Source organism: Sesamum indicum, linkage group LG5 (genome assembly GCF_000512975.1).
Source record: "Sesamum indicum cultivar Zhongzhi No. 13 linkage group LG5, S_indicum_v1.0, whole genome shotgun sequence".
In the NCBI taxonomy this organism is placed as follows: Eukaryota; Viridiplantae; Streptophyta; class Magnoliopsida; order Lamiales; family Pedaliaceae; genus Sesamum; species Sesamum indicum.
The window spans coordinates 9,856,673-9,928,761 of NC_026149.1; the positions used below are offsets into that span (position 1 = coordinate 9,856,673).

The 72,089-nt window shown below is 34.5% G+C and overlaps 9 protein-coding genes and 5 pseudogenes across 9 annotated transcripts; 11 read left to right on the forward strand and 3 right to left on the reverse strand.

The window, feature by feature from the left end:
• LOC105162345 lies at positions 5,583-8,002 on the forward strand. The gene is made up of 3 exons (XM_011080351.1): positions 5,583-6,161; positions 6,312-6,399; positions 7,767-8,002. The coding sequence occupies exons 1-3, from the start codon at positions 5,583-5,585 to the stop codon at positions 8,000-8,002; spliced, it is 903 nt and encodes a 300-aa protein (XP_011078653.1).
• Positions 16,184-17,044, forward strand: LOC105162346 (adenylate isopentenyltransferase 5, chloroplastic-like). The gene has a single exon (XM_011080352.1). It carries the CDS (start codon positions 16,184-16,186, stop codon positions 17,042-17,044), a length of 861 nt encoding a protein of 286 aa, XP_011078654.1.
• Positions 18,863-19,207, reverse strand: LOC105162347 (adenylate isopentenyltransferase 5, chloroplastic-like). Its single transcript, XM_011080353.1, has one exon. It carries the CDS (start codon positions 19,205-19,207, stop codon positions 18,863-18,865), a length of 345 nt encoding a protein of 114 aa, XP_011078655.1.
• LOC105162348 (adenylate isopentenyltransferase 3, chloroplastic-like) lies at positions 19,292-19,907 on the forward strand. Its single transcript, XM_011080354.1, has 2 exons — positions 19,292-19,320; positions 19,367-19,907. Exons 1-2 carry the CDS (start codon positions 19,292-19,294, stop codon positions 19,905-19,907), a joined length of 570 nt encoding a protein of 189 aa, XP_011078656.1.
• Positions 21,464-22,301, forward strand: LOC105162350 (annotated as a pseudogene).
• Positions 30,196-30,540, reverse strand: LOC110012028 (adenylate isopentenyltransferase 5, chloroplastic-like). Its single transcript, XM_020694112.1, has one exon. It carries the CDS (start codon positions 30,538-30,540, stop codon positions 30,196-30,198), a length of 345 nt encoding a protein of 114 aa, XP_020549771.1.
• Positions 30,993-31,484, forward strand: LOC105162351 (adenylate isopentenyltransferase 5, chloroplastic-like). The gene has a single exon (XM_020694113.1). The coding sequence runs from the start codon at positions 30,993-30,995 to the stop codon at positions 31,482-31,484; it is 492 nt and encodes a 163-aa protein (XP_020549772.1).
• On the forward strand, positions 32,982-33,767 carry LOC105162352 (annotated as a pseudogene).
• On the forward strand, positions 36,285-36,629 carry LOC105162353 (adenylate isopentenyltransferase 5, chloroplastic-like). Its single transcript, XM_011080357.1, has one exon. The coding sequence runs from the start codon at positions 36,285-36,287 to the stop codon at positions 36,627-36,629; it is 345 nt and encodes a 114-aa protein (XP_011078659.1).
• Positions 38,141-39,037, forward strand: LOC105162354 (annotated as a pseudogene).
• On the reverse strand, positions 40,939-41,283 carry LOC105162355 (adenylate isopentenyltransferase 5, chloroplastic-like). Its single transcript, XM_011080358.1, has one exon. It carries the CDS (start codon positions 41,281-41,283, stop codon positions 40,939-40,941), a length of 345 nt encoding a protein of 114 aa, XP_011078660.1.
• LOC105162356 (adenylate isopentenyltransferase 5, chloroplastic-like) lies at positions 41,368-42,089 on the forward strand. The gene is made up of 2 exons (XM_011080359.1): positions 41,368-41,396; positions 41,450-42,089. The coding sequence occupies exons 1-2, from the start codon at positions 41,368-41,370 to the stop codon at positions 42,087-42,089; spliced, it is 669 nt and encodes a 222-aa protein (XP_011078661.1).
• LOC105162357 lies at positions 43,605-44,471 on the forward strand (annotated as a pseudogene).
• On the forward strand, positions 48,405-49,150 carry LOC110012029 (annotated as a pseudogene).

Below are 72,089 nucleotides of genomic sequence, written 5' to 3' on the forward strand. Positions count from 1 at the left end.
CAGTTGAAATTTGTTCTTGCATCTCCTGCAAAATAGTTATTAAGTAATAATGATTGGTAAGTTAAAATGGAATGGGTACTGATGTTTCCTACCATAGAGTTGTCTTCCTGAAACGCATCATTTTTAGTCAAAATATCCTTGTCACCTGCCTCCTTTTCAACCTACAACAAAATCAGATTTAGATAAGTATGAAATCAACACACCAAAATCAGATTTAGATATTCAGTCTCAGCATTCTTTTCTTGCTTGCATGAGCCCCTTTTTCTTTGATTTCTTGTATCACTTGACTAAATGTGTCAGTAACTTGTGTATGTTCTTGCTGGTTCTTCAATGGACCTATTCGGGCATTATTCTTGCACTTGACAGTCTTCTGCACTCTTTTCAACCTGTTCTGCGGTTTACCTTTACCATTTTTCTTCTGCTTTGACACTATCTCATCGGGTTCCCTCCTTCTAGATTTTGAAGGCCTACCAGCCCCCCTACCAAAGTTTGGTGGCAAATGAGGGATGGATTGTGTAGCAGTCCACAATTCTGTACCAACCATAGGCATAATTGCAGTCTTAAAAATATTCTTATAAGATGCCACAATATAGCACTCATTCACATACATAATAGGATCATCACCTTTACATAATATGGCACTACAAGCATATTTACATGGAATGCCATTCAGATCCCATTTCCTGCAAGAACCTTTTCTCTTGTCCAAATCAACTGAATGTTGTGAAGTATAAAAAAAGTTTAATTGATAATGAGATGAATCAACCTCTATGGGAATGCAATCTGCGGACTTTTCAGCATTTTTCTCAACAATTTTCAGAATCCTAGGACATATAACACCAGTCCTTTTTCAGTTCTGCCCTATCCCTATTCTCCTGCAATCTTCTCATTAATTACTCTCTAATCCATTCGAACGTAGTCACAATAGGCTTCTCCCTAGCCTCCAAAATGTTCGAGTTAAATGTTTCTCAACAATTATTCAATAAAACATCACATTTAATATCGGTTTTGAAGTGTGATCTACTCCATTGTGTAGGGGGTTTATCATCAAACCATTTTGCAGCAGTTTTATCCAGTACAGATATTTGTTTCATACACAATCTGAATTCATTAAGGGTAGTAGCCCTTACAGCCTTCCAAAAACAGTTTTAAAATGCCAAACCCCTAAAACCCGGATTCTTCAAGTTAGAAGGTAGATGCCGTACACAAAACCTATGATCTGAAGCCGGAAACACTTCCTCAAATATTTGAACTAACCCCTTTTGCTTATCAGATATGAAACACCACTGATCATCTCTAACCACCCACAAATCAGATTTCAGAACCTTAAAAATCACTCCCAGGTAATCCTCATTTCTTTTCCAACAACACCATATGCAACAGGATAAATATTGTTATTCGGATCAGTGCCTACTGCTTTAACAGAACACCCCCAAAAGGACCTTTTAGATGACATCCATCAACACCTACCACCTGTCTAAACCCCCAATTAAACCCATTTTTCAAGGCACCAAAACACACATAAAATTTATTGAATTTCTGATCAGTATCTACCCCTACCAGCACTGTCAAGCCTGGGTTAGATTTCAGTAATTCATGTGCATAATCTTGCATCATTGAGTATTGTACCTGAGGAGCACCCACTATGGATTTTAGTGCCTTTTTTTGGCTCTATACTCTTGATCTCGTGATACGGTGACTCTTAAATCCGAAATAACATCAACCCTTAAACCCTTGACATTTCTTTTTGGATCACTTTTGATTTTTTGAATGTACTTTTCTGCAAGCCACTTTGACTTTAAATTTTTAACATGATAGTCCCTTCCACAAGTGTGATTTGAATTGTATTCTCTTATCTGAAATGTGCATTCATCAGCCACTCTGTGTGTATTTATCCTCCACTGACAATCATCCTTAGCACATCTAGCATACATTCTAATCTTATCATTCTTGGTGATTTTATTGCATGACTGTTAATGGCATTTCTAAATTCAGATTTAGTGCTAAATATCATACCTAATTCAAAGTTAGGATCATATTGTTCCAAAGTAATGAAAACAATATTTGGCTCTCTTGTTTCTTCATCATCATACCCCTTTTCACTCTTAAAGTCATCCTCACTCCCAAACATGTCTTCTTCTCCCTCTTCATTGCTACCCTTGTCATGATCTTTATTTTTTTCTTTCTTTTCTTTCATATTAGTTTCTTCAACCTCTCTTTCTATTTGTTTTTCCAGAGCCTCTTCATCAATTAACTATCTTATTTTTTGAGTATTCATCTCATCATTTCTCAAAATCATAGTCACTATCTTCAAAGGATTCAGATTCTTTCAAATTTTCACCCTCTTTAGTTAACCCACCCTCCTGAGGTTGTGTACTATATTCACCAACTTGACTACCCATAATATTTCGATCAACTTCAACATATATATCGATTTCTTTTTGAGGAGCAATACCAATACATACATCAAACAAAACATCATCATTATTTACTTTGTAATACAATCTCCAAGCTTTGTGAAATATGTTCTATTACCAAAATAGCCCACCTCACTAGCCATTTCATTTAGGTTTGAAATAGACATTTCATAAATATCCTCATAATCAAATTTGAACATTAGATTCCCCCAAAAATGTAATGTAATGGTTGCTAACATATTCTCATATTATCTGAAAGAAAAAAACAGGAACACTAACAAACAAACACAAAACAGAATAAGTTAAAATTCATACAAAATCATACAACGAAACAACATAGAATAAATCAAAGCAGAACAAGTTAACAAGTTAAAAAGTTTAATCACAGAAAAATTGAAAAAAATCATACAAGAAAGAAAACATAATGAATACATTCACACATAATTTCAAAAAATGAACACATTTACACGCACATGGGCAGCATAAAATATTCAGCAGACTGATAGGGAAAAAATAAATCGTCCATTGTTGCTTTCAACACAAGAACAACACAATGGGACCATAGTGTTGGAAATTTTGGAACAAAAACACAATGGATCACTTTCATTTTTTGAGACCACAAAAAATACTACATTTCACGCTAAACGTCAAATTTTTTGAAAATATAGAAAACTTACCATAAAATCGTTAAACTCAGGATCCCGAAGTGGCATTAGTTCAATCGGGTTTCTTCCTCCTCAATCGACGATCAATTATTTGTGGGAGTTGAAAGAAAGGTATTTAGGGTTCTTTTGATTTGGGCGAAATACGATTTGGGGTGAATTTTTACTGCTTTTGTTTTACACCTTTCTTTTTTAACTCCTCAGTTTTTATATTGTTGCCACTTCATTATTTTTTTCCCAGGTGTCAGGCGACGTGTACTGCTGATTGTGTAATTTTTGCCCAAATTGTCCTTATTATCCCTCTTAAAGCCACGTCATTTGCCACAGAAGCTCCTACGTGTTTATGTTGCGCACGTGGATGTCGGAACCTTAAGCCTCAAATCTCTCGCCGCGTTTTTTGGCAGTTCAAAAAAATCAATACTTACAAGACTAAAATTGCCAGTCCCGTAGTTACAGTCCCAATTCTGCCACCCCCCATACTTACGGGACCAATTTTGTAATTTTGCCTAATTCTAAAAACAAAGTTTTAAATGTTAACTACAACTAAATATTTCATTGATGGAAGTACCATAAATAAGCTTTATTAACTTAGATAAATGTTACAAGAATTAATCACACATCTTACTCCTCATTCATATTCAAGAATATAGCGATAATTAATACATTTCTATAGATATCATAAATGTTAACATGTGATAACAATTCGTGTTAGTCGTCTTATACTAATATTGTCGTAGTACACATTTATTCATTTACCTCAAATGCCATCGCGGATAATTTGATTCAATTTTCAAATTTATTCAAGAACTCCGGATATATATGTGTACATATATATCCACTTACACACTTATAGTATTTTTACTTATATTTTATTGATAACACTAATTATTTTAGTAATTTTAATTCTATTAATTATATAATTTTGATAATTGTAGTCTTGAAAATATTGAATTATTTTTTGTTCAATTGCAGAGTGGAGTATGTCGATTTTTTACATGGTATGACCCAACTATGTGTGTTAGAGCTTGGTGTGTCATACCCGGTTTGCATCACAAGCTTCAAGCAATGGAAACCGAAGCAAAACTGCTGAAGAAGAAGATATTATGGCTTAAAGTTTGCTTGGTGGCATCATGGTTTGTGTTGGTCGGTTTTTGGATGGGTAAACGGATGGTGGTCTTTGGATGAATCGTTCCAGGTTGCTAGATTTGTAGGGACTTACATTATTCTGTTAGGTATGGGAAAACATAAGATGGAAGAAATGTAATGGCATTTTGTGGTTTTGATAATGAAATTGAAAGCCTCAAATTTGAAGGTTTTGTGAATTATGTGTTATGTTGTTAAAGAATTCTGTTAGTAAATTTTAAGAATGAAACTAAAAACCTAAAATTGCAGTTGTTAATTAATTTAGTAATAAAATAAAAATGAAAATGAATTTTCAGACATTTCTGCACACTTTTCAACAATATAAAGAATTTTCAGCAATATTTCTGTACCATTTTTAGCCATTTCTGCACCCTTTTCAACAATATAAGAAATTTTTAGCAGTATAATGAAAATGAAAACATTCATTTCTGCACCATTTTTAACATGTTAATGAGAAATATTCATTTCATACTGACATCAACAATTTACAACATCCTGTCCACTATTTACAGCCTGTCTTTAAAAAAAACATGAACATCCATTTACAACATTTCTTCAACAACAACCTGTCCACAAAACCCCCTAATTCATAACATATGCAATCACAACGGATTCCTCAAGTTTCTCAAGTATCTTTAGATTACGAACTGTAAAGAAACCATGGTGACAACATCTGCAGTAGAAGCCTAGCTGCAGAAACTCTGCTGAAGAAGTTAGCCATTGTAGGAAGTCGAACTTGTACTTCCACCCGTTGTCCTTTTACTGGAAAATGCGCTTTTATTTTTCTTTATGGTTTCTTTAGCTCAGTTTACTCTGAGCAGCGCATTCGCATTTCTATAAGTCATTAACGACTTTCTATAGTGAAGAAAGAAGAAGCGTGTTCATTATGGCAGTTAGAGTATAAACGTGTATATATATCTGCACCTTTTTGTTCTTCAAAACTGAAAAGAACAGAGCATTCCTTTAAAGAAATTTTTGTGAGCAAAGTTGTTTTACTTTCACCTAGTTCATACTCTATCATTGCATCAGCTTGAAATTTTACATGGTATCAGAGCCATCTTTTGATGGTCTCTGATTTATCTGATAAAGAAATCCAAAACTTCATGGATTCTTGAAATTCAAGAATTGTGCACAAGAAATAAGATATGGCTGAGGATTAGAGATCTTGAAGCTGCAACCTGGAGACAACCCCGATTTGAGCCTTGTCACTACCTTACTCGATGGCTCAAACTTTCTTTCTTGGAGCAGATCCATCAAACTGGCTCTAAGAGCTAAAATGATGATCAGCTTCATTAATGGGGATGGACTGAAACCACAAGAAAATACAAAATACCTTGAACAATGAATTAGAACAGATTGCATGGTGTCTTCGTGGATTCTAAGTTCCATCTCAAAAGAAGTTGTTGAAAGTTTCATGTATAGGAATACATCTAGAGACCTTTGTGTGGAGCTGGAAAACAGATTTAGAGAAACTAATGGTCCTCTAGAATATCAGTTGAAAAAGGAATTGGCCTCCACTTCTCAAGGATCTATGACAATGTCAACATATTTTGCAAGATTGAAGAAGCTTTGGGACGAATTGGCGTGTATCACACGAACACCTAAGTGCACATGTGAAGCAGCCAAAGAAACTGCAGAAATCAAGATTCAGGATCAAGTCATTCAATTCCTCATGGGATTGAATGAAGTGTATGATCATGCCAGAGGACAAATTCTTACAGTGGAACCCCTTCCTGATATTAATAAGGCCTATGCCATGGTCCTCAGAGTGGAGAAACAAAAGGAAGTCAACTTCGGGCAACAATACTCCGTTCCTAAAGTGGCTATGCAAGCATTCAAAAGGCTTGAGACACGAAAACCTTTCCAGAAGAAGAAAAACACAGTGGATAAAGGAAATCAAATCTGTAAAGAATGTGATAAATCAAGGCATTTGAAGGAGGTCTGTTTTGAAATCCATGGTTACCCGGATTGGTATAAAAATCTTTTAGAACAAAGGAAGAATACTATGTCTAACAATGCAAGGGCAACTACAGTGAGTGATCTTATTTAAAGTGCTAATAATACTGTTGACAGTAATGTCATTGCTCAGGTACTGAAGACAGAAACGAAAATGTTCCCTGGTGGATTCAAGCCACAGACCTTGGTACTAACTGACACAGGATACAATGATTTTTCAGGTATATCTTGTGACTCTTTATGTTTGAACTCCAATCTACATGATAATTGGATTATGGACAATGGCTCTACCAGTCATATGTGTAACAATGAACTATTATTCACTAAAAAAGAATTGTTAATTCTGATATGAATGTCCATCTTGCTGATGGAACTGAACATAAAGTGAAAAGTTTAGGTACTATTAAACTGGTTGATGGCATAATACTAGAAAATGTTTTATATGTGCCAGATTTGCATTTTACCTCCTATCTGTGAGTAAATTATGTAATTCATCTCACATTGAATTCAAATTCATGAAATCTTGTTGTATCATGCAAGACCACAAGACTAGAGATGTCATTGCAGTTGCATGTTTAATAGGGAAACTATATGTCTTGAATACAGAGTTTTGACAGCAAACATGTACAAGAAACACTGCATAACTGTACTGATTTTGGCCTTATTTTGTCACATGTATCACCAGAATTATGGCATAGAAGACTGGGGCATTTGTCACAGAATGTTATGTTATATAATGGATTGGTTAAAAGCAAAAAAGATCAATCTGTTCACTGTGAAATTTGCCCCCAAGCAAAGCAACAAAGATTGCATTTCCCTTTAAGTTCTTCTATTTCAAGTGAATGCTTTGGTCTATTACATGTGGACATATGGGATCCTTATAATGAATTTTCTATATCGAAATATATGTTTATGTTGACTGTTGTAGATGATAAAAGTAGATGTATATGGACCTATTTGATTCAACATAAATCACAGAGTGCAAAACTTCTAAGAAATTTTCATAAAACGGTTATAACACAATTGAATAAAAGGATTAAGGTAATAAGGAGTGACAATGGTACAAAATTTATAGGAGAACAAGCACACAAATTGTTTAGAGATGAAGGCATCATACACCAAACCACATTCTCATATACTCCACAACAAAATGGAGTTGTAGAACGAAATAAACACTTACTTCAAATGCCTAGATCATTAATGTTTCAAGCCAACTTCCCAAAGATGTTTTGGAGTGAGGCTGTTTTGACCTCTACTTTCATAATAAATAGAATACCTTCTAGTGTGTTGAATTGGAAAATCCCTTGTGAAATATTGTTTAAAAAACCTGTGAATTATTATGTCTTTAAAACCTTTGGATGTTTGCACTTTTCCACTAATAATATCCCTCATAAATCTAAATTTGATGCTAGGGCCTCAAAATGTGTATTTGTTGGATATGCCCCAAACCAAAAACGTTATAAGGTTTATGATATAAATAAAAGAAATATAACTGTTTCTAGAGATGTCACTTTTGAAGAGAACATATTTCCTTATGGAAATCAGCTGACAGACCCTGTTACTTGCACTATTCCTAAACCTGTGACAGATTTAGATTCTGAAGAGGATGATGATGTAGAACGAACTACAGATCTTGCAGATGATATAATGAATCCTACTGACCCTGAACATAATGAAAACATAGTCCCTAGAAGTTCCACTAGACAAACCTGCAGACTAACTAGATTAGATGACTATGTATGTTGTTTCAACGATGACTTACCTAGAATTACTTATTCATCCTTACTTCATAAATGTTTTGTTGCTGCTACTGAAAATCCCTAAGAACCTAAATGTTATGAAGATGTTGTGAAAATGAGGAATGGATAAAAGCTATGAACAATGAGATAAAAGCACCAGAAACCAATAATACATGGGAAATAACTCAATTACCAAAGAACAAAAGAGTGATAGGATGTAAGTGGATATATAAGTTGAAACTAAAACCAAATGGTGCTGTAGATAGATATAAGGCTAGACTTGTAGCCAAAGGATTCCATCAAATTGAAGGGATATACTATATAGATAGTTTCTCACCTGTTGCGAAAGCTATAACCATCAGAATCCTATTAACATTGGCTGCAAAACAACATTAGCACTTGCATCAGTCATATATTCATAATGCCTTTTTATATGGTTCCTTAGATGAAGAAATTTATATGGATCCCCCTAAAGGGTATTCTGTCCTTAAGAATCATGTGTGTAGATTGAAAAGATCATTGTATGGCCTTAAACTGGCATTTAGACAATGGAACCAAGAATTCACATCACAATTAGAGAAGTATGGCTTCAGTCAGTCCAAATTTAATTACTGTCTCTTTACAAAAACCACTAGAAACGGATTATTTTGCCTCCTAGTCTATGTAGATGATGTATTGCTCACTGGACCATGTGAAAGAACAATAACAGAAATAAAAGCTCACTTAAATAGCCTATTCACCATTAAGGATATGGGAAGAGCCAGATTTTTTGTTGGTTCAGAGATTTGCAGGTCTGAATTAGGAATTTTCATATCCCAGAATAAATACATCAGGGACATCATATCAGACCTAGGATTAAATCAAGCAAAACCAACAAGCACTCCACTGCCAACAGGTATAAAGCTGGATTAAGTTGAAGGAGAAAAATTTATAGATCCAAGTCCATATTGAAGGCTGCTGGGAAGATTGTTGTACATTGGGATTTTCTAGACTAGACATATGCTATAGAACGCAACAGTTAAGCCAATACATGCAGTCCCCTTGCAAAGGGCACGGAATGCAGCAGTACACTTAGTTGAGTATCTAAAGGCAAGCATAAATTGAGGCTTATTCTTCATCTCACAACCTGATTTTCAGCTCAAGGCATTTTGTGATGTTGATTGTGCAGCCTGCCAGGGTACACGAAGATCATTAATTGGCTACTGTGTTTTCCTTGGAGATTGCCTGATATCGTGGAAAACTAAAAAGCAAACCACATTATCATGATCTTCAGTAGAGGCAGAGTATAAAAGCATGGGAACTACAACATGTGAGCTAACATGGATATATAAGTTGCTGAAGGATTTCCATGTCAATGTGCCTACTCCTATTAGATTCTTTTGTGATAATCAAGCTACCTTATATATTACGGCAAACTCAGTTTTTCATGAAAGAAGAAAGAACGTTGAAATAGATTGCCATTTGGTGAGGGTTAAGTTCAAACAGGAATTCATTGATCCAAAACACATCTCTATAGAGGAACAGCCTACAGATTTGTTCACAAAGATACTGCCAGGCCCCAGATTCACATATCTGTTATCCAAGTTGAGACTTGTCAACTTGTTGACAAGCTCCATTTTATGGGGGCATGTAAAGCAACCATGGTGACAGCATCTGCAGTAGAAGCCTAGCTGCATAAATTCTGATGAAGAAGTTAGCCGTTGTAGAAAGTCGCGCTTGTACTCACACGCGTTTCCCTTTTACAAAGTTTGCGCCTTTATTTTTCTTTACGCTTTCTTTAGCTCAGTTTACTCTGAGAAGCGCATTCTCGCTTTTATAAGTCATTAATGGCAGTTATAGTATAAACGTGTATATATATTTGCACCTTCTTGTTCTTCAAAATAGAAAAGAACAGAGCATTTCTTTACAGAAATTTTGTGAGCTAAGTTCTTTTACTTTTACCTCTGATTCATTTTGCGTTCTCTCCAAATGTGTTCCTACTCTATCATTGCTTCCGCTTGAAATTTTACATGATATCAGAGCCATCTTTTGATGGTCTCTGATTTGTCTAATAAATAAATCCAAAACCTCAAGAATTCTTGGAATTCAAGAAATGTAAATGTGCACAAGAAACAAGATATGGCTGAGGATCATAGATCTTGAAGCTGCAACGTGGATACAACCCCAGTTTGAGACTGTCACTACCTTACTCGATGGGTCGAACTTTCTTTCTTGGAGCAGATCCATCATACTTGCTCTAAGAGCTAAAATGAAGATTAGCTTCATTAATGGGGATGGACAGAAACCATAAGAAAATACAAAAAACCTTGAACAATGGATTAGAATAGATTGCATGGTGTCTTTGTGTATTCTAAATTCCATCTCAAAAGAAGTTGTTGAAAGTTTCATGTATACCAATACATCTAGAGACCTTTGTGTGGAGTTGGAAAACAGATATGGACAAAGTAATGGTCCTCTAGAATATCAGTTGAAAAACGAATTGGCCTCCACTTCTCCAGGATCTATGACAGTGTCAACATATTTTGCAAGATTGAAGAAGGTTTGGGACGAACTGGTGTGTATCACAAGAATAGCTAAGTGCACATGTGGAGATACCAAAGAAACTACAGAAATCAAGATTCATGATCAAGTCATTCAATTCCTCATGGGATTAAATGAAGTGTTTGATCATGTCAGAGGATGAATTCTTATAGTGGAACCCCTTCCTAATATTAATAAGGCCTATGCCATTGTCTTCAGAGTGGAGAAACAAAAGGAAGTCAACTCCGGGCAATAATACTCGGTTCCTAATGTGGCAATGCAGGCATTCAAAAGGCTTGAGACACGAAAACCTTTCCAGAAGAAGAAAAACATAGTGGATAAAGGAAACTAAATCTTTAAAGAATGTGATAAATCAAGGCATTTGAAGGAGGTCTATTTTGAAATCCACGGTTACCCGGATTGGTATAAAAATCTCTTAGAACAAAGGAAGAAAACCATGTCTAACAATGCTAGGGCAGCTACAGTGACTGATCTTAATGAAAGTGCTAATAATGTTGTTGACAGTAATGTTATTGCTCAGGTACTAAAGACAGAAACAAACATGTTCCATGCTGGATTCAAGCCACAGACCTTGGCACTTACTGACGCAGGATACAATGATTTTTCAGGTATATCTTGTGACTCTTTATGTTTGAACTCCAATCAACTTGATAATTGGATTATGGACAATGGCTCTACAAGTCATATGTGTGACAATGAGCTATTATTCACTGATAGTTAATTCTGATATGAATGTCCATCTTGCTGATGGAACTAAACACAAAGTGAAAAGTTTAGGTACTATTAAATTGATTGATGGCATAATACTAGAAAATATTTTAACCTCCTATCTGTCTGTAAATTATGCAATTCATCTCACATTGAATTCAAATTCACCAAATCTTACTGTATCATGCAGGACCACAGGACTAGAGATTTACAGTTGCATGTTTAATAGGGAAACTATATGTCTTGAATAGACAGAGTTTTGACAGAAAAAATGTACAAGAAGCACTGCATAACTATACTGATTTTGGTCTAATTTCCTCACATGTATCACCAAAATTATGGCATAGAAGACTAGGGCATTTGCCACAGAATGTTATGTTACATACTGGATTGGTTAAAAGCAATAAAGATCAATCTGTTCACTGTGAAATTTGTCCCCAAGCAAATAAAGAAAGATTGAATTTCCCTTTAAGTTCTTCATTTCAAGTGAATGCATTGATATACTACATATGGACATAAGGGATCCTTATAATGAATTTTCTATATCAAAATCCATGTTTATGTTGACTGTGGTAGAAGATAAAAGTAGATGTAAATGGACCTATTTGATGCAACATAAATCACAGACTGCGAAACTTCTAAGAAATTTTCATAAAATGGTTCTAACCCAATTTAATAAAAGGATTAAGGTAATAAGGAGTGACAATGTACAAAATTTCTAGGAGAACAAGCACAAAAACTGTTTAGAGACGAAGGCATCATACACCAAACCACATGCACATATACTCCACTACAAAATGGAGTTGTAGAATGAAAACCTAAACACTTAATTCAAATGGCTAGATCATTAATGTTTCAAGCCAACTTGCCTAAGATGTTCTGGAGTGAGGCTGTTTTAACCTCTACTTTATTAAAAATAGAATACCTTCTAGTGTGTTGAATAGGAAAACCCCTTATGAAATATTTTTTAAAAAACCTGTGAATTATTATGTTGTAAAAACCTTTGGATGTTTGTGCTTTGCCACAAAAAATATCCCTCATAAATCTAAATTTGATGCTAGGGCCTCAAAATGTGTATATGTTGGATATGCCCCAAACCAAAAAGGTTATAAGATTTATGATATACACAAAAGAAATATAACTGTTTCTAGAGATGTCACTTTTGAAGAGAACATATTTCCTTATGCAAATCAGCTGACAGACCCTGTTACTTGCACTATTCCTAAACCTGTGACAGATTTAGATTTTGAAGAGGATGATGTTGTAGAACAAACTACAGAACTTGCAGATGAAATAATGAAACCTCCTGACCCAGAACATAATGAAAACATAGTCCATAGAAGATCCACTAGACAAACCTACAGACCAGCTAGATTAGATGACTATGTATGCTCTTTCAACACTGACTTACCCAACATTACTTATTCATCCTTAGTTCATAAATGTTTTGTTACTGCGACTGAAAATCCCTAAGAACCTAAAAGTTATGAAGATGCTGTAAAAAAATGAAGAATGGATAAAAGCTATGAACAATGGGATAAAAGCACTAGAAACCAATAATACATGGGAAATAACTCAATTACCAAAGAACAAAAGAGTGATAGGATGTAAGTGGATATATAAGTTGAAACTAAAACCAAATGGTGCTATAGATAGATATAAGGCTAGACTAGTAGCCAAAGGATTCCATCAAATTGAAGGGATATACAATATAGATAGTTTCTCACCTGTTGCGAAAGCTGTAACCATCAGAATCCTATTAACCTTGGCTGCAAAACAACATTGGCACTTGCATCAGTTAGATATTAATAATGCCTTTTTACATGGTTCCTTAGATGAAGAAATTTATATGGATCCCCCTAAAGAGTATTCTGCCCCTAAGAATCATGTGTGTATATTGAAAAGATCATTGTATGGCCTTAAACAGGCATCTGTACAATGGAACCAAGAATTCACATCACAATTAGTGAAGTTTGGCTTCAGTCAGTCCAAATTTGATTACTGTCTCTTCACAAAAACCACTGGAAAGGGATTATTTTGCCTCCTAGTCTATGTAGATGATGTATTGCTCACTGGACCATGTGAAAGAACAATAACAGAAATAAAAGCTCACTTACAGAGCCTATTCACCATTAAGGAAATGGGACGAGCCAGAATTTTTCTTGGTTTGGAGATTTGCAGTTCTGAATCAGGAATTGTCATATCCAAAAATAAATACAGGGACATCATATAAGACCTAGAATTAAATCAAGCAAAACCAACAAGCACTCCATTGCCATCAGGTATAAAGGTGCATTAAGTTGAAGGAGAAAAAATGATAGATCCAGGTCCAAATAGAAGGCTGCTGGAAGATTGTTGTACCTAGGATTTTCTAGACCAGACATATGCTATGGAACACAATAGTTAAGCCAATACATGCAGTCTCCATGCAAAAGGCACTGGAATGCAGCAGTACACTAAGTTAAGTATCTAAAGGGTAGCATAAATACCGGCCTGTTCTTCAACTCACAACCTAATTTTGAGCTCAAGGCATTTTGTAGGCTGGTTGGGCAGCCTGCCAGGATACACAAAGATCTTTAATTGGCTACTGTGTCTTCCTTGGAGATTGCCTGATATCATGGAAAACTAAAAAGTAAACCACAGTATCACGATCTTCAGTAGAGGCAGAGTATAGAAGCATGGGAACTGCCAAATGTGAGCTCACATGCATACATAATTTGCTGAAGGATTTCCATGTCAATATTCCTACTCCTATCAGATTCTTTTGTGATAATCAAGATGCTTTATATACTACGGCAAACCCAGTTTTTCATGAAAGAACAAAGCACATTGAAATATATTGCTACTTGGTGAGGTATAAGTTCAAAGACGGATTCATTGATACAAAACACATCTCTACAGAGGAACAGCCTGCAGATTTATTTACAAAGATATTGCCAGGCCCCAGATTCACATATCTGTTATCCAAGTTGAGACTTGTCAACTTGATGAAAAGCTCCACTTGAAGGGGGCGTGTAAAGAAACCATGGTGACAACATCTGCAGTAGAAGCCTAGCTGTAGAAATTCTGATCAAGAAGTTAGCCGTTGTAGAAAGTCGCACTTGTACTCACACGCGTTTGCCTTTTACTGGAGATTGCGCTTTTATTTTTCTTTATGCTTTCTTTAGCTCAGTTACTCTGAGAAGCGCATTCGCACTTCTATAAGTCATTATCGAATTTCTTTAGTAAAGAAAGAAGAAGCATGTTGGTTATGGGAGTTAGACTATAAACGTGTATATATATTTGCACCTTCTTGTTCTTCAAAACCAAAAAGAACAGGGCAGTCTTTTATAGAAATTTTGTGAGCTAAGTTTTCTTACTTTCACCTCTGATTCATTTTGCTATCTCACCAAATGATTTCTTACTCTATCATTGCTTCCGCTTGAAATTTTACACAAACAAAAAATGATTCAATCAAAATAAAAAAGTACTTAAACAAGAGGTGAATTCCTCCCATCTTTCTTCTTCCCTTGTCTCCCTTGTCCTTCAATTGTGATAACATATTGTTCAATCGTGATAATGTAACATATTTATTGCCATCCTTGTCCATTGTGGTGGAGTTCTAAAATTAAATTTTAGGATTGGCGGCTGCAGATGACTTGGATGAGTTTGTTGAGGAGGCCTAGAGCTTTGAGCTGCATCTTGTTGTTGGGATGTGGAAGACTTGTATGATGGCTTCCATGGTTGTTTGTATGAAACTTTTTGTTTATACCATGTTGGCTTAAATGGTTTGGGAATTACCTACAAGGAGAATGAAATAAACCGAATAAGTGAACGATAAACAAAATTCTTGAAATTACTTGAGAATTACTTACTGAAGCTGCAGTTTGTTGGTTTGTATGATGGAATGCAGTACTTGAAAGCTCTTGTTCCTTCATGCCCTGAAAAATAGTCAATATCAAGTATTAGAAGATGTATAATTAAAATGGAATGAATGGGTGCTGAAGTTTCTTGCCACAGACTTGTTCTCCTCAAATGCATCAGCTTTAGTCATCTCGTCAGCTGAAATTTGTTCTTGCATAGAAGCTCCAATTAAATTTCAGTAAATCTAAATGAGATATAAAATTTGCAGACCAGATTTATGAACGTTCCATTATTATAGATTTTGTCATTATAATATATGTTTTTTTCAGATATAGTAGGTAGACGAATTAATGAGAATGCTTAAACTCACTCGATTTTACTAAAAAGCAAATCCTACGTAAGCTATGGATAATCACTAAATACTTCATTTATCTTTTAATTTTTCATAATTTATTTCTTATTTTATATGGTAAAATTACTCATTATACATCCCAAGAATAATTCTTTTACAATAAGTAATTATCGATAGACATATTGCATCTCTTATGGTACCTGCACGGTGTAGATTTTGACATCTTCATTATGATTAGTATTTGTATTATCTTTTGACGACAGCTTCACAATAATTAATGATTCTTTTCCTATTTTGGAAATACATTAAAAGGTACAGTAATTTGTTTAGAGCCTTGCTCATGATTTATTTGAATTGTTATATAATAAGTGGATAGGGTTAGGGGTGAAGTTATTACTATGCATGACTTGAATTGTTCCACATTGTCTGTAAGTATGTATGTATAAATACCCCCCTACACATCCTATGTTTTTTCATGTTTCAAACAATTGTCTAGGTAATTTCTTTCACATCAATGAAACCTGTTCGTTATTCTCTCTAGAGCCCACAAATGTTTGAAGTTTTTCTTCACACAAATCCTTTTGAAGAAGAGGAATTAATCCAAGAATTGAAAAGGGCTTGTCTCTCTATGATAGATATATATTCTAAAATAGTAGTTTGTATTTGGCACATGTTTTATTTGTTTTGTTTGAGAGAATTCTAATATGTGGCCTTTTTCTTTTTCATTTTAATTTGTGTGATGAAATTGACAGGTGTTAAAAAAAGTAAAAATACATACAAATTAGAATGTCGATCTCCTCCTGGAAGCCAACACAATCCAGCATGACGAACTTTACAATTGGGGGCGTGATAAACAAGCACCGAGGGAAGGATAAGGTGGTGGTGGTATTGGGCACCACTGGCACAGGCAAATCGCTCCTGGCGATAGACCTGGCCACCCGTTTCGGGACAGAGGTCATCAACTCGGACAAAATTCAAGTCTACAAGTGCCTAGACATAGTAACAAATAAGGTGAGCAATGAGGAATGCCACGGTGTGCCACACCATTTGCTCGGAATCATTGATCCCGAGGAGGATTTCACTGTACATGATTTTATGCATCATGCATTCCTGGCTGCTGATGCCATCGTACAAAAGAATCGGTTGCCAATTATTGCTGGAGGGACTAATTCCTTCATACATGCACTTGTCAATGACGACACTGAGTTTCCCACCAAGTACGAGTGTTGCTTTCTCTGGATGGATGAGGCGATCCCGGTCTTGCATTCGTACGTGTCGAACAGGGTTGATCAGATGGTGGATAGCGGGTTGCTGGAGGAGGGTAAGGCATTTTTTGATCCAAAAATTTGTGACTATGATTTTGGGATTAGGCGTGCCATTGGGGTCCCCGAGATGGATGAGTTCTTTAGGAGTGAGGGTCTTGTCGATGGTGAAACTAGGGCTAAGCTTCTTAAGGCAGCTATTGATGAAATTAAGGTTAACACTTGCAAATTAGCTTGCCGTCAAGTTGAAAAGATTTTGAGGATTAGGGAGGAATTCAGGTGGAAAATCCATCGGTTGAACGCCACAGAGGTATTCCTTCGACGTGGTGCAGATGCCAATGAAGCATGGGAGAAATTGGTGCTAGAGCCTTGTACAAACATTGTTGCTCATTTCATTTTCAAAGAAAAAATAGATCCGTAACCGACTGCATATGAAAAATTAGTATGATCAATTATCTACCTTCATGGATATGAACAATTGTATGATCAGCAAAATTTTTTAGTCCAACTGATATACTAAGTTAAAATTCATGGCGATACAATTAGTGTGAAAGCATTAATATTCAATGCTTTGATCAGCGAAATATATATGTAATCCAATTTATACCAATTTAAAATCATGTCCGTTTGAATAGCATTATCTACAAGAAATACATATAATCCTATTTGCATTTTGTTAAATATTGCCGATTCATTTAGTACGATCAACGAAAATATGTATGTTTGGATAGCATTATCTACAAGAAATACATATAATCCTATTTGCATCTTGTTAAAACTTGTCGATTCATTTAGTACGATCAACGAATGATGTAATCCCTGCTCAAACTAAATTAATACTTACTTCCATATGAGTATGATCAACGAAGGATGTAATCCGTACTCAAACTAAATTAATACTTACTTCCATATGATGCTTCTACATATGTACGAACAAAATTTATTATCTCTACTTATTCCAATAAAGCTAGTGTTCGAGCAGTTAGTGTGAACATTAAAATATTAAATCCTACTTATTTATATAGGTATAAAAATACAGTTTCTGTCCTGTAATTTATGAGGAGTTGTCATTTTTTGTCCTATACAAATTATGAAAATTAGTTTTTACAAGACTAAAATTATCAAAATTATAAAATTAATAGAATTAAAATTACTAAATCAAAATTATAAAATTAATAGAATTAAAATTACTAAAATAATTAGTGTTATCAATAAAATATAAGTAAAATTACTATGGGTGTCTAGGTGGATATATATGAACACACATATATCCGGAGTTCTTGAATAAAGTTGAAAATTAAATCAATTTATTCTCGATTGCATTTGAGGTTGATAAATAAATGTGTAATACGAATATATTAGTATAAGATGCCTAACACGAATTGTGATTGCATGTTAACATATATGATATCTATAGAAGCGTATTAATGATTGCTATATTCTTGAATGTGAACGAGGAATAAGATGTGTGATTAATTGTTGTAACATTTATCTAAGTTAATAAAACTCATATACGTCCATTTATGGTGCTTCCATCAACGAAATATTTTGTCCTAGTTACCAAATTAAACTTTGTTTATAGAATTATTTTGAAATATAAACTCATATCAATTTAAAGCTCGTGTCAGTACAATTGATAAGATCAAGAATAGTTCCAAATTATCTTAATTATAAATGTGAATATATTAATGATTCTTGTATCAATACAGTGTAATATTGTCTTGTGCGATCCTATCTATATCAAGTAAAAATTCATGTCCCGTGTATTTATCATGATCATTAATGAAAAAATCGTGTACTTGGAATTACTGTGGTCTACTAAAGAAGTTATTATGTGGATACAGTCTAAATCCAATGCCCGTACAATTAGGGTACAAACATTATCTCATGCTTTTACTAACAAAATATATATGTATCTTCATGCACATGAACAATTAGTATGATAAGAAAAATTATGTAGTCGTACTGATATACTGAGTTAAATTCATGGCGGTACAATTAGTATGAAAGCATGATTATTTAATGCTTTGATCAACGAAATATATATGTAATCCTATTTATACCAATTAAAACTCATGTCCGTGCGATTAGAATGATCAACAAGAAATATACATAATCCTTTTTGCAACTAGTTAAAACTTGCCGATACATTTAGTACGATCAATAAAAGATGTAATCCCTACTTGTTATAATTTGTGGCACACTGACTTATTAAAAGGCCGACAATTGTTCCGATTCACTAGTTGTTTGTAGTAGCTACTACAATGGCACTGGATGGAGTACCGATAGTCGGTTTCGGATCTATATTTTCTTTGCAAATGAAACGAGCTACAATGTTCGTACTAGGCACCAACACCAATTTCTCCGATACTTCATTGGCATCTCCACCACATCGAAGGAATACCTCTTTGGCGTTCAACCGATGGATTTGCCATCCGAATTCCTCCCTAATCCTCAAAATCTTTTCAACTTGACGGCAAGCTAATTTGCAAGTGTTCATCTTAATTTCATCAATAGCTGCCTTAAGAATCTTAGCCCTAGTTTCACCATCGACAAGACCCTCACTCTTGAAGAACTCATCCATCTCGGGGACCCCAATGGCACACCTAATCCCATAATCATAGTCACGAATTTTTGGCCCTTGTAGAACGGAGTTTTGTCCGAGTTGATGACATCTGCCCCGAAACGAGTGGCCAGGTCTATCACCAGGCAATTATTTGAAACACTAGTTGTTTCGGGGCAGATGTCATCAACTCGAAAAAATTCAGGTCTACAAGGGCCTAGACATAGTAACGAATAAGGTCAGCAATGAGGAATGCCGCGGTGTGCCACACCACTTGGTCGGAATCATTGGTCCCGAGGTGGATTTCTTTGTATATGATTTTGTGCATCATGCATTGCTGGCTACTGATGCCATCGTACGAAAGAATTGGTTGACAATCATTGTTGGAGGGTCCAATTCCTTTATACAGGCACTTGTTAATGACAACACTGAGTTTCCTTCCAAGTACGAGTGTTGCTTTCTCTGGATGGACATGGCGATCTTGGTCCTGCATTCATACGTGTCGAATAGGGTTGATCAGATGATGGATAGCGGGTTGGTTGAGGAGGGTAAGGCATTTTTTGACCCAAAAATACGTGACTATGATTATGAGATTAGGTGTGCCATAGGGGTCCCCGAGATGGATGAGTTCTTCAGGAGTGAGGGTCTTGTCGACGGTGAAACTAGGGCTAAACTTCTTAAGGCAGCTATTGATGAAATTAAGATGACAGTTGCAAATTAGCTTGCCGTCAAGTGGAAAAGATTTTGAGGATGTGGGAGGACTTCGGGTGGCAAATCCATCGGTTGATCGCCACAGAGGTATTCCTTCGACGTGGTGGAGATACCAATGAAGCATGGGAGAAATTGGTGCTGGTGCCTAGTACGAACATTCTAGCTCGTTTCATTTGCAAAGAAAACATAGATCCAAAATCGACTGTCGGTTCTCCATCCAGTGCCATTGCAATAGCTACTACAAACAACTAGTGGATTACATCTTTTGTTGATCGTACTAAATGTATCGGCAAATTTTAACTAATCGCAAATAGGATTATATATATTTCTTGTTGATGTGCAAAGGGATAAATTAAATCAAATTGTTCCCGATTGCATTTGAGATTGATGAATAAATGTATAATGCGAATATTTTAATATAAGACGACTAACACGAATTGTGATCGCATGTTAACGTTTATGATATCTATAAAAGCATATTAATCATTGCTATATTCTTGAATATTAATGAGGAATAAGTTGTGTGATTAATTCCTAAAACATATAATGAAGGATTCATGTAAAATAATTCAGGAACCTGATTTACTGCTGCATTCAATAGCGTTATTACAAAACTAAAACAAAATAAAATAAAATAAATGGATGCAATCAGTATCATCAACGGATGGATAGTGCAACTTAATTACTTTCATATTAATCATGGACCACACCACATCCAAATACATGAATCATTTGCATATAGTAACAATTACAGGAATAGTATAATTAACATTCAGAATTTGCTCCAATTAAATTTCAGTAAATCTAAATGAGATATAAAATCCGTAGACCAGATTTATGAACGTTCAATTATTATAGATTTTGTCATTATATTATATGTTTTTTCAGATATAGTAGGTAGACGAATTAATGAGAATACTTAAACTCACTCGATTTTACTCAAAAGCAAATCCTACGTAAGATATGGATAATCACTAAGTACTTCATCATTATCTTTTAATTTCTCATAATTTTTTTCTCATTTTATATGGTAAATTTACTCATTATACATCCCAAGAATAATTCTTTTACAATAAGTAATTATCGATAGACGTATTGCATCTCTTATGGTACCTGCATGGTGTAGATTTTGACATCTTAATTATGATTAGTATTTGTATTATCTTTTGACGACAGCTTCGCAATAATTAATGATTCTTTTCCTAATTTGGAAATACATTAAAAGGTACAGTAATTTGGATAGAGCCTTGCTCATGATTTATTTGAATTGTTATATAGTAAGTGGATAGGGTTGGGGGTGAAGTTATTACTATGCACGGCTTGATTTGTTCCATATTGTGTGTAAGTATGTATGTATAAATACCCCCCTACACATCCTATATTTTTTCATGTTTCAAACAATTGTCTAGGTAATTTCTTTCACATCAATGAAACTTGTTCGTTATTCTCTCTAGAGCCCACAAATGTTTGAAGTTTTTCTTCAAACAAATCCTTTTGAAGAAGAGAAATTAATCCAAGAATTGAAAAGGGCTTGTCTCTCTATGATAGATATAAATACAAATTAGAATGTCGATGTCCTCCTGGAAGCCAGCACAATCCAGCATGACGAACTTTACAATTGGGGGCGTGATAAACAAGCACCGAGGGAAGCATAAGGTGGTGGTGGTATTGGGCGTCACTGGCACAGGCAACTCGCACCTGGCGATAGACCTGGCAATAGTAACAAATAAGGTGAGCAATGAGGAATGCCACGGTGTGCCACACCATTTGCTCAGAATCATTGATCCCGAGGAGGATTTCACCGTACATGATTTTATACATCATGCATTGCTGGCTGCTGATGCCATCGTACAAAAGAATCGATTTCCGATTATTGCTGGAGGGTCTAATTCCTTCATACAGGCACTTGTCAATGACGACACTGAGTTTCCCTCCAAGTACGAGTGTTGCTTTCTCTGGATGGATGTGGCGATCCCGGTCTTGCATTTGTACGTGTCAAACAGGGTTGATCAGATGGTGGATAGCGGGTCGGTGGAGGAGGGTAAGGCATTTTTTGATCCAAAAATTTGTGACTATGATTATGGGATTAGTCATGCCATTGGGGTCCCCGAGATGGATGAGTTCTTTAGGATTGATGGTCTTCTCGATGGTGAAACTAGGGCTAAGCTTCTTAAGGCAGCTATTGATGAAATTAAGGTTAACACTTGCAAATTAGCTTGCCGTCAAGTTGAAAAGATTTTGAGGATGAAGGAGGAATTCGGTTGGAAAATCCATCGGCTGAAAGGCCACAGAGGTATTCCTTCGACGTGGTGCAGATGCCAATGAAGCATGGGAGAAATTGGTGCTGGAGCCTAGTACAAACATTGTGGCTCATTTCATTTACAAAGAAAAAATAGATCCGTAACCGACTGCATATGAAAAATTAGTATGATCAATTATGTACCTTCATGTATATGAACAATTGTATGATCAGCAAAATTTTGTAGTCCAACTGATATACCAAGTTCAAATTCATGGCGGTACAATTAGTGTGAAAGCATTAATATTCAATGCTTTGATCAGCGAAATATATATGTAATCCAATTTATACCAATTTAAAATCATGTCCCTTTGAATAGCATTATCTACAAGAAATACATATAATCCTATTTGCATCTTGTTAAATATTGGCGATTCATATAGTACGGTCAACGAAAATCATGTATGTTTGAATAGCATTATCTACAAGAAATGCATATAATCCTATTTGCATCTTGTTAAAACTTGCCGATTCATTTAGTACGATCAACGAATGATGTAATCCCTACTCAAACTAAATTAATACTTACTTCCATATGAGTATGATCAACGAAGGATGTAATCCGTACTCAAACTAAATTAATACTTACTTCCATATTGTAGGGTATAACCCTCCAGTGGTACTCTTCTTTCACAACAAATCCTACCAACTATTAGAACTAGACTGGAGTATAAACTCCTTAAAAATTACAACCCGAAGAATATTGCAGAAATGAAATAATACAACAAAACAGTCAAGGAAAAGATATCTGTTTGAAAATGGCTCAGGTATTTAGCCAGATCCAAGTATAAAGGGACTCGGTCACCAAAGTACCGTTCCCAACCAGAAGGCCCTCACAACCACGGTTGCACCTCTCCGAAAACTACCCGAGAAAGGACTCAAATCACACAGATACGAAGAGACACCAGTTACCCAAACTCGGAAGGGTGAGAAGAAGAAAACAGATTTCTGTTGCAACGTCCCCGAAGGAGGAATGAAGGCCCCCTTTATATAACACCCTCAAGTAACGGCTGAAAGGTTATGGCCGTTGGGCGGTTTCCTTGAAGCCATTAGATTGGCTTCGGAAACTGGCCGAACGGTTGCCGTTGCAACCACCATCGGAAGGTAAACGAGAGAAGAGAGAAGAGAAGAGTCGGCAGAGAGTAGTGTGAAGTGAGAGAGGGAAAATATCAGATTAGGGTTAGAAAATAGTATATAAGGGAGTTGACCGGGTCGGGTAACCGTTTGGGTCGGGGAGCCGGGTAGGGCCTCCAAGTGGTTAGTGGGCCTTTAGGTTTTGGGCTTCGGTTTTTGGGTCATATATTCTTAACATACCCCACCGTGGACCAAATACCCAATGGGTAGGTCAGGGGTGTTGGATCTGGTCTTTTTCATCATTGCCAAAAATAAATACTCCGTGGGTGTACCTGCAGGACAGAACTACAGACAAGGAAACTTTCAGTCAGGATTTAGATGGAGTAATTTTAAGCACTTACAGAATTTCTCTGACGGTAGACATTTAGTACCCATATCTGCAGGATTTTCTTCAGAACTGATTTTTTCTAGTTTTATGACATCTCTTCCTACGATATCTCTAATAAAATGATACCTAACATCTATATGTTTTGTCCTATCAGGAAATACGGGGTTCTTGCACAGTTGAATAGAGGATTGACTATCAGAAAAGATTATAAGTTTTTCTTTTGAAAACCCAATTTCTTTTATGAGCCCGTCAAGCCATAAGGCTTCTTTGAAAGCTTCTGTAATTGCTATATATTCAGCTTCAGTGGTTGATAATGCAACAATATGTTGTAATTATGACTTCCAACTAATGCATGAACCACACAAAGTAAACATGTATGAAGATGAAGATTTTCGACTATCTCTATCATTCGCATAATTTGAATCTACATAACCAATAAGACGAGTATCATTAGAATATCTAGAGAAGGAAATACCAATGTTATCAGACCCACGTAAATACCTAAGTAAGTATTTCAGTGCTTCCCAATGAGGGGGACCTGGGTTGGACATAAAACGACTAAGACAACTAATTGAATAGGCAACGTCAGGTCTCGTACAAACCATTAGAAACATAATAGAACCAATCAAATTAGAATAAGGGATTTTGTCCATTCTTTGCCTTTCAGAAATAGTTTTGGGAGATTGCTCTTTGCTGAGTTGAAAATGAGCTGCCAGGGGTACAGCGGTGGGTTTAGCATTTTCCATTGAAAACTTTCTAAGGACATTTAAAAGGTATGATTTTTGATTTAGAAAAATGGAAAACTGTTTTCTATCCCTAGCAATACTCATGCCAAGAATTTGTTTGGCATTTCCAAGATATTTCATTTCAAAGGCTTTACACAAATCCTTTTGTAAAGTAGATATAAGAAGTGAGCTAGGGCTAGCAATTAGCATATCATCCACATATAGAACTAAGAAAATTGGGGAATCATGCACATGCTTAAAGTAAAGACAATGGTCATATTGACTTCTAATGAAGTTTAAAGATAACATAAACTCATCGAATTTTTTGTTCCATTGATGAGGAGATTGTTTCAATCCATAGAGTGATTTTTTCAATAGACACACATAGTCAGGTTTAGACAAATTAATAAAACCAAGTGGTTGATTCGTGTAAATGCTTTCTTCTAAGTCACCATGCAGAAAATCAGTTTTAACGTCCATTTGTTTTAATTCCCAGTCATAATGAGCAGTGAGAGCAAGTATTATGCGGACTGTAGTATACTTAACTACCGGTGAGAAGATTTCATTTAATCTATGCCTTCTTTCTGTGTAAAACCCTTAGCAACTAATCTAGCCTTATATTTGATAGGGTTTTCTTGTTTTATCTTGAATAACCATTTGCAGTCAACAATAGAAGCATCTTTTGGTTTAGGGACTAGAATTCATATTTTATTATCTTTCAAGGATTTCATTTCCTCTTTCATAGCACTAAGCCACTTTTTAGATTTTAAGGCTTCTTCGACACTAGAGGGTTCTATAGATTCAGTGTTAAAACTAGTATGAAAATCCCTAAATTTAATCGGTATTCTAGGTTGCCTTCTATCTCTATCTCTAGTGAGTTGATAATTGTCTAGAGGGTTCAGATTTTCTGGGTTTTCTACCTCTTGATTGTTTCCTTCTACCTCTTGATTGTTTCCTAATTGCTCGTCTAAGTGTGTTTCATTGTTTCCCAATTCCTCCCCTTCTTGGTTATCCTCTAATTCTACCTTATTAAAGGTTGAATCTTTTTCTAAAGGTTGTGATTTCTCTAAGCATGGCATTTCATACTCATTAAAGGTAACATTTCTACTTATTAGGACTTTAAAACCTGGTTAATTCCTAACCCACAGTCTATAGCCTTTAATGCCCTCAAGATAACCAATAAAAACACATTTAATAGATTTTGGATCAGGTTTATCAGAACCTTGGAGAACAAAGGCAGCACAACCAAAAATACGTAAGGAAGACATATCAGGTATTTTTCCATACCACATAAAATCAGGAGTTTTCCCAAGTAGGGGCACAGAAGGAGACAAATTTATAAGATGAGCAGCAGTTAAGACAGCTTCCCCCCAAAAAGTTTTAGGTAACCCAGAGCTAATCAATAAACATCTAACTTTATCAAGTAGTGTACGATTCATACGTTCAGCAATTCCATTTTGTTGGGGGGTATAGGGATTTGTTTTGTGTCTTTTTATACCACATTCCTCACACATATCAGAAAAACTTTTGTTGCAGAATTCAAGCCCATTATCTGTCCTAAGTGATTTTAACTTTATTCCCATTTGATTCTCAACAAAAATTTTACATTTCCTAAATTTTTCAAAAACTTCAGATTTACGTCTCATCAAGAAGACAAACACTTTACGGGAAAAATTATCAATAATAGAAAGGAAATAACGATTTCCACCATGGGTGGGTGTATTACTAGGACCTCAAACATCAGCATGCACATAGTCTAAGATACATGGAGACATAGACGGATTAGGGGATGGGGATGCAGGAAAATGAACTCTATGTTGTTTGCCCATGACACATTCATCACAAAATTCTATTTTGTCAATTCTATTATTTAGAATACCATCTCTTTTTAGAAAATCAAGGCCTTTTTGGCTAATATGGCCTAATCTCTTATGCCACAAAGTAGTGAAATCACAATTAGAGATTGATGCAGCAAAGTTATCATATGATGCAGTACATATGTAAAGATTTCGTTTTCTTTCAGCTTTGAAAACAACTAATGATCCTTTCATAATTTTCATGAGGCCTTTGCCCCATCTACCTTCTAAATCATTTTCTTCTAATGCAGCACATGATATTAGATTATGACTTAGGTCAGGAACGTATCTGACATTTTTCAAAATCATTTTATAACCTTCAAAACAAAGTGAGATGTCACCAAGACCCTTAATCTCACATTTTTTTCTCATTTGCCATTGAAACAAAACCAATGTGCTCATATTTCAAATTTGTAAAAATTTTTTTGAAAGGACTCATGTGAAATGTGCAACCAGAATCTATAAGCCACTCATGCATATCAAATGTATTCACAGAATTTACTTCATAAACAACAAACACTTCACCATTAGACTCAATAGACACATTATTGATTTGTTCTTTATCATCATAGTTTCTATTCTCACGTCTAGGTTTTCTGCAATCTTTAATATAGTGACCTTTAGTACCACAATTATAACAGCGTCTATCTTTGACTTTGTTATCCCTAAGGTTTGTTTCTCTTGGTTTTGACTTACTCCTATAATTTTTATTTCTACTTCTGCTTCTATTATTATATCGAGAATTAGGATTCCTAAACTTAGACCTACCCCTAACAAAATTAATCTCATATTGATTCTGGCTCGGTTTATCAGTCTTAAGGTCTAGTTCTTTACTCTTTAGTCCATTTACTACAATTTCTATATTAACACTGTCCCTACCGTATTTTATGGCAGCCTTAACATCAGAATATGATTCAGGAATAGCATTTAACAGTACAATGGGAGAATATTCATCAATGTATTTGTCACCAGTGTGTTTAATATCCTGAATTAGCTTAGTAAAGTCGTCAAGATTTTCATCGATATTCTTGGACAGATCAAGTTTATATCTAAAGAATTTTTCTAATAAAAACAGTTTATTAGGAAGAGAAATTTCAGTGTACAGTTCTTCAAGTTTATCCCATAAAGCTTTAGAAGATTCTAACTTTCCAACTTTCCGTAAAACAGTATCGGACAAATTTAAAAGAATAGAGGAATATGCAAACTCATCATTTTCTTGTTTCTTTTCTTCAGAAATGTTTTCCACATATTTGCCATCAATGGCTTTAATAACTTTTTGTTGAATAAGAATACCTTTCATCTTTTGTTGCCATATAGAAAAATCAGATTTTCCATCAAAGGGTTGGAGACTGTACCCAGCCATTTTGAAAACGTTTTTAAAAGATTTTGTCCGAGTTTTGAGGTTAAAACAGGAAAGTCTCGAAAACCGCAGATACAGAATAATTTCTACCAAATATTCTGGAAAAATAAAAGGTTATAGAAACCAATGTAAATCTCAGAAAGGATATACACCAAACCTAGAAATCACAGAGGTATAGCAGTAACAAAGAATATACACGCACAGATAGTATACTCGGTTAAGCAGAAAACAAAGAAATAGGCCGCAGGACAGTTATCACCGATCCTCAAGAAATAAAGTGAGAAAAAACAAAAAAGAGTAACATCAGTTAATATAGCAGTAAACAGAGAAATAGAACCGAGGCTCACCAGTCTAAGTCCCGTCTAGATACCCGACGACCTCAAGGGTCCGACCAAGAGGGATATTAGGGGGCTATACCACGGTAAACAGGAATATGGACAGTAATAATAAAAGCAGTAATATGAACGGAAAAATAAACGGAATAGAGAACCAGAGGAGGGGTTTATCAGAAGTTACCACCACCACGGATCTGCACGGATCAGATTGTAGGCTTTGATACCACTGTAGGGTATAACCCTCCAGTGGTACTCTTCTTTCACAACAAATCCTACCAACTATTACAACCAGACTGGAGTATAAATTCCTTAAAAATTACAACCCGAAGAATGTTGCAGAAATGAAATAATACAACAAAACAGTCAAGGAAAAGATATCAGTTTGAAAATGGCTCAGGTATTTAGCCAGATCCAAGTATAAAGGGACTCGGTCACCAAAGTACCGTTCCCAACCAGAAGGCCCTCACAACCACGGTTGCACCTCTCCGAAAACTACCCGAGAAAGGACTCAGATCACACAGATCCGAAGAGACACCAGTCAACCAAACACTCACAGCAATATCACAGAGATTTATCGGAAGGGTGAGAAGAAGAAAACAGATTTCTGTTGCAACGTCCCCGAAGGAGGAATGAAGGCCCCCTTTATATAACACCCTCAAGTAACGGCTGAAAGGTTATGGCCGTTGGGCGGTTTCCTTGAAGCCATTAGATTGGCATCGGAAACCGGCCGAACGGTTGCCGTTTCAACCACCATCGGAAGGTAGACGAGAGAAGAGAGAAGAGAAGAGTCGGCGGAGAGTAGTGTGAAGTGAGAGAGGGAAAATATCATATTAGGGTTAGGAAATAGTATATAAGGGAGTTGACCGGGTCGGGTAGCCGTTTGGGTCGGGTAGCCGGGTAGGGCCTCCAAGTGGTTAGTGGGCCTTTAGGTTTTGGGCTTCGGTTTTTGGGCCATATATTCTTAACACATATGATGCTTCTACATATGTACGAACAAAATTTATTTTCTCTACTTATTCCAATTAAGCTAATGTTCGAGAAGTTAGTGTGAACATTAAAATATTAAATCCTACTTATTTATATAGGTATAAAAATACAGTTTCTATCCTGTAATTTATGAGGGGTTGTCATTTTTTGTCCTATACAAATTATAAAAATTAGTTTTTACAAGACTAAAATTATCAAAATTATAAAATTAATAGAATTAAAATTACTAAACTAATTCGTGTTATCAATAAAATATAAGTCAAAATACTATGGGTGTGCAGGTGGATATATATGAACAAACATATATCCGGAGTTCTTGAATAAAGTTGAAAATTAAATCAATTTATTCTCGATTGCATTTGAGGTTGATGAATAAATGTGTAATACGAATATATTAGTATAAGACGACTAACACGATTTGTGATCGCATGTTAACATTTATGATATCTATAGAAGCGTATTAATCATCGCTATATTCTTGAATATGAACGAGGAATAAGATGTGTGATTAATTCTTGTAACATTTATCTAAGTTAATAAAACTCATATACGTCCATTTATGGAGCTTCCATCAACGAAATATTTTGTCCAAGTTACCAAATTAAACTTTATTTATAGAATTATTTTGAAATATAAACTCATATCAATTTAAAGCTCGTGTCAGTACAATTAATAAGATCAAGAATAGTTCCAAAGTATCTTAATTTTAAATGTGAATATATTAATGATTCTTGTATCAATATAGTATAATATTGTCTTGTGCGATCCTATCTATATCAAGTAAAAATTCATGTCCCGTGTATTTATCATGATCGTTAAGGAAAAAATCGTGTACCTGGAATTACTATGGTCTACTAAAGAAGTTATTATGTTGATCCAGTCTAAAACCAATGTCCGTACAATTAGGGTACAAACATTATCTCATGCTTTCACTAACAAAATATATATGTATCTTCATTTATATGAACAATTAGTATGATCAAAAAAATTCTGTAGTCCTACTGATATACTGAGTTAAATTCAAGGTGGTTCAATTAGTATGAAAGCATGATTATTTAATGCTTTGATCAATGAAATATAAATGTAATCCTATTATACCAATTAAAATTCATGTCCGTGCGATTAAAATGATCAACAAGAAATATACATAATCCTTTTTGCAACTAGTTAAAACTTGCCAATACATTTAGTACGATCAAGAAAACATGTAATCCCTACTTGTTATAATTTGTAGCACACTGACTTATTAAAAGGCCGACAATTGTTCCGATTCGCTAGTTGTTTGTAGTAGCTACTACAATGGCACTGGATGGAGTACCGACAGTCGGTTTTGGATCTATATTTTCTTTGCAAATGAAACGAGCCACAATGTTCGTACTAAGCACCAACACCAATTTCTCCGATGCTTCATTGGCATCTCCACCACATCGAAGGAATACCTCTTTGGCGATCAACCGATAGATTTGCCACCCGAATTCCTCCCTGATCCTCAAAATCTTTTCAACTTGACGGCAAGCTAATTTGCAAGTGTTTATCTTAATTTCATCAATAGCTGTCTTAAGAATCTTAGTCCTAGTTTCACCATCGACAAAACCCTCACTCCTGAAAAACTCATCCATCTCGGGGACCCCAATGGCACACCTAATCCCATAATCATAGTCACGAATTTTTGGCCCTTGTAGACCTGAATTTTGTCCGAGTTGATGACATCTGCCCCGGAACGGGTGGCTAGGTCTATCGCCAGGCAATTGTTTGAAACACTAGTTGTTTCGGGGCAGATGTCATCAACTCGAACAAAATTCAGGTCTACAAGGGCCTAGACATAGTAACGAATAAGGTCAGCAATGAGGAATGTCGCGGTGTGCCACACCACTTGGTCGGAATCATTGCTCCCGAGGTGGATTTCTTTGTACATGATTTTGTGCATCATGCATTGCTGGCTACTGATGCCATCATACGAAAGAATCGGTTGACAATCATTGTTGGAGGGTCCGATTCCTTCATACAGGCACTTGTCAATGACAACACTGAGTTTCCCTCCAAGTACGAGTGTTGCTTTCTCTAGATGGACATGGCGATCCCGGTCTTGCATTCATACATGTCGAATAGTGTTGATCAGATGGTGGATAGCGGGATGGTGGAGGAGGGTAAGGCATTTTTTGACCCAAAAATACGTGACTGTGATTATGGGATTAGGTGTGCCATTGGGGTCCCCGAGATGGATGAGTTCTTCAGGAATGAGGGTCTTGTCGGTGGTGAAACTAGGGCTAAGCTTCTTAAGGCAGCTATTGATGAAATTAAAATGAACAGATGCAAATTAGCTTGCCGTCAAGTTAAAAAGATTTTGAGGATGAGGGAGGAATTCGGGTGGCAAATCCATCGGTTGATCGCCACAGAGGTATTCCTTCAACGTGGTGGAGATGCCAATGAAGCATGGGAGAAATTGGTGCTGGTGCCTAGTACGAACATTGTGGCTCGTTTCATTTGCAAAGAAAACATAGATCCGAAATCGACTGTCGGTTCTCCATCCAGTGCCATTGCAATAGCTACTACAAACAACTAGTGGATTACATCTTTTGTTGATCGTACAAAATGTATCGGCAAATTTTAACTAATCGCAAATAGGATTATATATATTTCTTGTTGATGTACAAAGGGATAAATTAAATCAAATTGTTCGCAATTGCATTTGGGATTAATGAATTAATGTATAATGCGAATATATTAATATAAGACGACTAACACGAATTCTGATCGCATGTTAACGTTTATCATATCGTAAAAGCATATTGATCATTGCTATATTCTTTAATATTAACGAGGAATAAGTTGTGTGATTAATTCCTATAACATATAATGAAGGATTCATGTAAAATAATTCAGTAACCTGATTTAGTGCTGCATTCAATAGCGTTATTACAAAACTAAAACAAAATAAAATAAAATAAATGGATGCAATCAGTATCATCAACGGATGGATAGTGCAACTTAATTACTTTCATATTAATCATGGACCACAAAATGTCCAAATACATAAATCATTTGCATATAGTATCAATTACAGGAATAGTATAATTAACATTCAGAATTTGCTCAAATTAAATTTCAGTAAATCTAAATGAGATATAAAATCTGTAGACCAGATTTATGAACGTTCAATTATTATAGATTTTATCATTATAATATATGTTTTTTCAGATATAGTAGGTAGACGAATTAATGAGAATACTTAAACTCTCTCGATTTTACTCAAAAGCAAATCCTACGTAAGATATGGATAATCACTAAGTACTTCATCATCATCTTTTAATTTATCATAATTTTTTTCTCATTTTATATGGTAAAATTACTCATTATACATCCCAAGAATAATTCTTTTACAAAAAGTAATTATGGATAGACGTATTGCATCTCTTATGGTACCTGCACGGTGTAGATTTTGACATCTTAATTACGATTAGTATTTGTATTATCTTTTGACGACAGCTTCGCAATAAGTAATGATTCTTTTTCTATTTTGGAAATACATTAAAAGGTACAGTAATTTGAATAGAGCCTTGCTCATGATTTATTTGAATTGTTATATAGTAAGTGGATAGGGTTAGGGGTGAAGTTATTACTATGTATAGATTGATTTGTTCCACATTGTGTGTAAGTATGTATGTATAAATACCCCCCTGCACATCCTATGTCTTCTCATGTTTCAAACAATTGTCTAGGTAATTTCTTTCACATCAATGAAACTTGTTCATTATTCTCTCTAGAACCTACAAATGTTTGAAGTTTTTCTTCAAACAAATCGTTTTGAAGAAGAGAAATTAATCCAAGAATTGAAAAGGGCTTGTCTCTCTATGATAGATATATATTCTAAAATAGTAGATTGTATTTGGCACATGTTTTATTTGTTTTGTTTGAGATAATTCTAACATGTGGCCTTTTTCTTTTTCTTTTTAATTTGTGTGATGAAATTGACAAGTGTTAAAAAAAGTAAAAATAAATACAAATTAGAATGTCGATCTCCTCCTGGAAGCCAGCACAATCCAGCATGACGAACTTTACAATGGGGGGCGTGATAAATAAGCACCGAGGGAAGGATAAGGTGGTGGTGGTATTGGGTGCCACTAGCACAGGCAAATCGCGCCACTAGCATAGACAAAATTCAAGTCTACATGTGTTTAGACATAGTAACAGATAAGGTGAGCAATGAGGAATGCCACGGTGTGCCGCACCATTTGCTCGGAATCATTGATCCCGATGAGGATTTCACTGTACATGATTTTATGCATCATGCATTGCTGGCTGCTGATGCCATCGTACAAAAGAATCGGTTGCCAATTATTGCTGGAGGGACTAATTCCTTCATACATGCACTTGTCAATGACGACACTGAGTTTCCCACCAAGTACGAGTGTTGCTTTCTCTGGATGGATGAGGCGATCCCGGTCTTGCATTCGTACGTGTCGAACAGGGTTGATCAGATGGTGGATAGCGGGTTGCTGGAGGAGGGCAAAAATTTGATGATTTTGGGATTAGGCGTGCCATTGGGGTCCCCGAGATGGATGAGTTCTTTAGGAGTGAGGGTCTTGTCGATGGTGAAACTAGGGCTAAGCTTCTTAAGGCAGCTATTGATGAAATTAAGGTAAACACTTGAAAATTAGCTTGCCGTCAAGTTGAAAAGATTTTGAGGATGAGGGAGGAATTCGGGTGGAAAATCCATCGGTTGAACGCCACAGAGGTATTCCTTCGACGTGGTGCAGATGCCAATGAAGCATTGGATAAATTGGTGCTGGAGCCTAGCACAAACATTGTGGCACGTTTCATTTACAAAGAAAAAATAGATCCGTAACCGACTGCATATGAAAAATTAGTATGATTAATTATGTACCTTCATGCATATGAACAATTGTATGATCAGCAAAATTTTGTAGTCCAACTGATATACTAAGTTAAAATACATGGCGGTACAATTAGTGTGAAAGCATTAATATTCAATATTTTGATCAGCGAAATATATATGTAATCCAATTTATACCAATTTAAAATCATGTCCGTTTGAATAGCATTATCTTCAAGAAATACATATAATCCTATTTGCATCTTGTTAAATATTGCCGATTAATTTAGTACGATCAACGAAAATCATGTATGTTTGAATAGCATTATCTACAAGAAATACATATAATCCTATATGACAAGATTAGCATTATCTACAAGAAATACATATAATCCTATTTGCATCTTGTTAAAACTTGCCGATTCATTTAGTACGATCAACGAATGATGCAATCCCTACTCAAACTAAATTAATATTCACGTCCATATGAGTATGATCAACGAAGGATGTAATTCTTACTCAAACTAAATTAATACTTATTTCCATATGATGCTTCTACATATGTATGAACAAAATTTATTATCTCTACTTATTACAATTAAGCTAGTGTTCGAGCAGTTAGGTGAACATTAAAATATTAAATCCTACTTATTTATATAGGTATAAAAATACAGTTTCTGTCCTGTAATTTATGAGGGGTTGTCATTTTTTGTCCTATACAAATTAGGAAAATTAGTTTTTACAAGACTAAAATTATCAAAATTATAAAATTAATAGAATTAAAATTACTAAAATAATTAGTGTTATCAATAAAATATAAGTAAAAATACTATGGGTGTGTAGGTGTTTATATATGAACAAACATATATCCGGAGTTCTTGAATAAAGTTGAAAATTAAATCAATTTATTCTCGATTGCATTTGAGGTTGTTGAATAAATGTGTAATACGAATATCAATTTAAAGCTCGTGTCCGTACAATTAATAAGATCAAGAATAGTTCCACATTATCTTAATCATAAATGTGAATATATTAATTATTCTTGTATCAATACAGTATAATATTGTCTTGTGTGATCCTATCTATATCAAGTAAAAATTCATGTCCCATGTATTTATCATGATCATTAAGGAAAAAATCGTGTACTTGGAATTACTGTGGTCTACTGAAGAAGTTATTATGTTGATCCAGTCTAAAATCAATGTCCGTACAATTAGGGTACAAACATTATCTCATGCTTTTACTAACAAAATATATATGTATCTTCATGCATATGAACAATTAGTATGATCAAAAAAATTATGTAGTCGTACTGATATACGGAGTTAAATTCATGGCGGTACAATTAGTATGAAAGCATGATTATTTAATGCTTTGATCAACGAAATATATATGTAATCCTATTTAGACCAATTAAAACTCATGTCTGTGCAATCAGAATGATCAACAAGAAATATACATAATCCTTTTTGCAACTAGTTAAAACTTGCCGATACATTTAGTACGATCAACAAAAGATGTAATCCCTACTTGTTATAATTTGTAGCACACTGACTTATTAAAAGGCCGACAATTGTTCCGATTCACTAGTTGTTTGTAGTAGCTACTACAATGGCACTGGATGGAGTACCGATAGTCGGTTGCGGATCTATATTTTCTTTGCAAATGAAACGAGCCACAATGTTCGTACTAGGCACCAACACCAATTTCTCCGATGCTTCATTGGCATCTCCACCACATCGAAGGAATACCTCTTTGGCGTTCAACCGATGGATTTGCCACCCGAATTCCTCCCTGATCCTCAAAATCTTTTCAACTTGACGGCAAGCTAATTTGCAAGTGTTCATCTTAATTTCATCAATAGCTGCCTTAAGAATCTTAGCCCTAGTTTCACCATCGACAAGACCCTCACTCCTGAAGAACTCATCCATCTCGGGGACCCCAATGGCACACCTAATCCCATAATCATAGTCACGAATTTTTGGCCCTTGTAGACCTGAATTTTGTCCGAGTTGATGACATCTGCCCCGAAACGGGTGGCCAGGTCTATCGCCAGGCAATTGTTTGAAACACTAGTTGTTTCGGGGCAGATGTCATCAACTCGAACAAAATTCAGGTCTACAAGGGCCTAGACATAGTAACGAATAAGGTCAGCAATGAGGAATACCGCAGTGTGCCACACCACTTGCTCGGAATCATTGGTCCCAAGGTGGATTTCTTTGTACATGATTTTGTGCATCATGCATTGCTGGATACTGATGCCATCGTACGAAAGAATCAGTTGACAATCATTGTTGGAGGGTCCAATTCCTTCATACAGACACTTGTCAATGACAACACTGAGTTTCCTTCCAAGTACAAGTGTTGCTTTCTCTGGATGGACATGGCGATCCTGGTCTTGCATTCATACGTGTCGAATAGGGTTGATCAGATGGTGGATAGCGGGTTGGTGGAGGAGGTTAAGGCATTTTTTGACCCAAAAACCGTGAGTATGATTATGGGATTAGGTGTGCCATTGGGGTCCCCGAGATGGATGAGTTCTTTAGGAGTGAGGGTCCTGTCGGTGGTGAAACTAGGGGTAAGCTTCTTAAGGCAGCTATTGATGAAATTAAGATGAACAGTTGCAAATTAGCTTGCCGTCAAGTTGAAAAGATTTTGAGGATGAGGGAGGAATTCCGGTGGCAAATCCATCGGTTGATCGCCACAGAGGTATTCCTCCGACGTGGTGGCGATGCCAATGAAGCATGGGAGAAATTGGTGCTGGTGCCTAGTACGAACATTGTGGCTCGTTTCATTTGCAAAGAAAATATAGATCCAAAACCGACTGTCGGTACTCCTTCCAATGCCATTGCAATAGCTACTACAAACAGCTAGTGGATTACATCTTTTGTTGATCGTACTAAATGTATCGGCAAATTTTAACTAATCGCAAATAGAATTTTATATATTTCTTGTTGATGTGCAAAGGGATAAATTAAATCAAATTGTTCGCGATTGCATTTGAGATTGATGAATAAATGTATAATGCGAATATATTAATATAAGACGACTAACACGAAATGTGATCGCATGTTAACATTTATGATATCTATAAAAGCATATTAATCATTGCTATATTCCTGAATATTAATGAGGAATAAGATGTGTGATTAATTCCTAAAACATATAATGAAGGATTCATGTAAAATAATTCAGGAACCTGATTTACTGCTGCATTCAATAGCGTTATTACAAAACTAAAACAAAATAAAATAAAATAAATGGATGCAATCAGTATCATCAACGGATGGATAGTGGAACTTAATTACTTTCATATTAATCATGGACCACAAAATGTCCAAATACATGAATCATGTGCATATAGTAACAATTACAGGAATAGTATAATTAACATTCAGAATTTGCTCCAATTAAATTTCAGTAAATCTAAATGAGATATAAAATTTGTAGACCAAATTTATGAACGTTCAATTATTATAGATTTTGTCATTATAATATACGGTTTTTCAGATATAGTAGGTAGACGAATTAATGAGAATACTTAAACTCACTCCATTTTACTAAAAAGCAAATCCTACGTAAGATATGGATAATCACTAAGTACTTCATCATTATCTTTTAATTTCTCTTAATTTTTTTCTTATTTTTAATGGTAAAATTACTCATTATACATCGCAAGAATAATTCTTTTACAAAAAGTAATTATCGATAGACGTATTGCATCTCTTATGGTACCTGCACGGTGTAGATTTTGACATCTTAATTATGATTAGTATTTGTATTATCTCTCTTATGGTACCTGCACGGTGTAGATTTTGACATCTTAATTATGATTAGTATTTGTATTATCTTTTGACGACAGCTTCGCAATAATTAATGATTCTTTTCCTATTTTGGAAATACATTAAAAGGTACAGTAATTTGGATAGAGCCTTGCTCATGATTTATTTGAATTGTTATCTAGTAAGTGGATAGGGTTAGGGGTGAAGTTATTACTATGCATGGATTGATTTGTTCCACATTGTGTGTAAGTATGTATGTATAAATACCCCCCTACACATCCTATGTTTTTTCATGTTTCAAACAATTGTCCAGGTAATTTCTTTCACATCAATGAAACTTGTTCGTTATTCTCTCTACAACCCACAAATGTTTGAAGTTTTTCTTCAAACAAATCCTTTTGAAGAAGAGAAATTAATCCAAGAATTGAAAAGGGCTTGTCTCTCTATGCTTGATATATATTCTAAAATATTAGATTGTATTTGGCACATGTTTTATTTGTTTTGTTTTAGAGAATTCTAACATGTGGCCTTTTTCTTTTTCTTTTTAATTTGTGTGATGAAATTGACAGGTGTTAAAAAAAGTAAAAATAAATACAAACTAGAATGTCGATCTCCTCCTGGAAGCCAGCACAATCCAGCATGACGAACTTTACAATTGGGGGCGTGACAAACAAGCACCGAGGGAAGGATAAGGTGGTGGTGGTATTGGGTGCCACTGGCACAGGCAAATCGTGCCTGGCGATAGACGTGGCCACCCGTTTCGGGGCAGAGGTCATCAACTCGGACAAAATTCAAGTCTACAAGTGCCTAGACATAGTAACAAATAAGGTGAGCAATGAGGAATGCCACGGTGTGCCACACCATTTGGTCAGAATCATTGATCCTGAGAAGGATTTCACTGTACATGATTTTATGCATCATGCATTGCTGGCTGCTGATGCCATCGTACAAAAGAATCGGTTGTCAATTATTGCTGGAGGGTCTAATTCCTTCATACAGGCACTTGTCAATGACGGCACTGAGTTTCCCTCCGAGTGCGAGTGTTGCTTTCTCTGGATGGATGTGGCGATCCCGGTCTTGCATTTGTACGTGTCGAACAGGGTTGATCAGATGGTGGATAGCGAGTTGGTGGAGGAGGGTAAGGCATTTTTTGATCCAAAAATTTGTGATAATGATTATGGGATTAGGCGTACCATTGGGGTCCCCGAGATGGATGAGTTCTTTAGGAGTGAGGGTCTTGTCGATGGTGAAACTAGGGCTAAGCTTCTTAAGGCAGCTATTGATGAAATTAAAGTAAACACTTGCAAATTAGCTTGCCGTCAAGTTGAAAAGATTTTGAGAATGAGGGAGGAATTTGGGTGAAAAATGCATCGGTTGAACGCCACAGAGGTATTCCTTCAACGTGGTTCAGATGCCAATGAAGCATGGGAGAAATTGGTGGTGGAGCCTAGTACAAACATTATGGCTCGTTTCATTTACAAAGCAAAAATAGATCCGTAACCGACTGCATATGAAAAATTAGTATGATCAATTATGTACCTTCATGCATATGAACAATTGTTTGATCAGCAAAATTTTGTAGTCCAACTGAAATACTAAGTTAAATTTCGTGGCGGTACAATTAGTGTGAAAGCATTAATATTCAATGCTTTGATCAGCGAAATATATATGTAATCCAATTTATACCAATTTAAAATCATGTCCGTTTGAATAGCATTATCTACAAGAAATACATATAATCCTATTTGCATCTTGTTAAATATTGTCGATTCATTTATTACGATCAACGAAAATCATGTATGATTGAATAGCATTATCTACAAGAAATACATATAATCCTATTTGCATCTTGTTAAAACTTGCCGATTCATTTAGTACGATCAACGAATGATGTAATCCATACTCAAACTAAATTAATACTCACTTCCATATGAGTATCATCAACGAAGGATGTAATCCGTATACAAACTAAATTAATACTTACTTCCATATGATGCTTCTACATATGTACGAACAAAATTTATTATCTCTACTTATTCCAATTAAGCTAGTGTTCGAGCAGTTAGTGTGAACATTAAAATATTAAATCCTACTTATTTATATAGGTATAAAAATACAGTTTCTGTCCTGTAATTTATTAGGGGTTGTCATTTTTTGTCCTATACAAATTATGAAAATTAGTTTTTACAAGACTAAAATTATCAAAATTATAAAATTAATAGAACTAAAATTGCTAAAATAATTAGTGTTATCAAATAAAATATAAGTCAAAATACTATGGGTGTGTAGGTGGACATATATTAACACACATATATCCAGAGTTCTTGAATAAAGTGGAAAATTAAATCAATTTATTCTCGATTGCATTTGAGGTTGATGAATAAATGTGTAATACGAATATATTAGTATAAGATGACTAACACGAATTGTGATCGCATGATAATATTTATGATATCTATAGAAGCGTATTAATCATCGCTATATTCTTGAATATGAACGAAGAATAAGATGTGTGATTAATTCTTGTAACATTTATCTAGATTAATAAAACTCATATACGTCCATTTATGGTGCTTCCATTAACGAAATATTTTGTCCTAGTTACCAAATTAAACTTTGTTTATAGAATTATTTTGAAATATAATCCTACTCATATCAATTTAAAAAATTAAACTTTGTTTATAGAATTATTTTGAAATATAATCCTACTCATATCAATTTAAAGCTCATGTCAGTTCAATTAATAAGATCAAGAATAGTTCCAAATTATCTTGATTATAAATGTGAATATATTACTGATTCTTGTATCAATACAGTATAATATTGTCTTGTGCGATCCTATCTATATCAAGTAAAAATTCATGTCCCGTGTATTTATCATGATCATTAAGGAAAAAATCGTGTACTTGGAATTACTATGGTCTACACAATAAGTTATTATGTTGATCTATTCTAAAACCACTGTCAGTACAATTAGGGTACAAACATTATCTCATGCTTTCACTAACAAAATATATATGTATCTTCATGCATATGAAGAATTAGTATGATCAAAAAAATTATGTAGTCCTACTGATATACTGAGTTAAATTCATGGCGGTACAATTAGTATGAAAGCATGATTATTTAATGCTTTGATCATAAATTCATGGCGGTACAATTAGTATGAAAGCATGATTATTTAATGCTTTGATCAACGAAATATATATGTACTCTTATTTATACCAATTAAAACTCATGTCCGTGCGATTAGAATGATCAACAAGAAATATACATAATCCTTTTTGCAACTAGTTAAAACTTGCCGATACATTTAGTACGATCAACAAAAGATGTAATCCCTACTTGTTATAATTTGTAGCACACTGACTTATTAAAAGGCCGAAAATTGTTCCGATTCACTAGTTGTTTGTAGTAGCTACTACAATGGCACTGGATGGAGTACCGATAGTCGGTTTCGGATCTATATTTTCTTTGCAAATGAAACGAACCACAATGTTCGTACTAGGCACCAACACCAATTTCTCCGATGCTTCATTGGCATCTCCACCACATCGAAGGAATACCTCTTTGGCGTTCAACCGATGGATTTGCCACACGAATTCCTCCCTCATCCTCAAAATCTTTTCAACTTGACGGCAAGCTAATTTGCAAGTGTTCATCTTAATTTCATCAATAGCTGCCTTAAGAATCTTAGCCCTAGTTTCACCATCGACAAGACCCTCACTCCTGAAGAACTCATCCATCTCGGGGACCCCAATGGCACACCTAATCCCATAATCATAGTCACAAATTTTTGGCCCTTGTAGACCTGAATTTTCTCCGAGTTGATGACATCTGCCCCGAAACGGGTGGCCAGGTCTATCGCCAGGCAATTGTTTGAAACACGAGTAGTTTTGGGGAATGCCACAGTGTGCCACATCACTTGCTCGGAATCATTGGTCCCGAGGTAGATTTCTTTGTACATGATTTTGTGCATCATGCATTGCTGGCTACTGATGCCATCATACGAAAGAATCGGTTGACAATTATTGTTGGAGGGTCCAATTCCTTCATACAGGCACTTGGAAATGTCAACACTGAGTTTCCCTCCAAGTACGAGTGTTGTTTTCTCTGGATGGACATAGCGATCCCGGTCTTGCATTCATACGTGTCGAATAGGGTTGATCAGATGGTGGATAGCGGGTTGGTGGAGGAGGATAAGGCATTTTTTGACCCAAAAATACGTGACTATGATTATGGGATTAGGTGTGCCATTGGGGTCCCCGAGATGGATGAGTTCTTCAGTAGTGAGGGTCTTGTCGGTGGTGAAACTAGGGGTAAGCTTCTTAAGGCAGCTATTGATGAAATTAAGATGAACACTTGCAAATTAGCTTGCCGTCAAGTTGAAAAGATTTTGAGGATGAGGGAGGAATTCGGGTGGCAAATCCATCGGTTGATCGCCACAGAGGTATTCCTTCGACGTGGTGGAGATGCCAATGAGCATGGGAGAAATTGGTGCTGGTGCCTAGTGCGAACATTGTGGCTCGTTTCATTTGCAATGAAAACATAGATCCAAAACCGACTGTCGGTACTCCATCCAGTGCCATTGCAATAGCTACTACAAACAACTAATGGATTACATCTTTTGTTGATCGTACTAAATGTATCGACAAATTTTAACTAATCGCAAATAGGATTATATATATTTCTTGTTGATGTGCAAAGGGATAAATTAAATCAAATTGTTCCCGATTGCATTTGAGATTGATGAATAAATGTATAATGCGTATATATTAATATAAGACGACTAACACGAATTGTGATCGCATGTTAATGTTTATGATATCTATAAAAAGCATATTAATCGTTGCTATATTCTTGAATATTAACGAGGAATAAGTTGTGTGTTCCTATAACATATAATGAAGGATTCATGTAAAATAATTCAGGAACCTGATTTACTGCTGCATTCAATAGCGTTATTACAAAACTAAAATGAAATAAAATAAAATAAATGGATGCAATCAGTATCATCAACAGATGGATAGTGCAACTTAATTACTTTCATATTAATCATGGACCACAAAATGTCCAAATACATAAATCATTTGCATATAGTAACAATTACAGGAATAGTATAATTAACATTCAAAATTTGCTCTAATTAAATTTCAGTAAATCTAAATGAGATATAAAATCTGTAGACCAGATTTATGAATGTTCAATTATTATAGATTTTGTCATTATAATATATGTTTTTTCAGATATAGTAGGTAGACGAATTAATGAGAATACTTCAAATCACTCGATTTTACTCAAAAGCAAATCCTACGTAAGATATGGATAATCACTAAGTACTTCATCATTATCTTTTAATTTCTCATAATTTTTTTCTCATTTTATATGGTAAAATTACTCATTATACATCCCAAGAATAATTCTTTTACAAAAAGTAATTATCGTACCTGCACGGTGTAGATTTTGACATCTTAGTTATGATTAGTATTTGTATTATCTTTTGACGACAGCTTCGCAATAATTAATGATTCTTTTCCTATTTTGGAAATACATTAAAAGGTACAGTAATTTGGATAGAGCCTTGCTCATGATTTATTTGAATTGTTATATAGTAAGTGGATAGGATTAGGGGAAGTTATTACTATGCATGGCTTGATTTGTTCCACATTGTGTGTAAGTATGTATGTATAAATACCCCCCTACACATCCTATGTTTTTTCATGTTTCAAACAATTGTCTAGGTAATTTCTTTCACATCAATGAAACTTGTTCGTTATTCTCTCTACAGCCCACAAATGTTTGAAGTTTTTCTTCAAACAAATCCTTTTGAAGAAGAGAAATTAATCCAAGAATTGAAAAGGGCTTGTTTCTCTATGATAGATATATATTCTAAAATAGTAGATTGTATTTGGCACATGTTTTATTTGTTTTGTTTGAGAGAATTCTAACATGTGGCGTTTTTCTTTTTCTTTTTAAGTTGTGTGATGAAATTGACAGGTGTTAAAAAAAGTAAAAATAAATACAAATTAGAATGTCGATCTCCTCCTGGAAGCCAACACAATCCAGCATGACGAACTTTACAATTGGGGGCGTGATAAACAAGCACCGAGGGAAGGATAAGGTGGTAGTGGTATTGGGTGCCACTGGCACAGGCAAATCGCGCCTGGCGATAGACCTGGCCACCCGTTCCGGGGCAGAGGTCATCAACTCGGACAAAATTGAAGTCTACAAGGGCCTTGACATAGTAACAAATAAGGTGAGCAATGAGGAATGCCACGGTGTGCCACACCATTTGCTCGGAATCATTGATCCCGAGGAGGATTTCACTGTACATGATTTTATGCATCATGCATTCCTGGCTGCTGATGCCATCGTACAAAAGAATCGGTTGCCAATCATTGCTGGAGGGTCCAATTCCTTCGTACTAGCACTTGTCAATCATGTACGAGTGTTGCTTTCTCTAGATGGACGTGGCGATCTCGGTCTTGCATTCATACGTGTCAAATAGGGTTGATCAGATGGTGGATAGTGGGTTAGTGGAGGAGGGTAAGGCATTTTTGACCCAAAAATTCATAACTATGATTATGGGATTAGGCGTGCCATTGGGGTCCTGGAGATGGATGAGTTCTTTAGGAGTGAGGGTCTTGTCGATGGTGAAACTAGGGATAAGCTTTTTAAGGCAGCTACTGATGAAATTAAGATAAACACTTGCAAATTAGGTTGCCGTCGAGTTGAAAAGATTTTGAGGATGAGGGAGGAATTCGGGTGGAAAATCCATCAGTTGAATGCCACAGAGGTATTCCTTCGACGTGGCGGAGATGCCAATGAAGCATGGGAGAAATTGGTGCTGGTGCCTAGTATGAACATTGTGGCTCGTTTCATTTGCAAAGAAAACATAGATCCGAAACCGACTGCATATGAACAATTAGTATGATCAGCAAAATTTTGTAGTCCAACTGATATACTGATTAAAAATTTATATGCGGTGCCTTTAGTGTGAAAGCATTAATATTCAATGCTTTTACCAGCGAAATATATATGTAATCCAATTTATACCAATTTAAAATCATGTCCGTTTGATTAGCATTATCTACAAGAAATACATATAATCCTATTTGCATCTAGTTTAAACTTGCCGATTCATTTAGTACGATCAATGGAAGATGTAATCCCTACTCAAACTAAATTAATACTCACTTCCAATTAAACTAGTGTTTGAGCAGTTAGTGTGAACATTAAAATGTTAAATCCTACTTGTTTGTATAGGTATAAAAATACAGTTTCGATCTTGTAATTTATGAGGGGGTGTCATTTTTTGTCCTACACAAATTATAAAAATTAGTTTTTACAAGATTAAAATTATCAAAATTATAAAATTAATAGAATTAAAATTACTAAAATAATTAGTGTTATCAATAAAATATAAGTAAAAATACTATGGGTGTGTAGGTGGATATATATGTACACATATATATCTGGAGTTCTTGAATAAAGTTGAAAATTAAATCAAATTATTTGCGATTGCATTTGAGGTTGAGGAATAAATGTTTATTATGAATATATTAGTATAAGACAACTAGCACGAATTGTGATCGCATGTCAATATTTATGATATCTATAGAAGCGTATTCATCATCACTATATTCTTGAATATGAACGAGGAATAAGATGTGTGTTTAACTCTTTTAACATTTATCTAAGTTAATAAAACTCATATACGTACATTTATGGTGCTTCCATCAACGAAATATTTAGTCCTAATTACCAAATTAACCTTTTTTTATAGAATAATTTTAAAATATAATCCTACTCATATCAATTTAAAGCTTATGTCAGTACAGTTAATATGATCTAGAATAGTTCCAAATTATCTTAATTGTAAATGTGAATATATTAATTATATTTGTATCAATAAATTATAATATAGTCTTTTGCGATCCTATTTAGACCAAGTAAAAATTAATGTTCGTGTATTTATTATGATCATCATGTGAAAAATCGTGTAATTGCAATTACTGTGTCTACCAAAGAAGTGATTATGTTGATCCAGTCTAAAACCAATGTCCGTACAATTAGGGTATAAGCATTATGTGATGCTTTTACTAACAAACTATATATGTACCTTCCTGCATATGAACAATTAGTATGATCAACAAAATTATGTAGTCCTACTGATATACAGAATTAAAATTCATGGCGGTACAATTAGTATGAAAGCATGAACATTCAATGCTTTGATCAATGAAATATATATGTAATCCTATTTATACCAATTAAAACTCATGTCCGTGCGATTAGCATGATCAACAAGAAATATACATAATCCTATTTGCAACTAGTTAAAACTTGTCGTTAAATTTAGTACGATCAACAAAAGATGTACTCCCTACGTTTTATAATTTGTTGCCCAATGACTTATTAAAAGGCCGACCTTGGCAGCCCAATTACCTGACCCACTTGGCAGCCCACAACTGACCCGGTAACCCGACCCATCCTATCTACCTACTTATATCACATCCGTAACCCTAAATCTCACTTTCCCTCTTCTCTGTTCTTTCTGCGCCGTCTACTTCCTCTCCTCTCAAATGCTCTCAATGATTTTTTTCCTTCTCTTCTTCGGGAGCCATGGCCGCTTTCCTAAATCAGTCTAATGGTTTTATGGAAGCCACCAAGGTTTTCCTTGTCTAACCACAGTATTCACCCCTTTAAATAGGGGATTGTCCCTTTCTGCTAAAACATGAACCAAGCTGTTTATCTCCTTCACCATTCACCAAAGTTCTTTGTGAATTATTAAGTTGGGGTCTTTGTGACCGTCTGATATTGAGATTTGAGTGATCGGAGTTGTGGTCGGGTTCTTGGTTTGTGGAGTTACCGTGAGTCAGTTTATTGTTGAAATGGTGCCTTGTGACCGTATTCCTTTATCGAGATATTAGATCTGGCAACTTTGAGCATGTTAATCACTATACTGTTGATTTAATTATTTCATTATTTCTTTCATTTGTTATTATCATTTAAGTTGTATATTGGCCTGTAATAATCTTAAGGAGTTTCAAACTCCAATTTTTGTAATAGTTGGATAGGATTTTCGGGTGATTTCCACTCTACACTACTCAAACTAAATTAGTACTCACTTCCATATGAGTATGATCAACAAATGAGGTAATCCGTACTCAAACTAAATTTATATTTACTTCCAAATGATGCTTCTACATATGTATGAACAAAATTTATAATTTTTGATAATTTTAGTAATTTATACTAACTGCTCGAACACTAGTTTAATTGGTACAAGTAGAGATAATAAATTTTGTTCGTACATATGTAGAAGCATCATATAGAACTAAGTATTAGTTTAGTATGAGTACGGATTACATCCTTCGTTGATCATACTCATATGGAAGTGAGTATTAAGTTAGTTTGAGTAGGGATAACATCTTTTGTTGATCGTACTAAATGTATCGGCAAGTTTTAACTAGTCTCAAATAGGATTATATATATTTCCTGTTGGATGTGCATAGGGATAAATTAAATAAAATTGTTCGCGATTGCATTTGATATTGATGAATAAATGTATAATGCAAATATACTTATATAAGACGACTAACACGAATTGTGATCGCATGTTAACATTTATGATATCTATAAAAGCGTATTAATCATTGTTATATTCTTGAATATTAACGAGGAATAAGTTGTGTGATTAATTCCTATAACATATAATGAAGAATTCATGTAAAATAATTCAGGAAACTGATTTACTTCTGCATACAATAGCGTTATTACAAAACTAAAACAAAATAAAATATAGTAAAATGGATGCAATCAGTATCATCAACGGATGGATACTGCAACTTAATTACTTTCATATTAATCATGAACCACAAAATGTCCAAATACATGAATCAATTGCATACAGTAACAATTACAAGACTAGTATAATTAACATTCAGAAATTGCTCCAATTAAATTTCAGTAAATCTAAATAAGAGATTAAATATGTAGAGCAGATTTATTAACGTTCAATTAATATAGATTTTTTCATTATAATATATGTTTTACAGATATAGTAGGTAGATGAATTAATGAGAATACTTAAACTCACTCGATTTCACTCAAAAGCAAATCCTACGTAAGATATGGATAATCACTAAGTACTTCATCATTATCTTTTAATTTATCATAATTTTTTTCTCATTCGATACAGTAAAATTACTCATTATACATCCAAAGAATAATTTATTTACAACAAATAATTATCGATGGATTTATTGCATCTCTTATGGTACCTGTACGGTGTAAATTTTGACATCTTAATTATGATTAGTATTGGCATTATCTTTTGACGATAGCTTCGCAATAATTAATGATTCTTTTTCTAATTTTTAGATACAGTAAAAAATACAGTATTTTGGACAGAGCCTTGCTCATGATTTATTTGAATTATTATATATTAAGTGGATAGGGTTAGGGGTGAAGTTATTACTAGGCATGGCTTGATTTGTTGCATATCCTATGTAAGTATGTATGTATAAATACCCCCCTGCACATCCTATGTTTCTTCATGTTTCAAACAATTGTCTAGGTAATTTCTTTAACATCAATGAAACTTGTTCGTAATTCTCTCTAAAGCCCACAAATGTTTGAAGTTTTTATTTAAACAAATCCTTTTGAAGAAGAGAAATTAATCTAAGAATTGAAAAGGGCTTGTCTCTCTATGATAGATAGATATTCTAAAATAGTAGATTGTATTTGATACATGTTTTGTTTCTTTTGATTGAGAGAGTTCTAACACATGGCCTTTTTCTTTTTTTTATTTGTGCAATGAAATTGACAGATGTTAAAAAAAGTAAAGTAACTACCAATTAGAATGTGGATCTCCTCCTGGAAGCCAGCACAGTCCAGCATGACAAACTATTCAGTTGGGGGCATGATGAACAAGCACCATGGGAAGGATAAGGTGGTGGTAGTGTTGGGTGCCACTGCCACAGGCAAATCACGCCTGGCGATAGTCCTGGCCACCCGTTTCGGGCCAGAGGTCTTCAACTCGGATAAAACTTGGGTCTACAAGGGCCTAGACATAGTAACCAGTAAGGTGAGCAATGAGAAATGTCGCGGTGTGCCACACCATTTGCTCGCAATCATTGATCGCGAGGTGGATTTCACTGAACATGATTTTGTCCATCATGCATTGCTCGCTGTTGATGCCATCATACAAAAGAATCTATTGTCAATCATTGTTTGAGGGTCTAATTCCTTCATACAGGCACTTGTCAATGACGACACTGAGTTTCCCTCCAAGTACGAGTACTGCTTTCTCTAGATGGACGTGGCGATCCCGGTCTTGCATTCATACGTGTCGAAAAGGTTTGATCAGATGGTGGATAGCGGGTTGGTAGAGGAGGGTAAGGCATTTTTTGACCCCAAATTCGTGACTATGATTATGGGATTAGGCGTGCCATTGGGGTTCCCGAGATGGATGAGTTCTTCAGGAGTCAGGGTCTTGTAGATGGTGAAACTAGGGCTAAACTTCTTAAGGCAGCTATTGATGAAATTAAGATGAACACTTACAATTTAGCATGCCGTCAAGTTGAAAATATTTTGAGGATGAGGTAGGAATTCGGGTGGCAAATCCATCGGTTGAACGCCAAAGAGGTATTCCTTCGACATGGTGGAGATGCTAATGAAGCATGGGAGAAATAGAGCCTAGTATGAACATTGTGGCTCGTTTCATTTCCAAAGAAAACATAGATCTGAAACAGACTGCATATGAACAATTAGTATAATCAACAAAATTTTGTAGTCCTACTGATATACTGAGTTAAAATTCATGGCGGTACAATCAGTGTGAAAGCATTAATATTCAATGCTTTGATCAGCGAAATATATATGTAATCCGATTTATACCAATTTAAACTCATGTTCGTTTGATTAGCATTATCACCAAGAAATATATATAATCCTATTTGCATCTAGTTAAAACTTGCTGATTCATTTAATACGATCAACAAAAGATGTAATCCCTACTCAAACTAAATTAATACTCACTTCCATATGAGTATGATCAACGAAGGATGTAATCCGTACTCAAACTAAATTAATACTTCCTCATTATGATGCTTCTACATATGTATGAAAAAAATTTATTATCTCTTCTTATACGAATTAAACTAGTGTACGTGCAGTTAGTGTTATATTGAAATGTTAAATCCTACTTACTTGTATAGGTATAGAAGTACAGTTTCTGTCTTGTAATTTATGAGGGGGTGTCATTTTTTGTCCTACACCAATTATGAAAATTAGTTTTTACAAGACTAAAATTATCAAAATTATAAAATTAATAAAATTTAAATTACTAAAATAATTAGTGTTATAAATAAAATATAAGTCAAAATACTATGGGTGTGTAGGTGGATATATATGTACACATATATATCCGGAGTTCTTGAATAAATTTACAAATTAAATCAAATTATTCTCGATTGCATTTGAGGTTGATGAATAAATGTTTAATACGAATATATTAGTATAAAACGACTAACACGAATTGTGATCGCATGTTAACATTTATGATATCTATAGAAGCGTATTAATCATTGCTATATTCTTTAATATGAACGAGGAATAAGATGTGTGATTAATTCTTTTAACATTTATCTGAGTTAATAAATATCATATAGGTACATTTATGGTGCTTCCATCAACGAAATATTTAATCCTAGTTACCAAATTAAACTTTGTTTATAGAATTATTTTGAAATATAATCCTAGTCTTGTGCGATCCTATTTATACCAAGTAAAGAATCATGTTCCGTTTATTTATTATGACCATGAAGTGAAAAATCATGTACTCGCAATTACTATGGTCAACCAAAGAAGTTATTGCCTTGATCCAGTCTAAAATCAATGTCCGTACAATTAGGGTACAAACATTATGTGATGCTTTTACTACCAAAATATAAATATACCTTCCTGCATATGAACAATTAGTATGATAAACAAAATTATGTAGTCCTACTGATACATTGAGTTAAAATTAATGGCAGTACAATTAGTATGAAAGAATGAATATTCAATGCTTTGATCAACGAAATATGTATGTAATCCTATTTATACCATTTAAAACTCATGTCCGTGCGATTAGCATGATCAACAAGAAATATATATAATCCTATTTGCAACTAGTTAAAACTTGCCGATACATCTAGTACGATCAACAAAAGATGTATCCCTACTTCTTATAATTTGTAGCCCAATGACTTATTAAAAGGCCGACCTTGCAGCCCAATTACCTGACCCACTTGGTAGTCCACAACCGACCCGGTAACCCAATCCATTCTATCTACCTACTTATATCATATTTGTAACCTTAAATCTCCCTTTTCCTCTTCTCTGTTTTTTCTGCGCCGTCTACTTCCTCTCCTCTCCAAATCCTCTCTATGAATTTCTTCCTTCTCTTCTCCGTGATCCTTGGCCACTTTCCAAAACCAATCTAATGGTTTTAGGAAAGCTACCAAGGTTTTCCTTCTCTACCACAGTTTTTACCCCATTAAATAGGAGATTCTGCCTTTCGGCTAAAACATGAATAAAGTTGAATATCTACTTCACCATTCACCAAAGTTCTTTGTGAAATATTAAGTTGGCGTCTTTGTGGCCGTGTGATACTAAGATCTGAATGATCGGAGTTGTGGTCGGGTTCTGGGTTTGTGGAGTTACCGTGAGTCGGTTTATTGTGGAAACGGTGCCTTGTGACTGTATTCCTTTATCGAGATATTGGATCTGGATACTCTGAGCCTGTTAATCACTATACTGTTGATTTAATTATTTCATTATTTCTTTCATTTATTATTATCATTTAAGTTGTATATGGCCTGTAATAATCTTAAGGAGTTTCGTACTCCAATTTTTGTAATAGTTGGATAGGATTTTTTGGTGATTTCCACTCTACACTATTCAAACTAAATTAATACTCACTTCCATATGAGTATTATCAACGAAGGAGGTAATCCGTACTCAAACTAAATTTGTACTTACTTCCATATGATGCTTCTACATATGTATGAACAAAATTTATAATTTTGATAATTTTAGTAATATATACTAACTACTCGAACACTAGTTTAATTGGTATAAGAAGAGATAATAAATTTTGTTCGTACATATGTAGAAGCATCATATGAAAGTAAGTATTAATTTAGTTTGAGTACGGTTTACACCTTCGTTGAGCATACTCATATGGAAGTGAGTATTAATTTAGTTTGAGTAGGTATTACCTCTTTTGTTAACCGTACTAAATGTATCAGCAAGTTTTAACTAGTCGCAAATAGGATTAAATATATTTCTTGTCGATGTGCATAGGGATAAATTAAATCAAATTGTTCGTGATTGCATTTGAGATTTATGAATAAATGTATAATGCGAATATATTAATATAAGACGACTAACACAAATTGTGATCGTATGTTAACATTTATGATATCTATAAAAGTGTATTAATCATTGCTATATTCTTGAATATTAATGAGGAATATATTCTTGAATATTAATGAGGAATACGTTGTGTGATTAATTTCGGTGACATATAATGAAGAATTCATGTAAAAAAATTCAGGAAACTGATTTACTACTGCATACAATAGCGTTATTACAAAACTAAAACAAAATAAAATAAAATAAATAGATGCAATCAATATCATCAAGTGATGGATACTACATCTTACTTACTTTCATATTAATCATGGACTACAAAATGTCCAAATACATGAATTAATTGCATTCCGAATGAGCCATGAGATTATTGGAATGAATGACAAAAAGCCAATTAGATTGGTTGTTAGTCATTCTTCAATCTTTATTGAATAATATTAGATTTATTTATACGGTAAGAGTTCATGAACGGGGTTTGGTTGTGTTTACCATTGATGTTGAATGGGGTTTTCAATGTCACAACCAAACAACGAGTGGTGATTGTGTCGTGCGACATGATCGTCATAAGCCTTATCCAGTGCATTCCGAGTATGTAGCAAGGATGGTGGATTTCTAGAGAGGATTCGTCCCCTGTTAGTATGTGTCAGTGAGTTCTCCTAAGTGCTCTAAAATAGTTTAAAATATAAAAGTATTTAGCCAAAATGATTAGTCGATCAGGGATAGGTTTTTAATATCAGATCAGTAGAGTAAATGCATCTCGAGTATTAAGCATTGTTGCCTAGTCAAAGATGGGAACCGACGCCTAATTCCATGCCCAATTCTACGATCGAGAGACAGTTAAAAGTAGGACCGTACTTGTATAGGTTCGGCGCCAACATGTTCACGCCGCTATTCACCTAGTTTCTAGTACCATGGACCATTGCTACACGACCACACATTGTAATGAGCTATTTCCGATTATGCTATAATCCAAAATAATAAATTAAATTGCATTTAGTTAATTTTGTTGGTCGCACACGCCCAAGTCTAGCTGAGGGTAAACTTAAAGAGTCACACCCTACCACTATAAAGGGTTGGAATTAATTCTAGAAGAGTCAGATTAATTTAATTGAATTAAATTAAATCTTCGAGAGAATAACTGATTGGATCATTTATTTAGACCAATCCATTCAATGGATGACTTTAGTTTAATTAATTGGATTAATTAGAATTTCAAGTTAGCTATCAAAATTAATGGGATTAATTTTACTGGGCTTGGTCCGATTTATGAAATAGATTTATAAGTTAAAAGAGAGATAATAAAAGGCTTGGATCCTTTAATTGAATTAAAGTATATTTTAATATTGGACTTATAAATTAAATTATGTTTGATTTAAAGTCCATTAAACATGGGCTTGATTTAATTTTAATTAATCAAGCTAGATCCATTAAAATGCAAACCCGAGTCCTTTGTTAGACCATGGCTAAGTTAAGGAGTCAAAACTCCTCCTTGGGTGTGGTGTGGCATAGAGGTATTAGATGGTTTAAGGAGTCTTGCTAGGTCAAGGCTCCTTGGTATCTTGTGACTCGATCATATATAAAGCCTCTAAAATACTCACAGCAGACCAGCAGCTGCTGCAAAAATATACTCATGAAATTTCTCTCCTATTTTCTCTCCAAAAACCCTCTTAAGATCTTAGAGATCCAAAGAGGAACAGAGGATCAAATGTTAAACAATAACGTTATTGATTCTTTGCACATGTGTGGAGTTTTTTTGCTAGCACAAAATATCCACATCCTTTAGTGGTGGTGTGTTAGTCTTTGAAGGCACTCTAGACCGAGATCTCACGGTGAACGATACAGAATTAGGAATCAACGATTGTAGTCGAACAAAAAAAACAACAATGGTAAAAATCTCATTTAGTATTTTCATCCCTCTTATTTATTTTTCTCGTAATTATTGGCCTTCTTTGTTTTATTTTAGCACTGAAGGTCAAAGAAAAGATCACGGGTACACCCATTAATCAAGATTTAATTGTATGTTAAATCCCTATTTTCGATTTTTTGGGCTTCCACCGCGGTTCCTGGGCCGATCCATTCACTTCAAGTATTATCTGAGCCCGGTTCAGTGTTTAGGCCTAGAATCTAACATGTATAATGTGGATTTACATGATAACATGTTTTAATCGACTTTGGAATCATGACTTTTGTTTTAATTGCATATCTAAATCTAGGCTTTTAGATATTTTAATTTTGCATTTAATTTTGGGCTTGAGAATTTTTCTCAAAATTTGGAATATCTAAAATATAATTGATTCTAGGAAATGCAGAAAAAAAAAACAAAAAACTTAATTCCATAATTAAGTTGCATTATTTTTATTATAGAAGCCCTTGGATTGGGTATGTGATTAATATATGATATTAGATATCATTATTATAATGCATGGTTTGTGTTATATTTTTTATGCATATTTATTTTGAAAATAAAATGTGTTGTTCTATTAATTGGATTAACATGAATGATCACAAAACCCATTGGATGGTTTATTTTCTGTTGGGTTGTGGCATGCGTGCCACTTATTTTCTTATCTCTCTATTATTAGCCTAATTGTTTAAGGCATATTTTCTCCCTATTTATGTAACTCCCGCAACTTCTGTTTGGGTTTTTTTTTAGTTGTAATAAGCGTAATAGTTAGGGAGGTTTAGTTTTATTTTTTGTAACAATTGAAAGAACTAGCTCAAACGATGGAGGCCTATGGAGAAATCCATGGGTTGGCCCATGGAGAAGAGCCCCGAAGATCGAGGCCCACGAAGGAGATGAAGAAATAAAGAGAGCTTACAAAGCCCATAGTATGTTAATCGGCCTACCCTAGACTGACCATGGATCTACTATGAGTTCAGTAGATCGCATAGGCTATTGGGCTTGTGACTATCCAATAGTGGCGTGCTAGACTTTTATTTTCGCGTGTCATGCATTTTAATTAATGCTTTTAATATTTAGAATATTATGCATGAAAAATATTAAATGTGATAAGGTCTCGGTCATATAAATAACAAATAACCCTCACTTGGTCGGACCAATTTAAAATATTAGACCCAAAATAAAAATAAAAAAAGGATTGTTATTACATGTCTTTCATCCACGATAATGTAGTGAGGAAGTTTATTTAACCCATACGTGGTCTCACAAGTCGTGGCACGTTTGGATAGAAATAAAGCTGCACTATTATTGTGAACGAAGTTAATACACACCTACTTCTCAATCTCATGAGTCGTGGGGCGGTGGTAGTCTGCCCTATGATTTGGTTGATGGATTGGGTCTAACACCAAGCAACGTGATTCACTTGAAATCCTCCGAAGCACGTGGAAAAGGTGATGCACAATAGTTGAGGGATCGTCCGTACTGAAGCGTCGAGTGATGATCCTATCCCAAGTAGAAAAGCTGAAAGACCGCCTGGCTGATTTCGAGAATGAACGTGATCTTACAATCACTACCTCCCCTTTTCCATCATTTTATTATCAACTAAAACATGAATGGGATTGAGAAAAATCTTCATGAGTTGATTAATATATTGGTCCAGTACAAGGCAACGATTTAAAAATCTGCACCTGGCGGTACTAGTGGGAAAGGCTTCGACCTTTAAATTTAAGGGCTAAGGTGGTAAAGGGGGGAAGAGGAAGAGTGATGAGACTTCTTCTACTGCTTCTACAATTTCAAGTGATCATGTTACGCTATCAGGCGGGGGTAATGGAAAAAGGAAGATTGTTCGTCAGTCAAGGATTACGAATGATGTTTGCATTCTGAGTGAAGGGCTATTGGAAGAGGGACTGTCCTGAGCTCCTCTCCGATGAAGGTAAAATCTTTAGTTGAGTATTAACATAATCTCCATTCTACCCATGGTATTGGATACCACTGAATTCATAATCTGCGAATGGTTTGTAGGTGATGATGAGGAATAAAAAAGTTGAAACAAGAAGACTTAGCGATAGAGGGGCTGTTGTTGTAAAGACTTGGGACTTAGTTAGGCTTAGTTGGTGATCATGTTAGTATAGTGTTTATGTGACCTAGCATGATAGAAATAGTGATTTCAATTATTGTTGGACAATTTTGATTATATATTTTAATCAATAAAGTCTTTTATCTGACATTAAATGGGATTCATGTCTATTGGGTGAAACATAAAATTTATATTATCTTATAATTGGATTATGCATACTGAAATAAGGAATAAAATGATAATCAAGTTTACAAGTCTGGTTGGACAATGTCTTCTAGTTGAGGATGAGAAAGAGTGATGGACTCAAAGAGCATTAGAAATAGGCGATTTGGATCCATTAGATTTCAAAACCTTTTCTAAGAAGGAGATAGACCACAAAAGCTATTTTGTAGGCCAAAAGGAGCTTATCAGTTGCACATTGGATTGGATCTAGTGTGATATTTCTAAGTCACCAAAACACACAAAATCAGTATGGGGTTCACAAGTCTAATTCCATTTGATGAGGTTCAAAGAATTAGACGCGAAGTGATGAACCAAACTAATTACCTTTTGATTGGATCGAGAAGGTATGTATTTAGTGGAGTTCTTGAATATCGAAAAATAAAAATATGATTCGCACTCAATGAAATTCTTCCTGAAAGGGCCACGGTTGACCGGTCTTTGATAAGAAAGAAATTAAACCAAACAGCTTAAAAGACATAACGAAGTAGAGAGAAAGATGCATATATCATCTTTATTCCTTAGCTTTTCTTTATTCTTTTTATTTCCAGAAAGGAACAATTAAACTTTACTGATTCATGATTGTAATAAATTTGATAATGCAGTGCAAATATAGACATTCTACTCTTTTCTTCTTTTATTGAAGATGTTAAAAGAAAGGCAAATTGAAATTAATTTTTTTTATATTTTGATGCTCGATCATTGAGATTTTTAAAAAATTAATTTATTGAATTTTTAACTAATAATTCGATATGTTCAACTATTTTAAACTATTTTCAACTTCTTATTTAAAAAAAGAGTATTATAAATCCGTTGTAATGTATGAATATTTTCTATATATGCATATGAAATGCACATAAATTGTTTAAAATTTTGAATTTATAAAGTTGGTACTCAATATTAATGAATAATGTTTTAAGATATTTTAGCATATAAGTAGTTAATATTGTTATTTAATATGAAACTATATTTAACATAACTAATTTAAAATTCACTAAATTACGTATTGTTGAATTGTATTAATTTTTGTAGTTCCTTTTAGTTAGATTGTTTTTAATTTAAAATTGGACAAAATTCATAAAATCCCCCTGTGTTTTAGAAAGTATGTAAAAAACACCCTCCAATTTTCAGAATAGGCCTAAAATCCCCCTCCTGTTTTGTTTTAGTCAGCAAAAAACCCCAATTCCGTTAGCAACTAATGGAAAGTGGAAAAGGCGCGTGCCTACTGCGTTTGGTAGTCATTTTTAGCGCTTTAGGTTCATATTTAATCATATTTTGGACTAAAATACCCCTCTATGGATCTATGTAACATACAAAGGGCTTTTTGGCTTGTTTCGTGTGTCCCTTTTGTCATTTCTCACCTTACAGAATAAATTATATTTTTTCATATTAAATTTAAATTAAAATATTAAATTAAATTATATTTATTCAAATAATTTTATATTTGTTAATTATTAAATCTAACTATTATTTTTAATTAATTAAAATAAATATTTAATGGTAGTAATTATTATTATAATTATTACTAATTAGTCAAAATATTTAATGATTATAATTATTTAAAATATTCTTAATTAACTAAAATATATTTTAATTGATATAATTAAAATTAATTAAAAAATAAAAAAAGGGAAAAATGGCAATTTTGGTCCCTTTTTCGCCGAAAACTTAGAAATAAGTTTCCAGCGCTGTCCGGATGAATTTTTAATGGCCAATGGTACCATTCGAATCATCTCTTCAAGACGAACATTTTCATATCTTCAATTTGAATTTTCGTCAATCATAGAGAGTGGGCTCAAGTCACGACCTCCGAACATGTTTTCCGTCGATTCGTCTCCGTCCGGTCGAATCTCGATCTCAAACCACCACCATTAGACTCGTCTCTTTAAAACAATTCTAACGAGACCGGTCTCACTCAATTTGGTAAAGAATTTACATAAATACGATAATTTTAAATAAAATCATCTCCAGCGTCGAGAATGGGGGAAGCCGGGGGTGTGGGGGGTGGGGGCTATCGGGTAGGGTGGGTAGTTAGCTTATTTTTTAAATATATAATAATAATATATTTTTAAAATTTTAAAGTATTTATATATAATATAAGTTAAATAATTTGTTGAATCTAAACCTTTTATTTTTTTAAAATCTAACGGTTGAGATTAATCGATTAGATCTAACGATTAGTATTTGATCAAAAAAGATCCAACGGTCATTAATATAAGAAATATTATATAATAAGTAAGGGTATAACGGTTATTTTTTAAAAAATTAACACTATTAGTTAGATTTAACAGAGAGGGGGCGATTGACCTGAGTTTTACAAAACATAGGGGGGCTTTTAGCCTATTCTCATAACAAGAGAGTTTATTTTACAGACTTTTTAAAACACATGGTGATTTTATGCATTTTGTCCTTTAAAATTATCAAATTACTTCTTTTAATTGATAACTTGTTTTCATAAAAAATGGTTAAGAAATTAATGGTTAGAAAATGGTTATAAAATTAAAAAAGTACTACTAAATAAAACAACACAAGCTGGAGAGATATAATTGTAGTCATTTATCTTCAATGAAATTACCTTCTATTGTACATGTAATTTGAATGCGTAGATTTCTTAGTATTCTCTCGTAATGTTTAGGGTTACTTATATTTTTCCATCCGAACTATGAGCATATTTATATATTGGCATTTAAATTTTTTTTGTGTCAACTTACCATCTCAACTTTACAATATTTTACCCTTAATCATTTATAACTATTTTTCAACCAAATTTTTTGTCAAATAAAACATCACATGCAGTACACATGTGATGTTTAAAAGTTATGTAATATGATATTTTTCACATATGCACAACATGTAATGGTTTTTCAGATAGAAAATCAAGAAAAATACGATCATATATAGCAAAGTGCAAATTTTGCAAAATTGTGATGGTAAGTTGATACAAAAGAAAAATTCAATGGCGAAAGTAAAACGGGCATAGTTTGTATGGAAAAATATAATTTACCCTAACTCTTATAACCTTTTGTATCCCCCATGATGTTTTGTAATTTAATTCGTTAGTAGTATAGTTTGTAACCACAATTTTTGTGGTTTATAAATACCACTGTGTAATTCATTTGTACAAAATCTTTTGGAAGAATTAGAAGAAAAGAGATTTGGAGAGAATACATATATATTGTTTTCTTATATACTATTAGGAGTAATAGCCTGAAAAATTTAAAATTTTTTCTAAGTTTATAACACGTTATCAATAAGAATTTATGCTCAATCAAGATAGAATGTTAATTTTTCTATGTATTATTTTTATTCTTTATTGGTTTACCTCTACAATATCATAGTTACTTTTATTCTTGATTATTTAATGACATATTAATAATCATGTTTTTATACATTTGAATGTCTCCTGAAGTGGACATATATAAATAAAAAGTTCTATGTTAATTGATATTGCCTATAGAAGTAGACACACATTTCTTGATTTCATCGCCCGAAGTGGACTTGTTTTATAAAATTTCATTGCTTTTTGAAGTAAGTAATGAGTTACATTACCTCCAGTAGTAGGTAAACTATTTTATACCAATCATTTTCAATATTATCCCTATAGCGATGATAACTATAATCTTTGATTTTCTCACCACATGAAGTATATTAAGATAATGGCTTAATCAAGAAGCCTAAAGCTTCTTTATTTATTTAATTGATCCATAATAATTTCTTTGATATCATATTATAGATATTGTAATTAAAATATGACTAACTTAATTAAATTAATTTACTTTACCTATAGTTTTTTTTTCATATGCCTATTTTGAATGTTTCCTGGCATATTTATATGCAATAAAATTTACTTAGTGACAAAACAAATTGCCATGAATACCATTTAATGCCAATTTGTAACATTTTAAGATTTAAGCCAAATTTAAATATATTTAATTCAATTTAATTACATGGTAACTTATATGTTCCTTATTGCTAGTAACATTTTTATGTCACTTTTACTTTATAATGTGCAATACATTTGATTCTATTTAAATGTATATGTTGAATGTTATGCAAAAATTGCATATTAACTTGTTGTAGTTTAATGGCGAATCTAACAAAATTGAATTTCAGTGCTCTTGATATTTCTGAAACAAACTATCTATTGTGGGTCCTTGTTACCAAACTGCATTTGACAATGAACAAATATTAAAAAAAATATTTTCTACTTTTGATGTATCTAACCTTGTACTCTAGCTGCAATAAAGGAAACCTTGTATAGACTGTGTTTATCTATGGTTTTATGACATTTTTTTCTACTTTTTCTTTTTTAAAAGGGATATATGTAGTGATGGTTTAAGAGTAGCATTTACATATTTTAACATTTTTTTACAAGGATCGACAATTTCTGTCGTACATTATGAAAAGATCAAAACTTGTACACTTATATTTTATTTTATTATATTAGAGATAATAGAGATAATCTATAACATATATAGTAATTACATGTCAAATCTCAATTTACATTTTAATCTATCTTACAACAAGAAGTATTCACTTTAGATAATAAGTGATTTAATTTATTCTCATTATTTTTTTAGCATTTGTATGTTACTCTTCAAATTGTTATCTTACATGACAATTCATTTAATTGATTTTCATTCGTCATCTAACCTATTTTGATATGTTAAGTGATTTACTTAATTCTCATTTATATGTATGCTAGTTAAATTTTCAGCATTTAATCATTTCAATTTTTGTGATTTTTTCTAGGTGTTATATGATAGGGGAAAACCTAGTAAATGCAATATATTATGAATATAATATACAAAAATATTATATGATTAAATATGTATAATGTGAAAAGTAATTAGTAGGAATAAATGTGAATAATGTAAAAAGTAATTAATAAGAGTATATGTGTAATGTAAAAAGGAGTTAATAAGAAATAATAAGTATATTATTTTACATTTGTATCCTTAAGAAATAAATATTTGTAAGGTTAATTTAGTCCAACCAAAAAAAGAAAAAACTTTTTAGGTGATTCATAATTTTATAGATATGTAGATATATATAGATTGATAAATTTGTCTAAAACTTATTGGTGCAGCACATAATAACTAGAAAAAAAAAATTCTCATGAAATGTATTTGAAGTTCTAAATTAAATTGGAAGTTTAAATCTTGGTCAAATTGCATGGTTACATCTTAGTAATTTTGGTCTACTTTTGGAGTAGTTTCTTGTGTTTAGTAATTTTTATTTAATGCATGCTTTAATTTGAAATTATTTATCTATACATATCGATAATTAATACACTGTTTTCAATAAAAACAAATCACTTATATTTAGGTTTTCATGAATCACAAGTATTTAATAATTAATGAATGAAGTTTATATTGAATCATACTTTTCATATAGTAAAAAAAGAAATACCCCTTAATGGACCAAAATAATCTTTGTCCCTTTCATTTATTATTACATTTTTCCTCCAAATTTGCACCCACCTAATGAAAAACGCATCCACCGTTAGCAACTTAACAACTGCTCCTCTTGTGTCCCGAAATTGGAACAGAAAATACATATAGGATGCTATATGCGAATCATCTACAGTATGGGACCGAAATTGAAAACAAATCTACTTTTAGACCAAAAATGCAATTTACCATCGAATAGAAATTGAAATAAATGAGATTTTTGCCTATTTTGTAGCCGTCGAAATCATAGATGAAAATAAAAATGATCCTCAAATTATGGAGGAACGCTAACACTTAAATGATTGGAAAAATTAAAAATAAGCGAGAAGTATTTGGACCTATTACTCCAGCACCAATATGTGTTCAACCCAGTTGGTAATAAGTGGTTGTTTGTACAAAAGAGAAATGAATGAATTGAACTTGTAAGGTACAAAGCTATACTTGTGGCCCAAGACTTTACCCAAATGCCAGAAATTAATTATACTAAAACGTATTAGCATGTAGTGGATGCAACCGTACTTACATTATTAATCAGTTTATTAGAAATTGAACTGTTGGAATAGGTGGCCAAAAGCCAATTGGCGGTTTCGAGAACCATTCTAACAATCGTTATTTAATCAATATTGTCCCGACAAATATGGTAAGTATTCAACTTTGGCACATGTGTCTGTTATGTTTGTCATATTACGTTAAGCACTACTTTGATGTCACAATAGATGTCCACAGACCACTCAATGACCCATGTAGTTGGGTTGCGCATTGGATAGCGGCTATTAAAACTAACTTTTGAGGGTTAGTTTGAAATGTTCCAAGTCGAGGACCTCGAGACTGGGTATCAAGAGTCCACAGAGACTAGCATTGAGTATTGCATTCATTGGATGAGTCTCGCATTTCATCGGCTACAGATGTTGGACGTCTATGCAATTTTAGTGGATTAGTTGACAAGTTGGTCAACTGACTTAACTGACTCGTGGGGATCGTTATATGGAAGCCTTAAAGACTTGATCGGTATACTTGAGTCCCCAGCTCTTATAGTACGAAACTAGTACTCAACCTTGATGAATCACAACAGTCACGTACATACGATGACTGTATCTTAGATCTGTGCCAGAGGTGATTGTGCCACTAACATGATCATCATAAGCCATACCCAGTGCAGTCGAAGTATGTAGTGAATACGGTGAGTTCCAAGAAGAGGAACCGACCCCTATTTGTATGTGACAGAGGTATCTAATATGCACTTGGAGATGCGTTCATGCCTTATGAATCTCTGGCCAGAGTCGTTGATTGAATAGGAAAATGAGGTTCCTATGTCGCGAAACTTGGTGTAACGCGATCTCAAGTATTAAGCAAAGATTTCTGTCCAAAATGGGTACCGACACCTAATTCCATGACCTCGATTAAGGCTGAGAGACGATAGACGGAAGGACTATGTCCTTCCAAGTTGTATCAGAGCCTGGTTACTATGTAGGTGCTATGGTATTGTGTAAATAAGCATGAAAATGTGTTCTTTATTGCTTTTGAAGCATGATATATTTTATACTTATTCTTTGATAATTATATGAGAAAATTAATTTATTTAATTTTTGCAATTTTTGATGATTTAAGTATTTTATGAAAATTGGATTTTCTAATAAAATAGTTATTTTAATTTTAGTTTAATGTGTGAAAAAAAAATGGTACTGTAGCACTGAACAGCTGATCGGGGAAGCCATCGCGCGCGCGGGCGGCTCTGTGGTTGCTGCTGCTGCTGACGACTGACGGCTAGGCTGTTTTTTGCCATTTTTGCGAAAAATTGAACTTTCCAATTTTTGCACATTTTTTGACCAATATTTATTGTTGCTGATCTAATTTTGGAGAAAGTTGAAAATTTTTTAGAATTAAATTGCTTTAATTAATTTGTTTTAATTGCGTGTATTGGATGCTCAAGGCTTAATCATCCGTATGAGTTGCAAATTTTAAACTTATTGTTTTCGGCATATAATTATTTGTCGTGATATTGATTTTTAAGATATTCATTTTCTTGTCTAGAATGATTAATTGTTATTCTATGCTACAAAGAATGTGAAGGGGTGATCATGGAGCCCTGGACTGCATGTATTTCTTTTCATTTTTATTGTGTGGGCCCATGTGTCTTTGTGATTATATTTTCTCCTCCCATCTCGGTTTTAGCTTGGAATAATAAGGATTGGTATCTTCCTCCTAATGTACTCTCCCCCGAATTTTGATTGGGGTTTGTTATTCAAATTGTATTGAGAGTAGTATAGGACCTTTGGAGATATTTTTTCATTTCTAGCAAGCCTATGGAGAAGAAGGTCCATGAAGTAGGAGGCCTACGGAGAAGGCGGCCCATGGAGATATTACAAAGCCCATTTATATGTTGAATGGTAATATTACTTTGTAATAGCATAGGACCACCTTAGATAGACCACAGACTCACTGTGGGCTTAGTGGATCACATAGGTTGGGCTTGTGATATCCAACAGCGGTATGCTAGGTTCATTACATGCGATTCGTTTATTTAATGCTTTATATTTATGCACTCAATGTTTATATATGATGAGGTCTCGGTCTAAACACAAAATAACTCTCACTTGGTTGGATCAAGTTGAATATTAGGCCCATAATGGACTTAGATCAAAATGGTTTTGATTTGTCCCAGCCTTCCATTCACAGCAATGTGGTGAGGAAGCTACTGATGCTGAAGTGTGGTCCCACGAGTCGTGGTACATTTGGAATAGAGGAAAGTTGCACCATTGTTGTGAACAAAGGAACATGTTCACCATTTTCCTATCTCACGAGTCATGGGGGGCGACTAATGAAATGTGATTTGATTTATGGGTTAGGCCTAACATCGAGTAACATGATTCGCTTGGAGTCCTCGAAATCATGTGAAAAGGTGTTGCAAAAGATCTTGGGGATCTCATGGGATGAGAATGTTGCTGGATACCTCCCACGAGTTTTTTGCCATGTGAATCGTAAATGCAGGGTATGAAAAATTCGCTTGTGGATCCTAAACTCAGTAGAGACTGGTGGGCTTTTGTATAAATAGTGGGAGAGTTAAAGACTAATGATCAAGTCTTTAAGCATAATCATAATATTACAATCATTTGTTCATTTCTCTTTAATTTTCTGTTGTCTAGAAAATGTCTAAGAATCATTTTTAACCATTATAATAGAGACTAATAAATTCAATGGCACTAACTACAACGACTGGATGCGAAATCTGAGGATTGTCCTAAATTTTAAAAACTAGGGCTATGTTTTGGACAAGCCACTCCTAACGGCCTTGATGGAAGGGTCCTCGCCTAAAGAACGTGTCATATTCAAGAAGTGGCTTGAGGATAACCGCAAGATCCGTAGTATCATATTGGCTTCAATGTCCAATGACATCCAAAAGCAATATGATAGGCTGGATGATGTTCCCTCGACAATGCCCAGCATGAAAGAAGTGTATGCGCTTCCTAATAGGCATATTAGATATGCTGCCACAAAAGTGTTCTTAGGGGCGAAAATGGCCAAAGGTTCATCTGTACAAAGTCATGGGATGAAGATTCTATCCCTAGTGGAGAAGCTCGAAAACCTTAAAGCTGGGCTTCACAATAACATGTACATTGAAGTGATTCTTCAGTCATTTCCTCCATTCTACGACCCATTTCTTATTAACTACAATATGATTGTACTTGAGAAACTATTCCTAAGTTAATTAATCTACTGGTACAATACGAGGCGATGACCTACAAAATCTACGCTGACGATATTGGTAGGAGAGATTTCAATCTCTAGAGCGAAAGGCAAGAGGGTCAGACCCTGGAAGTGGAAGAAGGGTAAGGGAAAAGCCATTTGAGTCATTGCTAGTGCTTTGAGCGCCCCTACTGATCTCATGGGAATGTGCAAAGGGAAAGGGAAGGTTGGCAGTTCTCAACGGTCGAAAGCAAATGATATCTGCATGCGTTGCCAAGAAAAGGGGCATTAGAAGAGGCAGTGCCCACAACTTCTCTCCAACCTAGGTACGCTTGTGATTGAAGTGACCATGATAACTAACTCTGCTTCTTGGTTATTGGATACCGACTGTGGAGTTCACATCTGCAATAACTTGCAAGTGTTGGAAAGAAGTAGAAAGCTAAGTAAGAATGAGATGATTCTAAGGTTAGGCGATGGGAAGACCGTCGCAGCGAAAGCCATAGGATCTTTCCAGTTAGTTATTAGTGATCATATTCGGATCAAATTAAAAGACTATTATTATGTATCGAGCATGATCAAGAATATTATTTCCATTCCTGTTTTAGACAATGATGGTTATATATTTGCGATCAATAAAAATAGCTTTTATTTGATGATTGCTAATAACTATCATCTTCTTGATACATTGGTAAATGGTCTTTATGTTCTCCAAAGGTCTAATTGGATTATGACTGCCCAACACAAACGGAAGTTAGATAATCATGAAACGCACAATTATGGCATGGAAGGTTAGGCCATATCTCAAAAGTTAGGATGAGAAACTTGGTAGACTCAAAGAGTCTAGAGGTAGAGAATTTGGACAACCTACCAACTTGCGAATCCTATCTAAAAGAAAAAATGACCAAAAAGCCTTTTTGTTGGACAAAGTGCACTTGACAACGATCTTTTGGATTTGATCCATACAGACGTCTGTGAACCATTAAATACTCCGGCTAGAGGAGGATTCTTGTACTTCATAACCTTTATCGATGACCACTCACAATATGGTTATGTTTATATAATGAGGTACAAGTCTCAGGCCTTTGCAAGGTTCATGGAATACAGAGTTGAAGTCAAGAATCAAATTAGCCGTAAAATTAATGCCTTCGGGTCGGACCGAGGCCGAGACTATTTAAGTGGTGAATTCATTGATTATTTAAAGGAGAATCAAATTCTCTCTCAATGGACTACTCCTGGAACGCCACAACTAAATGGTGTGGCTGAAGGGAGGAATTGAACTTATTGGACATGGTTCTATCCATGAAAGGAGGTCTAATCTGTGCAAGTTTGTCGGATATCTGAAATAAACTGCAAGATACTACTTCTATGATCCATTGAGCAAAAGGTTTTTATCTCAAAAAACATAGGATTCTTGAAAAAGGGTTTTCTTGCTGATAGCGGATGCGATGAGGTGCTACTTAAGGAAACAAGTCAGACACCTCAGTAGAACGAAATACATCATTTGAACCTATAGTTCCCACTTATGGTTCTCCAGTCCTCCATAGGTCGACCAGGGAATCACGACCACCAAATAGGTGCGGATTCTTGGGACCGACCAGTCAAATGGATAATGATTCAAGGACGTACTGAGAAGCGATGTCTGACATCAATTCAGATAAGTGGTTTGAGGCCATGAAATCCGAAATGGACTCGATGGGTTCAAATTAATTTTGAACCCTCATAGACCCCACTAAAGGTGTTAAATCTGTTGGGTGCAAATGGGTTTACAAACGTAAGCTTGGAGCTGACGTAAAGGTTCCAACCTTCAAGGCTGTGCTCGTGGAAAAGCATACACTCAACAACACAGGGTTGATTTCGAGGAAACCTATTCGTCCATAGCCATGGCCAAATCCATTCGGATTTTGCTTGCCATAGCAGCATTGTATTACTATAAAATATGGCAGATGGACATGAAAATGGCATTTCTCAACAGTTTTGTTGAGCAAGAGATCTACATTGATAAGCCGGAGGGTTTCACTTCCCTTAGAGAAGAATAAAAGGTCTGTCATCTCCAAATGTCCATCTATAGCCTCAAATAAGCTTTCCGAAGCTCGAACACAAGTTTTGATGTAGTCATACGGGGTTATGATTTCATCAAGAATGAATTTGACCGTTGTGTATACAAGAAGATCAGTGAGAGCGCGGTTGGGTACCTTGTGCTGTATGTAGACAATATCTTACTCAATGGGAATAGTGTTAAGATGTTAGGCAACATTAAAGCATGGTTTTCCACACAGTTTTCCATAAAGGATATAGGTGATCCTCTTACATTCTTGGCATCAAGATCTATAGGGATAGATCTAGAAGGATGTTAGCATTAACGCAATCCTCATATATTCAGAAAATCTTAAAGAGATTCTAGATGCAGAACTCAAAACGATAATTCCTTCCCATGTGGCATGGGATTAAGATGTCCAAAAAGTAGTCAACCAAGATTGATGAGGAACTTAAAAGAATTTCGAACATCCCTTATGTTTCAAGAAGCATTGAGTATGTTGTCTAGTGCACCAGGGAGGATGTCGTATATGCTTTGAGCATGACGAACAGATATCAGGCATGCATTGGGGAAGCGCACTAGAGCGCAGTGAAGACAATGCTTAAGTACCTAAAAAGGACTAAAGATGTGGTTTTGATTTATAGTAGTAGAGAATTAATATTGGACGGCTATAGCGATGGTATCTTGCAATCGGACGATGATGATGCCAAGTCTCAATTGGGTTTTGTATTCAAGCTGAATGGTGGTGTGGTTTCTTGGAAAAAGTACCAAGTAGGATACAACAACGGATTCCATCTTGGAAGCTGAATACATATTGGCTTCGAAAGCAGCTAAGGAAGCGGTTTAGATGAAAAAGTATATCCAAGAGTTGGGTGTGGTACCTAGAACTGCTGAGCCCGTACTTGTGTTTTGTGATAACAACGGGGCAAAAGCACAAGCAAAGAAATCGAGATCTCATCACCGTTTCAAACATATTCTTACATGCTTCCATTTGCTTAGAGAGATAGTGAGCAGAGGTGGCGTTAGGATGGATTGATTCAGCTGAACAGAAAGCACAACGGATCCATTTATTAAGCCAATTTAGGAAATTGCCCATGCTCGGCATCTGGATAAGATGGGTTATTGACTTTAGGTCAATTGGGAGATTATTAGAATAGGTGACTCGAAAGTCAATTGGTTTGGCATGCTTGTAATCTATTCAGGCAATAACTCGATTTTGTGTAATATTATTCAATGATAAAATGAGTATTCACTATTGGCATTTTCTTTGTTTTGCTCATTACACTTATGTTTGCATTTCTTTCAAACATCACAACAAAGCCTATAGAACACCTTGAACAACCATGCAACAGTTGAATTGCGTATTGGATGGCGGTCAACAAACCAATGATTTAGGGTTCAGTCAGAAATATTACAAATCGAGGACTTTGAGAATGGGCATCAAAGTGTTCTATGGTGACTTGCATTACGAGTCACATTCATTTGATGAGTTTCGTGTCTCATCGGCGATAAATATGGGACATCAATACGATCCTAATCGGTCGATTGATTAGGTATTGAACCGACTGAGCTGACTCGCGGGGATCGTCATATGAAAGCATCGGAGGCTTGATCGGTATGACTTGAGCTCCCAACTCCGATAGTATGGGAGTAGTCCTCAGACTTGAGGAATCACGGTAGTCACGTGCATGCGAGGACTGTATCTTAGATTTGTGCAACAGGAGATCGTGTCTCAGACATGGTCATCATAAGCCTTGTCTAGTGCATTCAAAGTATGTAGCGAGGATGGTGACTTCGAAGAAGAGATCCGTACGCTCTCAAAACATGACAGAGGTATCTCCTATGCACTTGGAGATGCGTTAACGCTCTATAAACCTGTGGCCACATTCATTGGTCAAATAGAAAAAAGAGATTCCTAATTCGAGCAATTTGGCGTGACACGATCTTAAGTATTAAATATAGACGCCTAGTCTAGGATGGGAATCGACACCAATTTCATACCATAGACTATGGCCAGGAGAAGGTAGATGGAAGGACCATACTCGTATAGACTCGGGAGCCTAAAATTTCACATGAATTTTCGCCTAGTCTCTAATGCAATAGACCGTTGCTAAACGACCACCCATGATGATAGGCTTTATTGATCAAGGATTGATTAATAATTATTAATTAAATTAAATTTAATTAATAATAGCGTTGGACACTAGCCGAAGTCTAGCTAAAAGGTGAACCTATAGAGTCACACATAAATCACTGAGAAGAGACGAGTAATTAATTGAGAATTAATTCTATAAGTAATTGGATTACTTATATTGAGAGGGATCTATTGGATGGATAAGTCCAAGGATAAATTAATTACATTAATTTATATTAGGCTTGTCTTTATTATTTAATAAGTTGGACTTATTAGTTAACAAAGGCTTACAATTTTTAAATGGATTAAATATATTGTGAACTTAATTAAGTGAGATTTAATTAAATTAAATTTAATTAAGATTGATTGGGCCTTGTATTTTAATTAAATAAAATCGGCCCAAGCCCATTAATTAAGTTGGTGAAAATGATTAGAAAAGAAAAAAATTGACTAACAAATTCACTTTTGGAAAGTACCATGTTAGTGATCCTTTATTTGGAATAAAGGATCTTATTACCTTATGGATGGTTAAATGAACCACTCGCAGTTTCTGGTGCCCTTCCGCCGCTACCCAAATATGGTCTCACGAGTCGTGGCACATTTGAAATAGAAGACAAGCTGCATTATTGTTATGAACAAAGAATCACGCTCGTTGTCCCTATCTCACAAGTCAATTGAGGTGTGATTTGATTGATGGGTCGGGCTTAACACTAGGTAGCATAGTTCCTTTGGAGTCCTCAGAATCATGTAAAGAGTGAGACAAAATATCTTGAGAATCTCATGGTATGAGAATCGCATTGGTTGCCTCCCACAAGGCTTTTTCCATATGAATCTTAAAAGTGGGCAGGTTAAATTGTTCTTGTGGATCCCAAGCTCACTAGGAAAGGATGTCTCAAAACTCCACTTGAGAGTGGTGGGATTTTGTAGATATAGTGGGAGAATTGAATGACTAAAAGACCAAGTCTTAACAAAAAATAATATTGAAATAATCTACTTATTCTTTCTACTCCGCGTTTAGAATGCATGTCTTAGATATGTTTTTTAATTTATTTTTAAGATTTATTTCAATTAATTGAACGCAAACAATTAATTTGCTGGGAAAATCGAAGGATTGTCCTTGATTTTTAAACCTGGCTTATGTCATGGATAGTCCACTTCAATCGGACTTGCGAATGGAGTCCTTACTGAAAAAGAACGTTGACTGAATGACCGTACCCGTATGGACTTAAGTTCGCACGAAAATTCACCTAGTCTCTAATACCATGGGCGATTGCTAGACGACCACCTATTGTGACGGGCTTTCTTGATTAAGGGTTAATTAAAAAATCTTAATTAATAATAGTACTGGACACTAGCCCAAGTCTAGGTAAAAGATGAACCCAAAGAGTAGCACACAAATCACTAAGAAAGAGCAAGCAATTAATTTTGAATTAATTGCACAATATGTAAGTAATTGGATTAATCACACATGGGGTCCATTGGATAGATAGCCCAAGTTTAAATTAATTGGATTAATTCAAAATGGGCTTGTCTTTATTTAACTAATGAATTGGATTTCATTAATTAATAAGAGGCAATTTGGGCTTGAGTATTTAATTGGATTAAATACCAAGTGGGCTCAATTAAATGAATTTTATTAAATTGGATTTAATTGAATTTCATTTGGCCTTGAATTCATATTACATAAAATCGGCCCAATGATTAAGGCGCACTAGCAAAACTGATGGAAGGAAAGTTAATGAAAGAATTAAATTTTTGGAAAGAATTAAAATCGGCCCAATTAACCTAATTATTCACAGCGATATTTCCTTATAAAATCATTTTTATTTTCATTGGTAAATGAGTGTCGAATAATACATTAGAGTTTTACATCACTCACTTATTCATGTATATATGGTAGTTTTTATTAGCTTAATTAGAGTTAGATTACTTTGTGTAATTGTTAGATGGACATATCTTACAATTTTTTGTTTAAATTCATTTTCATCTATTGCAGTGCAATAGATACACTACTTGTAAACCCATAAAAAATAAGGGGGCAAAACCTTTATTTCATAGTTAAGTTATTTATAATTTAGTAGTTTTTTTAATTTATGTTTACTTCATTAAATTTCTGAGGCTCCGCATGGGACAATTATTTGTGATACTTCAAGTATAAGGAATGATTTTTCAACATTTTCAATTCCCATCTTATTTCAGCGTTTCTATTTTCCATTACAATTCAATTTTACTATGCATTTCAAGAATATAGTTGCAGCCTCGTTGATGATGTCGGAAAAGTCCAAAAGAGACAATCCAAGTGCCTTCAACTACACACCTGTCTCCACTTCTCTTTTTTTAATTGAATATCTACTACTTGATTCAGCTTGATCCTGCACCAAAAGAACAAGAATATTAAAATATAGGCAAAATTTCACTTTTGGTCCCACTAAATAGGGCCATTCTCACTTTTGGTCCCGCGCTTTAGGTGCTCAACACTTATAGTCCCAAAATCCTAATTTTTTAACACTTTTAGTCCCACACCGTTAAAAACTGACTGAAACGACACGTGACACGCACGTGCCGTTAGTTAGCTGGTATGGTCCATGTTGGTCAACGGCAAAATATCACTTTTGGTCCCACTAGA

What these genes read in the sequence shown, in the direction of transcription:
- LOC105162346 (XM_011080352.1), top strand. Translation starts at nt 16,184, where the DNA reads ATGACGAACTTTACAATTGGGGGCGTGATAAACAAGCACCGAGGGAAG.
- LOC105162353 (XM_011080357.1), top strand. Translation starts at nt 36,285, where the DNA reads ATGGATGAGTTCTTTAGGAGTGAGGGTCCTGTCGGTGGTGAAACTAGG.
- LOC105162348 (XM_011080354.1), top strand. Translation starts at nt 19,292, where the DNA reads ATGACATCTGCCCCGAAACGAGTGGCCAG. An exon ending in GCCCCGAAACGAGTGGCCAG is followed by an intron (nt 19,321 to 19,366) that starts GTCTATCACCAG and finishes GTTTCGGGGCAG; the next exon opens with ATGTCATCAACTCGAAAAAA.
- LOC110012028 (XM_020694112.1), bottom strand. Translation starts at nt 30,540, where the DNA reads ATGGATGAGTTTTTCAGGAGTGAGGGTTTTGTCGATGGTGAAACTAGG.
- LOC105162347 (XM_011080353.1), bottom strand. Translation starts at nt 19,207, where the DNA reads ATGGATGAGTTCTTCAAGAGTGAGGGTCTTGTCGATGGTGAAACTAGG.
- LOC105162351 (XM_020694113.1), top strand. Translation starts at nt 30,993, where the DNA reads ATGGCGATCCCGGTCTTGCATTCATACATGTCGAATAGTGTTGATCAG.
- LOC105162356 (XM_011080359.1), top strand. Translation starts at nt 41,368, where the DNA reads ATGACATCTGCCCCGAAACGGGTGGCCAG. An exon ending in GCCCCGAAACGGGTGGCCAG is followed by an intron (nt 41,397 to 41,449) that starts GTCTATCGCCAG and finishes GGAATGCCACAG; the next exon opens with TGTGCCACATCACTTGCTCG.
- LOC105162345 (XM_011080351.1), top strand. Translation starts at nt 5,583, where the DNA reads ATGGTGTCTTCGTGGATTCTAAGTTCCATCTCAAAAGAAGTTGTTGAA. An exon ending in AATCAAGGCATTTGAAGGAG is followed by an intron (nt 6,162 to 6,311) that starts GTCTGTTTTGAA and finishes GTCATTGCTCAG; the next exon opens with GTACTGAAGACAGAAACGAA. An exon ending in AGGATACAATGATTTTTCAG is followed by an intron (nt 6,400 to 7,766) that starts GTATATCTTGTG and finishes AACCTGTGACAG; the next exon opens with ATTTAGATTCTGAAGAGGAT.
- LOC105162355 (XM_011080358.1), bottom strand. Translation starts at nt 41,283, where the DNA reads ATGGATGAGTTCTTCAGGAGTGAGGGTCTTGTCGATGGTGAAACTAGG.